General features: G+C 42.0%; 4 protein-coding genes across 8 annotated transcripts in view; 1 reads left to right on the top strand and 3 right to left on the bottom strand.

The window, feature by feature from the left end:
- The window catches only part of pak4 (p21 protein (Cdc42/Rac)-activated kinase 4), a 28,785-nt gene extending 27,123 nt beyond the window's left edge, over positions 1 to 1,662 (bottom strand). For 2 of the 5 annotated variants that reach the window (XM_027280216.1, XM_019265573.2), the window contains exon 1: positions 1,437 to 1,662. The gene's annotated coding sequence lies outside the window, so the exon portion shown is untranslated. The remainder of the gene's footprint in view (positions 1 to 1,436) is intronic. The other 3 variants (XM_019265572.2, XM_027280217.1, XM_027280218.1) reach the window with 2 other exon arrangements.
- Positions 1,663 to 13,680: 12,018 nt separating this feature from the next.
- Positions 13,681 to 32,000, bottom strand: ccdc9 (coiled-coil domain containing 9). Its single transcript, XM_019265577.2, has 16 exons — positions 31,703 to 32,000; positions 30,657 to 30,709; positions 30,445 to 30,549; positions 29,928 to 30,077; positions 27,638 to 27,938; positions 27,498 to 27,538; positions 27,203 to 27,286; positions 26,755 to 26,919; positions 26,458 to 26,639; positions 25,126 to 25,187; positions 21,820 to 21,940; positions 21,571 to 21,700; positions 20,886 to 21,396; positions 20,364 to 20,582; positions 19,405 to 19,557; positions 13,681 to 16,707 (listed from the first exon to the last, which is right to left on the bottom strand). The coding sequence occupies exons 2-16, from the start codon at positions 30,657 to 30,659 to the stop codon at positions 16,703 to 16,705; spliced, it is 2,232 nt and encodes a 743-aa protein (XP_019121122.2). The 5' UTR covers positions 30,660 to 30,709; positions 31,703 to 32,000; the 3' UTR covers positions 13,681 to 16,702.
- A 12,290-nt stretch (positions 32,001 to 44,290) lies between these two features.
- bbc3 (BCL2 binding component 3) lies at positions 44,291 to 54,785 on the top strand. The gene is made up of 4 exons (XM_010746171.3): positions 44,291 to 44,661; positions 45,855 to 46,245; positions 49,700 to 49,905; positions 52,079 to 54,785. The coding sequence occupies exons 2-4, from the start codon at positions 45,867 to 45,869 to the stop codon at positions 52,172 to 52,174; spliced, it is 681 nt and encodes a 226-aa protein (XP_010744473.3). The 5' UTR covers positions 44,291 to 44,661; positions 45,855 to 45,866; the 3' UTR covers positions 52,175 to 54,785.
- A 3,783-nt stretch (positions 54,786 to 58,568) lies between these two features.
- Positions 58,569 to 71,807, bottom strand: sae1 (SUMO1 activating enzyme subunit 1). Its single transcript, XM_010746170.3, has 9 exons — positions 71,586 to 71,807; positions 70,625 to 70,736; positions 70,056 to 70,229; positions 66,731 to 66,876; positions 66,167 to 66,266; positions 65,530 to 65,635; positions 61,590 to 61,734; positions 60,114 to 60,183; positions 58,569 to 58,863 (listed from the first exon to the last, which is right to left on the bottom strand). Exons 1-9 carry the CDS (start codon positions 71,684 to 71,686, stop codon positions 58,771 to 58,773), a joined length of 1,047 nt encoding a protein of 348 aa, XP_010744472.1. The 5' UTR covers positions 71,687 to 71,807; the 3' UTR covers positions 58,569 to 58,770.
- Between the last annotated feature and the right edge of the window lie 282 nt (positions 71,808 to 72,089).

The raw sequence follows: 72,089 nt of genomic DNA, 5'->3' as shown, positions 1-72,089 counted from the left end.
CTCTGGACAAATAGGATTTTATTTTGGAAGCGTGGGCGCTTTAACAGTCTCCAGTCTGCAGCCTCCATCGCACAGCTACCTTCACTGCTTCTCTTACTTTGTTAGAGCAGGAAGAAAAATATTTCTATTGATTCTCTAGTTTCACACAGCGCCTTGTGAAATACGCAGTCAAACATGACCTATACGATAACAGACAATCTGAACGCTCCCACGCTGATTTCACTGCTGTCAAACTGGTTTAAGAGATTAAAATTAGGAACATGTCGGATGTTACAGATTGTAAAGCCTCATTTGACAGTTGTACTACTACTCCTAAAAAGATGCCCAATGAATTAAACAACAGCTGTACATATAACACAAGTAATTAACTTATCCCATCTGTAACCTGCTGACACAGACATACACTGATCTACCAGTACAACTCATTTGATCTGTAGCTCCTGGTGATTTTCCAACCTGATACCTCACAGTCCTCTTTGCTGAATAACTCGCAGAGCATGATGCAAAGTTGGGGGTTGATTCTGATCAGCATGTTCACTGCTGGAGTCTGATGAACGTGAGAGAGCAGAGTGACCCCTCCGTGAAGCTCCGGCATCCCAGGAATGTGTGTGCCCAGCTCTAATCACACAACCTTGCTGACTAACGGCACGCAAAATCTTGTTTCCACTCACACACACTGTACACATATGAACGCCTCAGGCATAACACACACACACACACACACACACACACACACACACACACACACACACACACACACATACCTGCCAGATGAGAGACGAGGAGGAGATGGGAAATATTAAAGACCAGAGGATGAGGAGAAATGAGTCATGCAATAAAAAAGTGGGGTCAAAGAGGGGAGAGAGAAACTTAATCAAATCTCAGACAGACAATATCCTCAGACTGAGACACAGCCCAGCCCTGACACCGAGGTGAAAATGAAAGTTTACCGTGAGTCACAGGAACCAGCTGGATTTACCCTAAATAACACAGCACGAAGAAAACAGGAAAGGCAAAGATGTGTCTCCTGATACCTGGCAGACAGACAGACAGACACACAGACAGACAGACAGACACACAGACACACAGACAGACAGACAGACAGACAGACAAACAGACACACAGACAGACACACAGACAGACAGACACACAGACAGACACACAGACAGACAGACAGGCTGTGTCTCCTGGATTTGCATTAAGCCGTCCGGCGAGCTCGGACAGACGTGAAGTTAGCTCCAGACTTTCACAAGTGAGTCCTCAGCTCGGAGCTCGGTCATAACTTCAAAACCACACACACACACACACACACACACACACACACACACACACACACACACACACACACACACACACACACAGCTAACGTTAGCCGCCGTTAGCAGCAGCTAGCTCGCACCGAGCTTCAGGTACCGGGACTAAATGTTTTCACTCACCCACAAAGTCCCGGGGAAACTTTTCCTTGCTGCCGCCGCGGTGTGAGCGCAGAGCTCCCCGTGTTCAGAGCGCAGAGCTCCCCGTGTTCCGAGCGCAGAGCTCCCCGTGTTCCGAGCAGCAGGCTGCGGACTAACTTCGGACAAACTGGAACATCAGGCGAAGTCTCACTTTCCCGACGCCATGTTGAATGGGGGAATACTACATCCGGGAAACTGCGGCGCGGCGCTATGGCAACCGAGGCAGCGCGCGCCGCCGGGGCGCGAGGGAGGGTACAGGTAGTGTGACGTCATTTATGATCATCATAGAGGTGCACGCTAAACGTCCTCTGTGACGCAGGTACAGGTGACACTGAGGTTTAACATGGCATCACAATATCTCTCAATACAATGATTTATTTTATTCATTTCACTGACTCATCTGCAGTTTGCCATCATGTCTTCTACGCCATGTGTGTGTGTGTACTTTAATTTCTGTTATAATCTGTTAAAAGTTTATATAGATGCATGTGTTTTATACAGTAGCAGGACTGTTAGTTGTAACTAAATTGGATTTAGTTCTGGCATCTTTTAACTTGCTGTTGGACTGTTACACATTTGTTGGAAGTAAACAGCTGGTGGTTTTAGATTAGTTTCAGCATTGCATGAATGGAAATATAACCATTGTTATATCATATCAAGTAAAATGTAAATAATCTTTGTCAGTCCTGATACAAAACAGTTTTTCACACAGCCTTAGTGATGAAGAAAGCTTTTCTTTGTGACTAAACTTTCAAACATCAGATGTGTAACCCTTACGGCACGGCTCGACAAAGGCTCAGTATTTTGTACATTGCTGCAGTCTCAGAGAGCGATCCTCAGGCTTTAACAGCTGGGACGCAGCGTAATGAGGTTAAATGGGATCAGAGGTCAGTATCCGCCTGGGGAGCTTTTCCATCTAATCAATTTGTTATTAGGTCCCATGATTGGCCATGCACCCACACACACACACTTACAAAGCTAAACCGCAGTACAGTGCTACCAAACTGAAACATTTTAAACTGCTGTGTCCAGTGTACAATTTCCTGTTATGCACTACACAATGAGTGACTGATGAGTGACTGTAGCTGTATATTTTCCTCATGTTTAATTCAAATACACTGAAGCTAAAGACACATTTTGTCACATGGACAATTAATCATTTCCCGTCCTCAGGCAGGAAGAACACGCTGGCATCAGCAGGGGACAAAAACTCGACTGCATGCATTCCTCCAGGCCATGGCACAAAGCCAGGTTGAGCTGGCAAGTTACTTTCACTAAGTAAAAGAGCACCATCACAGCTGAAGAGCGGCCTGAACTTGTTATTGATTCATGAGGAGAGATGGAGGGTCTGCCCTGAAGCCCTTTGGGAACTGATATTTGGATGCAGTTTGGGCATTCACACAGCAGCTGGCAGATCATTGTGGCATCACCCCTCGGGTACATGCTGTCCAGGGACAACACAGCACTGTGGAGTGATTCCTATTGCAGGAGATGAAGAAGAGTAGAGAGGAGGATGAGGATGAGCAGTGACTTGACAGTCTGTGAGATGAAGATGTATCCAGGAGAAGCCCTCTGAGACCAGGGACAAGAGGAACGACTCAGCATCCTATGGAGTTTGTAAAGCCAGGGGGTGGACAGCAGTCTCTCTGAGAATTAGACTACTCAGGCTGCTTACTGTGTGACAGACAGGATGAATTGCTTTGAGCCGAGCATGTGATCTGCAACCCCTACACCTCTGAAACTGAAGGAAAAGCAGGGAAGCTGGGAAGCTGGGGAGAGGCAAAGTGGAAAAGTGGGAGTGAGGAGGCCTGGAGGAATCATACTACCTCTATCTATCCAGCCTCCGCTCTTGTTCTCTTTCATTCCCTTGGAAAAAAAAGTCACCACAAACCCTCTGCTGCTCTGCTAGGATCAGGCTGAGGAGGAGAAGGGGACGAGAGCTGTAACAGCATGCTCTCCATCCAGGACAAAAAATGTTCTGCAGGAAGCGATGACACCAAGCAGCAGTCAGACTCTCGACTTAGCTGCCGAGTCAGAACAGTCTGGAGACGGTGGCTTTCTCTTTGGCTGAAGAGGAAATACACCTCCAACACTTTTACAAACCAACCCCCGACAAGCTCCAAAGAATCAACCAAGAAACCTCTCAGTGGTTTCTGGAGGTGGTTGTCTCTCAGACACCTGCTGCTCCAGGCTGGATCAGGACATCCACACCTCGCAGCCGGTGCTGTTGAATCTCTGCAGCCTTGCTCCATGTCCAGCCCGTTGGTGCTCAGGAACAAATGTTTCCTGGATGACGGAGAGCTTGTTATGATGCCACATAAGAACAGAGTAGTTGGGAGACCTTTGTTAGAGACCAGACTAACCCCTTGTGAACTTTCTGCTTCTGATATAAGTCAGAGCAATAGGGCGCATGGCTCCTGTGATATGTTCAGGGTTTTTCGTCGTCACACCGCTCCTGAATTGAAAATCTACTTTGGAGAAGAATCAGACTCTGACCTGGAGGAGCTGGTTAATGAAGATGATGAGGAACACGCTGACACAGACTGAGCATGAGAGTAATGAGGACTGTTTCAGGGCAGGTTTATAACGTTTGTAGAAAGTGTAAATGAAACCATTTTAAAGAGAAACAGAATCTATTAATCTCTAAAAAACATAATAATTTTTTAGGCGAGTATTGCTAAATGTTAGATATGTTGTTAGTGGATAAAAACAACCCAGTCTCCCTCCTCCTGCTCTGTTTTGTAAGTCAACAGGACAGCTGTAATTTTATTGACAGTTACGGTTAACTAAATCAATACAGTGATGTGCAGTGTGAAATAGTGCTGTCACATAGGTCACGACACAAAAAGAATTACTCTTGTTGTTTTTACAAATCAAGTTGCACACCACTGCAGATAGTGGTCGAGTGTAACAAGTACAATTTAATTAAGTACAGTACAAAGTTGAGTACTTGTACTTGAATGTTTCATGCCACTTTATACTTTATACAGCTCCACTGCATTCATTTGACAGCTTTAGTTATTTGGATTGTTAGTCACACCTGCTCCCACAGAGCTCGTCCAGCCTGTTGATGTACATGATGTTTAAATGTAGCTGTGTCTTCAGGTCAGTCTCTGACATGACGAAGATCCAAGTGGGATCAAAACATTGTCGTTATTAAACATTATGGAGTGAGTTTGCAGACCTTTTTTAATTGATACATATAATAATATATAGCTTGACACGGACAGCAAAAATAATTTATGAGTTAATACTCCTACATGAACCTCTTCATTGTCAATATGTGGATCATGTGACCTCATATGTTAATTGACTCTCATTCTGACTTTAATCTGTGCAACCCTGACCTCTAGTGTTCAAACACACACACTGCTCTGTAATGCTGTACTGCTATACTGAATGTCCCAGAGGCGTTGTGTGTTTGGTTATTTACATGACTCATGAAATTATTCAGATACATTAATCCAATTAAAACATTCTGATATGTTTAAATCATGAACAATGGCAATTATGTACAAATAATATAAACATATAAACCATATAGACATAATCCAAAATATAATTTACATTAATGCGCCTGTTGATGTCAAACATGTTCATGAATAAATTGTCTGTATTCCATGTGAAGTTAAGTATTAGTTATTGTAAGTTATTTTTCCTCTTCTCATGCTTTAACATCTTTTAAAATTCAAATGTCTAAAAGGTATTTGATTAACATATAACCCTCTAATAAAATCTAAATCTGGAACTTGACCTTGTGCAGTGATTTTCTTCTTTGAGACAAACTTTATTATTTATAATCTTTATATTTATATAAGTCTTAAAGTCCTCAGTTTTGACTTTTGACAGATTTCTTCAGCCCATTTTTATATGCATTTACCCGTGACGTGGTATTTGAACTTTTCCACTTCGACATTTGCTTCTTAGAGATTGCTACAACCAACGACTGTAAAAATGATGGTGAAATGTTTCTATGTGATTGGCTGTAAATGAGTATGATTGTGATCATACGTTTCTAAACATCGGAAGACAGTTTTTTTTTAAATGACACATATGCACATTTAATTATGATAATAACGTTCTGGCAAGAAGATTGGTGTTTATCAAAATTAAAATGAATGAGCCATTTAACTGATCTCTTTTCTTTAAATGATCCAAAGATTTGATGATTTTTTTTAAATGTCTGTGTATGTGAGATGTCTGGCTTTATTTCCACAGTGGAAGCAATTTTGGCATTTCTCAAGTATCAGCAACTTTTTCTCGTCACCCTGCAAACAGAGATCAATATACTGTGAATGTGCTGAAGCTGCTGATTCCATGTGTACATTCTCCAGCTTTACTTCCAGTTCTTATTTATCCAGGGGGATGTTTTGCTGAGGATGCTTGCTCCTTTCCAGCTTTCCTTCCCTGTCGTGTTTACTTTGGTGCATCCGATATGTTTATGTTTACCCTTTTACTCTGGGAATCATGTTTGTCCTTTGACATTCCTGCTGTTATGGTTCTATTCCCAAAGCTGTTATTGTAAATATAAATTTGGTTTGAATGAGACCTGCCTGTTGAAGACTGAAGGTTCTGGCTAAATTTGTATTATTGTCCTCTTTATATACTTTTTAAAAAAATAACATTTTTATTGGCTATCAAGAAAAGTCATATTAAAAGGATTTCCTACTTCATTTCTTACTCTTGCTTTACACAGACGAGTAGAAGAACAAGACAAAAAACAAAAAGTAAAGACGCTAACATGCAGAGGTCACAGGTTTGAGTCCTGATGGGCCACCTGTGCTTAGAATATGAAACACTTTGGACCAAACTTCTCAGACAGGAAACTCTTTCTTAAATGATTCTGTTTCACAGCTCAGCAGTTTGGAGAGCAGCATCACTGGTTTCCATCCTCCTCTGAAGTAATGGAAGTCCTGACTGCAGAGCAGAACTTCATCATCAATCCTACCAGTGTTCACTGGCCAGCTAATTACTTTAACAGGAGGTCATGCGTATCAGACAAAGACGGTGAAGAAGAGGAAGAGTATTCACTGTAAAATATAGCCTGGTCTGTTTCATCACACCCAGAGAGTCTGAAATATAAACCTATGAAATTAGACATTTATCACTGTCATTTGCACAGTAATCACTATAAAATACAATTTTGGGGGAAGCTAACCAAATAAAAATGGTATTACAGTATTCTTATGCACCATTGTCAGGCCAGGTTTTAATGAAAAACAAAACTTCATAACTTTCCAATAAAAAAACAAATCATTTGACACCAGGAGGAAATAATAACAGTTTCACAGCATACAGTGCCAGTCAAAAGTCTGGACACACTTTACATTCAATGGTTTCTTTATTTTCATTACTTTATGACATGAAGCTCAGTCAATCCTGAAAATATTTCTGTTCAAACTGCTGTGCTGAGAGGGTGAATCGATGGTATCTGCATGTGTGGTTCCCACCCTGAAGCATGGAGGAGGACATGTGATGTGTGGGGTGCTTAGCTGGTGACACTGTTGGAGATTTATTCAAAATTCACCAACATGGCTATCACAGCATTCTGCAGCGACATGTCATCTCATCTGGTGTGTGGGACCATCATTTATTTTTGTTGTGGGCTGCTCTGGTCCAAAATGCCAGGGCCGATTTTTTTGTCCCAGTCCACCCATGCAAGGAGGCTACTTTAAAGAACCTAAATTTGCTTTGTCTATTGCATATATGTGTTAATTCATAGTGTTGGTGTCTTCAGTGTTAATCTACTTGCATGTAGAAAGTAACAAAAACACAGAAAAACCCCAGAATGAGGAGGTGTGTCTTTGGTACTGTAGCCCAAACCATATAACTACACAAGTTGTTGGTATTAAGAATTATTAAAACATGCACACAAAACAATAAGGCTTCAGGTTGATTCATCTGTCAGTCAGTGCTATGTTATAGCACAGCTTTCAGGCAGATTGGTGCAGTCCAAAGTGTTTTAAACCAACACCAACACCAGCCACAGCACAACGTAAGCAAACAGAGTGAATGTGCAGCTGCACATGACACTGCTGATAAAATGCGTGTCACTCTTGTAACCTTTTGCTGATGAAATGTGTGAAAATCTGTCCTTTTGCAGCTTTTTGCCTGAAGGTGATGAGTTTTTGGCTTTGAACCAACCTGCCTGAGGGGAAGCAGCCGTGCCATCCATCACTCGAATTAGTGAATAAATCCAGTTTGAATATTTTGAAACAAATAAACAATAAAATGATCACTGGTGGGATTGTTTCCCGTTTTAAGAAGCATCAGAGACATTACTTCAGATTTCTCTGTTCTTTCCCTCTGGCCTGCTCATTTTGAGACAGAAACTGAGAAAATGAAGAAACCGTGAATGACTGAAAAAGAGGTGGACACAGCTCCGGTTGTTTCAGACCGCAGCAGAGTGTCTGTTGTTTGTTGTTGCTGCAGTCCGGACAGGACGGCGAGCTCTGCTGAGTCATATGATGCTCGACTTCAGGTCAGCGCTCCTGCAGCCTGCGAGGAAGAACCACTGCTGACAACTTCAGCCGCTAATTGAATTATTGATTGAAGGATGCACAGAGACTATCTCTCACAAACACAGACAATGTTTATGGTATTACAAATTATACAAAGATTCCCTGGAGCACACTGAGGAGGTGTGTGAGTCCCCTTAATTATTAATATAACAATGATGTCACAGCTTTCACATGTTCATTTATGTTTCAATTATTACATTTTTTGTAAAGCACTTTCGTCAACACCAGTTATCTTTGAATGTGCTTTATAAATCTGACTTCACTTTGTCCATCTTCCAATCTCAGATTTTTACTTAAATTTGTTTTGTGATATTTCATTTTTTATTGTACCTTCTCAGTGTAAACTGTTTTATGTTTTTATTTTGTGGAACATTTTAGATTCGTTTTAACCTCCAAGCTCAGGATGGTTGGAGGTTGTTTCTGTCCTGTTTGTTTGTTTGTCAGCAGAAAATGAAAAACTATTCTCAGCTTCAACAAAACGTGACATGTGACCGAGCAACAGGAATCCCAGTGAAACTCTCTTTGTGTTACTGTCCCTCCATCACAGCTCAGCAGGTGTTTTGGTGCAATAATAAATCTATTTAGCATTTAAATGCACAAATGCTTTTCACACTTTCTCAGCTGCAGGCTGCCTGGTACAGTTTCTGTCTTGATCTGCAGCCCACGGAACCGCCACACTGCAGCGGCTCAGGGTTAAGTGGGTTTTGTTCACTCAACAGAGAGGAAAGGGAAAGTTCAACTGTTTTCACCGTCTTATCCTGCTGCTCCGGGATTAAAACTTCAGGATGCTGTTCTGTTGAGCTTGGACACAATAATAAAAACACCATAAAACATTATACAGCCTATGTCACAACCTCATGTTGTATGTGCATAATACTATATTTTAGTTGGACTGTATATTTATATTTTAATTGTGTTACTATATTTTAGTTGGACTGTATATTTATATTTTAATTGTGTTTTATTCTGCAGTGATGCACATGTATAAACCATTTTACTGTAGAAACCATCAGAGCTAAAATACACTATCTTAACAAGAAATACTGAAATAATGAATACTGAACAATGGAGACACTGGATGGAGTAAATATGACAATAGAATCAATAAACTAAGCTGAAAAATTCTGAGAGATTTCATTCCAGCATGTTGTGCATCTAAAAAGTAACAATCAATGTTGGTAACTGCAGTTCTCCTTCTTCCTGTGAATTTTACTCATCAGAGAAGATTTCACAAGCATAATAATTAGATAAACATGGGGAAAGGTCAGTGGATTTCGAGGGTTGAGGAGAAGGCCAGGCAGCTGTCTCACTGAAGAGAGTGAATGCACACGAGTGTTATATTATATAATATGTAATATATTACTTCCTGGTGTAATTTAAGAAGTCTAACAGCTCGGATCTGTACAGAAAATGTCATGAGGGTGATTTTATAAAATCAGAAATGTTTCAGGTGTGAAATTTTAAAAAACAGTCAGCTGATGTCAGCTTGGCCTTTCCAGTGAAATGTCCTTCTGTTATTTCAGCGCAGAGTGACACCACACTGCGTTTCTTCGCGTGTTGACAGCAGCCAGAAAGACGACACCCACACTGGAATAAATGCATAGTTTATCATATCATAACAATAACTTCTTCAAGGCTACATTGTAAATAAAACAGTCTAGTAGGTTTCGGGAGTGTAGCCTAAATTATGAACAGGACGTGAGGTGAACAAACCGTGTCATCAAGAAGAGGTACATTAAATATTTATGCTCATTCTGGGAGGCGATGCAAGACAAAAGTTGCTCTAAAAAGGTAAAATTGCTGCAACTACTGAGAGTATAGTGAGTGATCACCTTGCATTTCATACAGCTACGAGCTACCGGAGATCACAATTTAGGCTACTTCTGCTACAGTACAGTATCGCTTTAAGTTCCTCTAGATACCTGAATACAAACAGCATCCTGCTGTAGAGAGAAAGAAAGAGAGAAAAGTCCATCATTCCACTAAAGGCATATCATAAAAAGAAGTCTCCATTAGTGCAGAGCAGGGGATCTCAGAGTGACGTCCTCCAGGGGTCTCAGTGGGTCTTGAGGTGAAATTAGCGGTCCTTGAAGGGGTTTTCAAAAGGGGGTGCAGTAGGATCTTTGGGGTTGCAGTGGGTTTCTTCAGAGAACACTGACTGGTTTATTTGGGGGTTCAAGAGTTGGTTGCATTTGTTAAAGATCTTCATGTGGGCATTCTTAGAGGTTTTATAAAGTACATGAGAGAGTTCAAGGGCTTTCTGGGGATCTCAGGGTATTCAAGGTGTTCTAAGTGTCCGTGAGGGGGGTCTTCAGTGTGGTCCTTGTGTTGGGTTTCAAATGTTCTTGAGGAGGTGTAAATAATAAGTTACAATCATTAGAAAGTGCACTAAAGCATGGATGGATTACTGAGAGAGCCTACTGGGCACAGGACCAGGCCAGTCTGAAGTGAACGAAGTATCAATACTCTGATTACTTTCACCACATGTTTAAAATGACGATTCAATAATATTAAAAATACAAAAGGAACAAAAACAAAAAACTGCACAGATGAAACAACAATTATCGTTGACTATCATTTTTCTTACTACTGTAGTACTGAGGTTTCTGGTATGACAACCTTAATGTGGACTCCAACACATCAAGTCTGTTTACAGGCATTCAAGTATAATGTGAGAGAGTTTTATGATTCCTTTAAGTGATGTCACTTGAGTCAGCATCGGTTAGGGCTGAAGATTTTAACTTCTGGTGTGGAGTTTACCTGAACACACCTGAATCTCTGAGCAGACTGTTGGTGTAATGCAGACTTCATGGTTTGACAGGGAAAAATAATGTGGAGAATAAAACAGATGATTCATCTGGTTCTGCTGCATCGAGTCGGATCGTTTCTCATCGTGAGCCAGACGACGTTATCGAAGGACAATGGACGTTTGTAGTTACAGAGCTCAGTTAGAGTACAAATGTCCCGATCCTGATCAGATTCTTTTAATACTGAGTATCTGCCAATCAAATCAATATTTGATTTAGCTGATTTATTTACTTCATATTACAACTACACTACAAACTGAGGCTCAGGGCTGCATCTGATTATTTATTATCAATCAATCAATCAATCAATCAATCAATCAATCTAGCAAATATTATTTGTTTTTCGTCAGGAAATCATAAAAAATGTGAATCTGAAGCTCCCAGAGCCAGAGGACACGTCACCTGATCATTACAGCTGAGGCTGCAGTAACATTTCATTAGAACAGAGTAACAATAGGAAAGTGACTGCAATCAGTTTGACAGGAGGAAATCTTTAAAAAGCAGAACCTGCATCTCAGGATCTTTGATGGTTTCCTGTATTCTTCTGTGTCTTGTAGTGCTGCTGTACAGCTTCTGTGCAGATGAGTGTCAGTGTGGATTTGTGCAGCAGAAAGCTTCAAACTAAATCTAAAGTTCAGCTGCAGTATTTAAACCAACAGCAGCACCTAAAGAGCTCTGGTTCATCTGCAAAGTGTCTTTTTCTGGAGGCCTTTTACATTTCTGTGCCCAGCGGTCCATTGTGTCAGAACCCATCCATGAGTTAAAGGATGAATGACTTTAACACTGAAGCGACATAAAGCAAAACCAGAACCGGACTGCTCTGCTTGTAAGGGGAGGCTAAAAACGTCCTTTAAGATTCTGTGACAGGAAAATGCTTAAAAACACACGGACCCCCTCAGGACTGGGTGTTTGGGTAAAGCTGGCAAAAAAACCCAACAACAATCACCTGCACCCACCCCACCTGCACCCTGCATGCGGAACACTGATGCATCCCGGCAGCACTTGCCCCCTCTGTCCTCAGTCCGCATCCCAAACTCCGGCTGCGGTCATGTGTCTCTGTGTGCGGTGCTCTCCCATCCATCCCTGCTGCAGCCTCATGTCAGGTGTGTGCAGTCACCTACATAATGTGTGTAGATGTGTGCGTGCGTACGTGCGTGCTATATAGTCATCCAAACCTCGGCGCGCACTCGGTGCGGTTGGGTGCCGCGGTGCTGTTGGTGCTGAACTGCGGGTCGGGTTCCCAGAAAAACACATAGTAAATGACCAGGATGAACGCAGCCACGGACACGCAGAGGAAATACACAATCGCCATCGCCACTTTCACCCAAATCTTAGTTGACATGTTGGTGTGCTTGGCCCGCAGCTCCCCGGGATAGCTCGGCCTCCGCTTCATGTCCCCGTTCAGCTTGTCCGCGGTCACGCTGACTTGCCTGCTGGCTGCTTTCATCTTGGTATTAGAGCAAAAACCTCAGCCAACGATTTTCCCTCTGCTGAGTGTTGTGTGTGCATCTGAGTCCGGACAGCAGATCCAGCTGTCCCCCTCCTCCGGTCCACGGCTCCTTTCTCCTCCGGTGCGGGCTCAGGATGCAGTCTAAACCGCAGAGCAGCAGCTCGGGTCCCGCAGCCTCCTCCGGTGCCGTGTCCGCAAGACTGGAGAGCCCTGACCCCGCGGAGTCCTCAGTGCGCACCGGGCAAACTGAACTCAAGGAGGCTGTCCCTGGCATCAGCTGGATGGGACCGCTGTCAAGCTGGACAGGGTTACACAGGCAGCTTCCGGTTTCAAAATAAAACAAACTATAACTGCAGTACAGAGAAATAAGGTTTTTCAACAGGCTTCATAAGAACAAACATCAGTGATGTGAGGGCTGGACAGAAATGAGCAAGATAACTGTTGTAAAAGATGGAAACATTTTATTGTGAACGGAAATGAACAATTTAATGGTTTGTCTTATATAATAATAAACATATGTATAATAAAATCCAGTAAGCTGATTTGAGTCGAGCTGGTGTTTTGCAGTGTTTATCCAACAGTAGACTGTTTTATATTTCTATTTTAATAAACATGGTGTTTACAGAAACTAAGACTGTAAATAAACCTTCAGGAAGCAGCTGAGACAGTCATGATGCTGCAGACAGAGACTCGCTGTTTTAGATGTCTGTGACACAGAAATTAAACATTCTTTCAGACTGCCCACCAATCAGACCCCCTTCCCTTTAGCCCAGAGTAACAGAAGAATTCACAGTTGGTTACACTCTGAGGACTTTTATTTTGAAGGAAACCGGGGCCGCCGCTCTCTCTGTGTCTGGCTTGATGCAGCTTCGCTTGAGGAGGGGCAGAAAGTACGCAGCACCCACCGATTGGGTCATAGTTTGAGGGGAAACGTCCCGCAGCAGAAGACGGGAGAGATGCAGTGTTCACCCACTGTCGATCAGCATCACATTTTCTGCTCCAGCCTGAGAAATCTGCTCAGCTGCTGAGCAGATTTGCAAAAAACCAAAAAACAGAGACATCAAAACCATAAGAAAGCTTTTCCTACACAGATGAGTCAGACTGCAGCCTTATAAACGCAGGCAGAGCATTGAGGGGGCTCTAACCTTCATTATGTGCTGTTCATGGGGATGAACAGGAGCCGCTCTTCTGTCTGTCCTGCAGCATCCGTCAAGGTCAAATCATGCCCAAGATTCAAACACAACACCACAGCATGTATGTGCACGGGGCAGGATGATTTCATACCGCCACACTGCCTGCTGAGCAGGACATAAATCTATGTGTCTGTGGTGGATGGATGCAGCAACATTATCAGCACAAAACATTCAGAGCATCAGTGGAGAGAAAAGCCTCAGCCTGACACTGAACATGATTTTTATCACACCTGCTGAAGAAAAGAAGATTTGTCATAACGCATCAGAGGAATATATTTATTGGCTAAATGAGAACACCAAAAACTGGCGTGTGCTTTACATTTCATGTGGGTGCAGCTGTACAGACATCAGGGCTTCTCTCTGACGGGGACATTTATTTCATCGATGGCTTTGACAACATTAAAAAGCTACAATTTCGGATTCATGCTGATAAGTTTATGAAAACAGCTACACAGCACTCCAAAAAAGGCAAACCTTGTTAGTTCTCAGTTTCACGTATCAAACAGGTAGACGTAGAAATAGAGGAAACATCTACTGCCTTAAATACAGTCAGTCAGTCATCCAAGCTCAGAAAAACAAACGTCCATTTGCAAAAGAAGAAAATAAAAACAATATTTTTCTTAGCCCACAGGCTACATTTTACACAAACACCCGACTGTGGAATGTTCCATTTAAAAACTGTACATATTGCAGTTCCTTTCAACCCAAATGCATCATTTTTATTCCTCCGTCACGGCACACAAAAACGTTAAAGCGTCGCATTAATCCGCGAGCCACCACAGCCGACATGATTCAAAGAGCTGATCACAGAAATCAAAGCACAAAGTCAAAAAAAGAATCAAACTAAAGCCCTTGGTCTGCTGAGGTATGAGTGAAGGGTTTCATTCCAAAAGAGGCTACAGCCCTAACGTGATTACACAAGTATAATTCATGTTTCTACACTTTCATGTGAATCTGTATCACCAGATTCTGAGGCAATTATTTCCTCAAAACACACCTGTTAACAAAAATATACATATTTAATGTAAAAACACTAATTTCATGTTAAGTTGTTTGTTTTTCTTTCATACCTTAAAGCCATTTTGGAATGAGACCCTTGATTTTAAAAATAAACTCTCATTTAGGAGGCAGTGTGTCATCTGAGGGGAGACGGGAACTCGTGTCAGACGGATGTGACAGACTCTCTGTATGACTGATGATTCACATCCTCACAATCACAAAATGGCAGCACAGTCTGTCACTGAAAAAAAAAATTAAACCCTTTCTGATTATAAAAGGCAGAATTAAACATGATTAAACAGCAAACAGGCTGATCTAAGTACATCATTGGTATTTGATGGATTTCAGATGTTCTTAAACAAAACACCTGATCCTGGAAGTTCATTCAGGTGAGAGCGTGTGTTTGTCTGATTTACATCTGACACACATGATCACTGAAGTCAGTTATTGTAGCACGCACTCTGATGAAAAACAGAATAAACGACACTTCAGGAGGCGTCAGTCATTCTGGACAAAGAGAACTGACGGTTTCCCAGCAGAACAGCGCCAGTGTTTGACGTCCGGGAAACGAGACTCAACAATCAGCTGCCTTTGTCCGGTATGACTGATCGCACTTTTAAAACATCGATCTACCTGCACTGAAGCTCGTGTAAACATTCTTATCATTTTAGTTTCCTCTCTCGTGACAGAAAATAAAATTGCTCCTGTGGGTCTGATATGAAAAGAAACAGATTTTAACGTAAATCTAGAAAACCACACATTAAAAGCCACACAATAAAACAAAAGAGCAGGACAGGCCGGGGGGTGGAGTCCCATCTCTACATGATGGAGACAGAGCCGAGGCCACTGTGATGGTAAAGTCATGAAGATGGCGCCACAATCGCTCACAAGAGGCTTTAAAGTTGCAAGAAAGTCCAGTTTAGAAAAGACTGCATTCAATAAAAGTCCAGAGTGAAATAGTTTGTAGATGAATCCAGTATCGCTCTGCAGGTGATTTACATTTATTTCCAAAAGTGGCTCAACAGTCTCGTCCTCGTCTCCGTTAACAACACTGGAGCTTGTAAACCAGCTAACTGTACAACAGGCCAAACAGTTCATGTCAGAGGGAAACACATCAGAGTCTGTCTGTGTAACAGGCTGTTCAGCTCTTTCTGGCTCCAGAGGAGACCTCTGTGCTGCTGCTCGTCTGCTCGATGCTTCAGGACACTCACCCCAATCTCAGACCAAACTGTTGGCAGTCAAATTGCATTATGGGTAATGTAAGAGCAATATTTTGACGAGGAAGATGTTCTGCTGCATCGATTTAAAAAGAAAACTTCAGACCTTAGAGAAGTCCAAGAAATCAAGAACTCTTAACAGACCGAGCAGCAGCTATTAACCCTGGGTGCTAGTTGGCATGTGAGCGTGTTGGTTAGGTCAACAACGAGCTGCCAAACGAGTCTGATCGTTCTTCAGAGAAGTCATTATGTTACAGCCTAAACCCACAGATGAGACACGTCCGTTCTGTCCCTGAGACAGCTGAGCAGACACATAGGCGGACATTATTTTATGAACTGATCTCAGGCCAGTTAGGGCTTGGTGTTGTGATTTCTTTCCATGTAAAGCCAGACCACACAGCGTGCTTCTCTAAATGGAGACGGGGAGAGCTGAGCAGGCATCTGTTTGGCTTAAGGGCACCATCAATGGGCAAAAGATGCAGGACAGTGGATCAGCCCATAAGCAGTCAGTGCTGTGCACCGTGTTATTGTTATCGCCTAAAATACTGAGGAGTCAGCTGATTCTGCTGCCAGGCTCGATGGGGTCAACTAATAAAGTCTCGGGGGGAAAATAAACTTGTCACTGACTTCCGTGAGGTTCAGTGTGAATGTTTCCTCAGCACGTGGTTTAAATGATCTTCTGTGAAATGATTTATACTCGACACACATTTCTACTGCGATCAGGCTCAGTTCATTTTCCAGATGTAGAAAACCTTGAAAACCCACTTTGAAGCTTTTCCAAATTCAAAACCAGTGACTGACTTAAATTTTCATACCTTACTACTTAACAGAGTGAGACAAAACACGGCAGTGGCCCAGAGGCGATCCACAAGACTCAGAGATAGAGCTGAAAAGAGGCCGGTCCAAGGCAGCGACGCACAGTCTCTGCTCCTCATGATGGTTTAAGTGTTTTTTAATTTGGGTGTGTGATGGTCACTGCAGTGATGAGTAGTGTGATGATCGTCCTCCTTCCATCATCTTTCCATCCTCCTCAGAAATGAGTCTGTTTGTTCCCAGCAGCTTCATCCTGTTGATGCAAACACAAGGAGGAAGTGGTGAGGTGTGAAAGGGGGGGCAAGATCGTGTGTGTGTGTGTGTGTGTGTGTGTGTGTGTGTGTGTGTGTTTATGCTTAATGCTTTTACACAAAGCACATCCCAGTACCATAAGAGTGTACATTTCCAGAGCGAGCAGCCCCGGGGGAGAATCCTTATTGTGACTCTAGCATCATTATTGCCATCACTGCACATTCAGCTTCTCTGCTGCTCAGTGGGAGAAGTCATCACATGCAAAGCGCCTGATAATCAATACCGATTATCAGGCCGCTGTACTGGATGTATACCACAATTCCCGACCTTTAAGTTAAAGCCAGAATTTTAAACCTCAAAATACATGCTCTTTTTGAAACATGGTTCTGATGAGGGAAAAATAAAAATCCCTTTTATTACGTGTTATGTGCCAGACTAGACTAGTATCCTGAGGTCTGTCCTGGTTGCCTGGCAGCTGGTCTAACACCAGGAAATAGTCCAGCACATATAAAACCTCCTGTAAAACACTGACCTTATGTGCCTACACAACAACGACAACCGAGGTAAAACTTGTTACCAGGCGAGCTGTAGAGCTGCTGGTTCTGGTAACAGAGACCCGTACATTTTGTTGGAGGACTTTAAAGGAGGATTTCAGTTTTAGTGTTTGCTCATACTTCACATCATTCATCTCCATCCACAGTTCACTGTGGAGTCTCACAAGCATCACATGCTTTAATTCAATCAGACTTCAAACGGTCTCCGTCCTGTCTGCCCGATCATCTGCCCAGTACGCTGCTGCTGCTCATTTCCTCTCAAAAGCCTTTTAAAAATTTAATTGTGCCTCTAATTTCCCTGGTTTCCTGATCTCCACCCTGACACCAACACACACAATCAACAGATGTGTGTGTATGCACACGAACACACAATGCCCACATGAGCTCATCTGATTTCTGCCATTTATCACAAATGAGTCACCAGGAAGAAGTGTAAATGCAATCAGCGCGTCTTTGACACCAAAGAACAAAAGACAGCAGCGACCCGTCCTTCCAGACAAAATGGAGGAATTCAACGTTTACACGTTCTACTCACACTGTGGACCCGCTGATTGCACAGCGGGTCCACATGACATGGTCTCAGTACATGACAAGGAACCACATCAGCTGCTGAGCCACAGAACATGTGGCTGTTTTGAAACAATTCAAAAGATGTTTAAACCTTTCTAGCATTCTTTCAACAGCAAACTAAATCATACTGAAGTGGTCCCTCCCTCCTTTAGTTCTTCGATATGCTGCATGATCATGTCTCGTTTGTTTTTACGCTCTTTAATGAAGATAAATGGATGAAACTGGGTTTTCACACGATGTCAAGTTTAGAAACAAGTTGATCTGAACTGATTTCAGAAAAAAACAAACAAACTTAGCCATTAGCCGAGTGAAAGCAGCGGAGCCACAGGCTGAGTGGTTGTTCTAATGAACGGGCTTCCTCCAGTCTGTGGTTGATTCACTTATAAACCAAAGACACAAAGGATGGACCGATAGCTGACACTCACTAACCAGCATGAATGGTTCTTATTCCCACTGGTGGCTCCGTTACGGATCAGTCATGGCATCATGAGGCGCTTTAGTTCACCAGGTGGAGATATGTGGTTTAATTTTCAGGAAGTGCTTGAATCTACTGCATCAGTCTCAATAACAATAACAGCTTTTTATGGGTTGGCATAAATAAAAAACAACTTTACATCCATTAAATATTTGATCAGTAATGTTCAAACAGGACAGCAGTCAGGGTCTTAGAATGACTGCAGGTGTCTCTACACATCACCAGTCTTAATATTATTTACTTAGTGTTTGTATTTTTACCACTAAAACATGTTTTCTGTAAACGTTTCAACATTTAAAGCCTTTCTGCGTGTTTTGGGGTTTTCTGTGACGTCACCCAAAATATGAACATCTCTCTCATATAATATGAGAGGCCGTGGATTTCTGCAGGGACAGCACGCCCACACAAAGGCCTCGAAAAAAGCTGGACACCAAGCATTTTGGAGTTTCTGGAATGAGTTAAGCATTACATTTACATTTTATTCTAAGAGTAGGACCAAAATGCATCACTCTTTGGACTAATCTCTACTAAGCTCGAAGCCGCCTGATGAATACAAGCCAGTTAGTACTGAAATAAGCCATCAGCATTTTATGCATTTATTGTCCACAGGCGTGTAGTGAAGCTGCTTTAGAATGTTTTCGTGGCATCCTGAACTCCCAACTCTGTCAACTACAGCACGCTCATCAGGAAAACTGAAGGAGCAACAATGAGAGGCGTCACACCAAAGTTTAGTAAAGCAGGTAGCAGTGCAGCAGGGCAAGCATTTTCATCGCAGCTACAAAGGGATGAAGACAAAAAGGGAAAAAGGATTTACAAGATGAAGAAAGACGGTGAAGTTAGTACGTTCAGTCCATCACAGGAGGAGCAGGAGGACAGGCAGGCAGAGGGGTCCTGATTGGTTAGAGAAATACTGTGTTTGTGTTATGTGGCAACAAAACGCTCCCACACATATGAAAGAAAGAAAGAAAAAAAGTCTGAGTGAGCAGGAGAACCACAATGAAGAAAAAAAAGATGAGGTCATCGAACAAACACAAAAATAAAAAGTGACAGTGAAGCATTCAGTACACCACTGTCTCAGAGTCACTGATATGGACCGCACCTGAGGACGTCTGCTCTGAGGACTCGGCTGTCTCTGCTGTCGGAGCATCGTCGGTCCCAGCGGGCGCCGTGTCATCGTCTTCCCCTCCTGCTGGTTCAGAGGAGCTCTGGTCAGCCTCCAGGATGGCTGCAGGGGAGGAGGAGTCCTGTTTGTCTGTGGTCAAAGAGAAAATGTCGACATTACAGTATCTCATATATTCAGCTCTGACTCTGGTGATGGCCTGACCACAATGTACTGACATGAAACAACATAAAGTTCGGTACACACATTCATGTCCCCCTCAGGATGAATTATATGAACTCTGGTGATCCCCTGTATTTTTATCTGCTACCGTTATTCAGGTCAACTTCACTTCAGGAAAGACACAGGAACATCTTGGGTACACACACAGCCCTGTTTCTTAAAGCAGCCATGTTACTCCATCAGTGTTATGGAAAAATAGATCAGGAATACATATCAAAGGAAAACTGCACAATGCACTGAAGGTTTGGCAGCTGCTTTGATGCTCCACACGTATACAGACAGATGCTTCGTGTAGCCTCAACACGGTTATCAAACAAGCATCGCACTGACGAGATTTATGGTCTAGACACGGGGTGAGGCTCCTTACACAGCAGACTGTGGTTTAGGCTAATCACCTGCAGTAATTGATTTTTTGGGCAGCGGAGATGAGCGGTTAGTTGATATGCAAACAGTTGCTTATTTACACATTCAGCAGTTATGGAGCAACATGACAATTCATTTGTTATGTTTGTGTTCGATTGATGAATTTCAGTCCAGTGTTCACTCCTGAGGGAAACATCTTTTTAGCTGCTAGATGCTCGTCTCTCTTCTTGTTGTTATGCAGCTGCTGTATTCTGGTTTTCTCTAAACGAGCGGTGAGAGTGAACACTGAGCTGAAAGTCATTCTAAACATTTTGTGGAGTCCAGTCTTGTTTGATTTTTGAGGTTTCTGTTACCTTGTGTCGGCGCAGGTGTACTCTGGTCAGCGGCATCAGTGACCTCAGAGGGGGCGGAGTCAGACACCTCAGAGGGGGCGGAGTCAGACCCCTCAGGAGGGGCGGGGTCAGACACCTCAGGAGGGGCGGGGTCAGATGGCGGTTCAGGTTCAGGTTCAGGTTCTGGTTCTGACACTATCACAGTCTGTTGGGCTTCAGGAGCAGAGGAAATGTCTGTGACTGAGCATGGAAGACAGATGTGGGTGGTGGTAGTAGAAGAGGATAAAGGAAGAGGAGGAAGAAAGGAGTGAAGAGGCAGGAAAAGAAAAAAGATGAGTTAAGATACAAGGTCAAACAGAAAACACAAGACAGGAGACAGAAATCAAGAGGAGAACGAGAGAACTACGGCATCTCTCTTCTGCAAACAAATTTCTATCCCGACAAACTGAAGAGAAACATCAGAGTGAAAGAGGATGGATGACACGGATCCCTTCACAGTATAGTAAACATTTTGAAACAGTGACACCTGAGTAAGTATCCTACCTGTATCCTCTACTCTCTGTGGCTCAGCTGGTTCACTGGAGCTGGCAGCTTGGCTCTCTGCCTCCACCTCTTGCTCCTGTTTCTGGGGTGGGCTGGACTCCACGCTGGGAGGTTTCAGTGGGCTCTCGCCTCCCATGCTGCTTCGGGGTGACTGCATCTCCATCTCCTCTCCCCAGTCTGATACAGGCTGGTGGCTGTACAGTGGGGAGAAGGGGCTGAGGGGCTTGCCTCCTTCCGGTGACTCCTGAACTGCTGCCGGTGGAGGAATGTGGACCTTTGGCCTGGGAGTCCGCTGCTCTTTGGGGCTTCCTGCCGATGTTGGTCGAGAACGAGCTGCAGGAGATGTAGAGCTGCTTTTGTTTTTGGCAGGTTTCTCTTTCCCTTTATCTTTCTTTTCATCGCCCCTGGAGTCTTGTTCTGAGTCGCTCCCTTCCTCCATATCCTCATCATCCTCATCACTGGCATCCTCCCATTCCTCCTCATCATCCTCTCCTTCATTATTCTCCTCCACCTGAGAAAAGATGGAGAGAGGGGATTACTGAGGAGGTAAGTGAAAAAGAGTTTGTGATCTAAAATCTGCAATAACTACATTTTTGGCTTCTTTCAGGCAGTGAGGTTGCCACCACCATCTCTACATTACTAGTAAGGTCGCTTGCATTAATATTCCTGATGAAGCCCCTTTTACCTTCTGTGATGTAGGAGGTTTGGCCTTTTCTTCCTCCTTCTCTTTCTTTTTAGGCTTCTCCTCTCTCTTCGTCTTGTCCTCCTTTTCTTTGTCCTCTTCTTTCTCTCCTTCCCAGCGGTTGTCATGCATGCTGTCAAAGAAAAGATGCGTTAAGGTGAGGTTTAATGTCATTAAGTTCTCCAGTAGACTCAGATAAAGATGAACAGACAATCTTTTGAAGCATGGTAGCAGACTGTAATCCTCAGTTACCTGTAGCTCGGTTTCTGTCCTCGGCCCCTCCCTCTGCCCCGGTCTCCTCTGGGCCCCTGGGTCCTGCCCTGGGACAGGAAGTCGCCAAATGTCGGAGCTTTAGGAGGACGCTTGCTGTCATCTGGAGGAAATATTGATGGTGAAAGTGAGCCATGTTATTTTGTACAACTTGATCTAAAAGGTGACTCAGAGAGGGGAGGGGTGGAGGAGATGGACGAGTCGTGACAGTCAAATGAGCAAGATCAGTTACATCGCAGCAAGTGATGCTGTCAAATCAAGACTTACAGTTATAAAACTACCTCAGTTTAAGTCAAACAAACCATGTTCTGCACTGATCCCAGAACAGAGTTCTCTAATAAAGTTAAGACATTTAAATGAGCATTTAATAAAAACAGTCCATCTATTCCTTCGTCTGTTTCTCCCCTTTCTGCAGCTGCAGTCTGGCAATGGACGTCTTACATAACATCAGACTCAAGACCTGTTTGACAGTGTTCATTTGAACTCTGGGACAAGGTCAAACGTCTATTTATTAGTGGGTGATGGATGAGTCAGAGTGAGAAGGAAGGAGAAGTGATTTTACAGATTTTAATGAGAGCTGCAGAGTGGCTCATATTATACTGTGTGTAACAGAGAAAACATCTTTTAATAGATTATTTTGATTTATAAAAACGCTCAAACAAAAACATGCTGCCTTCAAGTGACAACGTGTGGTTTAAGATGTCGAAGCTGACTTGTTCCTTTTCAGACAAGGTGAATCAGTGTGTGACAGAGTGAAAGACTCTCCCTGAATTCATCAAGGAGGAAAACAAGAATAAAATGAGATGCTGGTTTGGAAGAGATGTGACAGAGAAAAAGAAATGATCGAGAGTGGAAGGTCAAGAAAATTAAAGACAGTCAAAGTGAGAGACAGAACAGATGAGCAGACCATGGAGGGATCAAGATGATATCGAGGTGTGAAGGAAGACGAAAACCGTCAAAGTTAAGAAAAGATGTGAGGAGGGGATGGAAGGAAGAAGAGCAGAGGATGGAGAGAGGGAAGGAGAGAGAGAGAAGGTCAGAGACTGAAAGCTGCAACAGGGGAGAGGATGTAGAGAGAGAGAGAGGAGGAAGATAAGAGCATGAAGGGGGAGGAGAGGATGTGATAAAAAGGTCAGAGAGAGAAAGATACAAGTACAAAAGAAATGAAGGGATCAGTAAGGAGAAAAGAAATAACAGAGGATGATGACAAAGAGATTGAACGGAGCAGCTCGGGGCTGTGAAGAGGACACTCAAGTCATTCCAGAAATTAGAAATCACACACACGCACACGCACACGCACACACACCCACACACACACAGGCTTTAATGTGGGGCATGTGTAATAGCATAATCTGTAATATACTCTCCAGTTAGAGACACAAAGAATAAAAGAACTGAACTGTAGTTAGAAATAATTCTTCTTTTGTTTGAACCTTCTCACAGTCCAGACCAGAAGATCTGACTGATGACTGCGACCTCATCACATCACCCACACTCAGAGAAGGCGTCACAAACACCAAGAACTATTTGCATGCACTGTTTGACATCCTGAGGCTGCTGTGTGCGCAGTCAGAAGCTTTCCAAGTGTTGCCAGCCTCAGGGAAAGATTAGCAAATCCTTACAGATGCTCACCCAGTTCCAAAGCAAAACCCCGAGAAGGACTGGACTGGTTTAGGTCAAGATTCACTGTGCACTGTCTGTACGGCTGATTTTAAAGAACACATTTAGACACACATTGCATAGGGTAATGTGAAGAGCAAGCAAATTTGTGATGTAAAGACACACTGGAGTCATGGTGTCCTGAGCATCATCACAGTCCCTTCCTGTGTCATTCACAGAGCCACATTCAAGTGAGAGAGCAACTGAAAAATGTCTCATCTACGTCAGTGAATTAAAGATTTATTTCAACAAATCAGCACTGGTGACTGTCAGAGAGACTGTGGAAAGACTCAGACAGACGTTTTTTTAAAATTACAATTATTAAAGGTAAATTAAGGAAACTACTAGTTTTATCAATGGGATCTGGTTGGCACAGGTCTGTGAGTGAGGGGTGAGTTTGGTTTTGGGAGCAGCTGTTGTACTTCACACAGACACAAACTGAACAAAAAAAAATAAAACACACACAGTTTAATCTCAGTCCCATGCTGTGGTCTAACCTGAGGCCCTGCCCCGAGGCTCTGTACGAGAGTTACGCCCCCGGGCTGCAGAGAAGACACATTAACACATTACTGTATGTATACACACACACACACACACACACACACACACACACACACACACAAGAAGTCCTCAAGATAAATCAAATACATCGTAGCCATACAAACATCATTAATCATGTTACGAAATCAACAGTTATTAACACTAGTGAGGAAAATGCATGAGAGGTAGATATGCGGATACTGAGACGAGCAATGTGTTGTGAGGTAAAAGCTGCTGATCAACCATCCACTTCAGATCAAGTGGAAGTCAGAATTCCACTCTACAGACATTTGTTCTTTTTATATTCATTATCTTTTAGATTTTAATTAATCAAACTGACACCTGGTGTTATAAAATCTGAAAATATTGAGCCGTGCTCTTAAACATGCACCAACCAGGAAGAACAAACAGCGGCATTAGACTCAAGCATGAGGCTCGGTTTGCTGCTCTGCCATGTCCTGGGATTAGTACAGTCCCACAGTGAATTATTTTCTCATCCAGATGAGAACCAAGATGATTACCAACATGTCTTGATGCATTAAATTGAGTCAGGTTGTCAGGGTCAGATGTCAGTTTAGAAGGCAGAGTGACTGAAATTAAACTTGATCTTTTGTGAATGAGTTTTCAAAACAAACCTCATGTAATGCATACTAATATTCTCTTCTATTTTAATTATATAACAGCCGTTGTTGCTGTGCATCCTTCTGAAATATTCTGAATTTAGAGGTTTAATGATGAGCTCTGTTTATCGACCTGCACTTCACTGAAAGAGTCTGTTAGCACCAATAAAAGAAAACTGGAGTCCTTCTGAAAGCTCTCTCGTCCTCAGCGTGACCGTGGCTTAAGAGGTTGATTTAGACTCCGGGGAAATACTACGAGCATTTACATAACGAGCTTAATCAACTCTAATTTACATAACGAGCTTAATTCGCTGAAGGAGGGAGATGGTGTTGTGTCCTATGATGTGTGTTTGGTGTTTAGGATGTGTGTGCGTGATGACATGTTGATGTGACACGAGGTTCTGCTGCTGGCACAGTCCTGTCAGCTGTTGTGTAACCACAGCAACAGTGTGTGTGTGTGTGTACTTGCCTCTCCTGCTGCCCTGCTCGGGTGTGATGCCCTCTGCTGCTACATATGGATCCTCCTTGAACCTGTGAAAAAGCCTCAGGGTTAGACAGACACACACACACACACTGATCAAGGATCAGTCCTTCTTGTCACACCACTCTGAGTGCCTGTCAGCCTGAATAAAGATGACGACAAACAGCTCAGATCCTCACACGTCCTCTGTTTTGAGTATGAGGACCTCAGCGGAAACTTAAATGTTTGAGCTCACTGGTTTATTGCTGAGCAGCAGTTTAGTTTACTGGCATTATTCCTGCATGTCTTGAATCCATTTTGAAAGACTTGAAACTGACATGGTGCATGAACAAAGTGTAAAAACGTCAGAGGATGAACAAGTCAAAAATTAAATGTGATAAATGTGTTTACTGCTCTATTTATATCGATAAGACTTTTTAATATCATTACAATCAAAGTAGAGCAGCAATAACGAGTAATCACTCATTATTTTAAACATTTGCTGGTTAATAGGGATGTAACGATACACTCAACTCACGACTCGAGTCACGATTTTTTGTTCACGATACGATTTTTTCACGTTTTTTTTTAAATGAAAATGAGCTACAGACAAATTATGACCAAATGAATTTTTTTTATTTGTAGGAAAAAAAATCTCTCCACCACCTCGGAGGAAATGCGCCCGGCGGGGGCCAGCCAGCGCCGGGGAGAGATCCCACAAAGGGATCCTCCCGCACCGTGCGGCCGTCCCTGACCCGAGGTTAATCCCCCGTGCAGACTGCGCGGAAGTTGCGATGATTGGTTAAAATTGCAACACCCCCGAATTCATGGGGATTCACTGAAGTTGCGTTGAAGTTGCAAATTGCAACATCGTGAATTCCTGGAGGGTCTGTGTTATGGTATCATTTACGGTACAGTCAGGCCTGACGCCGATTAGCACTACTGCGCATGTGTGTAGGTGTGTGTGTGTGTGTGTGTGTGTGCGTGTGCGTGTGACACAGAAAGGCAGACGCAGCAGTGGAAGCTGCAACCACAACGTAACCTGTTTCTAATTTAAAAAAAGACGAAAAACAACATATCCTACTTCTCTCGCATTCGCCAAGAATCGCGATTCATTTTTTTCTGTCAACCGATGTGAGTCGTCATGCATTTGTACCGATTTTAATCATGTCACGATGTATCGTTACATCCCTACTGGTTAAAGCTTCTTAAATTGGATAATTTTCTTTGTTTTCTTTCTTTCAGTGAATTTAGAAAAAGATGAATGGGTAATGACAATCGTTAGTTAGATCAGAGAAATGTAGTCATAGACATCTCGTCAAATTATTCCCTTGTACTCACATGTTGTCTGTCTTCTGCGCGTCCCATTCTCGTCTCCACTGGCCTGTGGCATTGCGATGGCGTGCTAGTCTCTCCTCGTCAATCTGCTCACGCTCCTTCTTCCAGCGCAGGTACTCTGCTCTCTCCCGACCGGTCATAGACATGGTCATATCTACAGAGCCTTTTGGACCAGGCCTTCGACTCTACAGCGACAAGAGGGGTCACAAAGCAAATGAAAAAGGCTGTAGCAGGAAGAACATAACTCAGGAATGGTTTGGCTGTCGATAGCCATGTTAGCACACAGGTGATATTACTCACAGTCCATTCTTTTTCCAGTTCTGCTCCCGTCTTCACATTGTCAAAGTCCAGCCCTCCCCAGTTTCTTACATGTCTCCTGCTGCCCTCTTTGCGGTCGATGTCTGGTGCTGGTCCTGAACGTCTCGGGTCATCCAAGAAGTTACGGATCGGTTTGTCTCCATCCGGCTACAAAGAAGAAATGTAACACTGTTAGAGCACATCGTTCTTTGATTTAAGCCCAATTAAACTTTTATTCTAAAGGAAGACGGCATAGATGGACAGAAATCATCAGATACAAACTAACACAAAACTTGGAAATATAAGCTGCTCTGTTTTAATTTGATGAAGAAATTAAGACACCTGATCAACAAACATGAGTCTGATAGATTGATGGGAGACTTTGTAGGTTTAGGTGACAAATCCAAAGCAGTACAAACGCTATAAAGAATACAAACAGTGACTCTCGTACCCGCTGTCCTCTCTCATACTCGGCTATTCTCTCCATCTCTTCATTCATCTTCTCAATGTTCTGCCGCCTCTTCTCCTCCCATTCCTGTACAAAAAAACAACATATGGCTGCATCATTAGTGGAAAATTACAATTAATTATTTTTACAAATACAGGATGACTGAAAACAGTCATGCATTAAAACAGACAGGATTTTAAAACGTTGTCATATTTGCTCCCAGAAATTTGCCTCTGTGAAGAAAACACATAACAATTCAAAGTTTTGTAGCTCAGTACAGAAATAGTTCTGCACTCACCTTGGACTTCCTGTCTATGCCACCTGGTGTCCCCCCTCCCCCTTCTCCTCCTCCTCCTCCTCTTCCACCTTCTCCTCCTCCTCCTCTTCCACCTTCTCCTCCTCCTCTTCCACCTTCTCCCCCTCCTCCTCCTCTTCCACCTTCCCCTCCTCCCCCTTCTCCTCCTCCTCCTCTTCCTCTTCCTTCTCCTCCTCTTCCTCTCCTTCCTCCTCTTCGTCCCTGTCCTCCTGACTCCCCAGGTTCTCCATCTCTGGGTGTCCTGGGCTCCCATTCTCTCCTTTCCTGGCGGGCTCCTCTCTGACCTCCCCGACCCAATCGTCCTGATCCCATCCTCCTGGGGGGGCTGTGGCTGTCGCTTGGTCCTCCATGGCCGTCACCCTCCTCTGATGTCTTCCGTCCACGAGGCACACCGGGCTTCCAGTCGTTCACAACTCTCTTCTCCTGCAGGAAACAAACAGCAATCACAGTAAGGATCTCCAGAAAGGCAAGGCATGTGGAGAGGGTGTCAACACAATGATCAGGAACTTCAGCAGTCATTATAAACGTCCTGATTTAGGATGAACATATAAACTAATAAAAGTATTCTAGGTTTATGGGTTGTGAACATCCGGCAGCTAACGTGAAAAAAGAAATTCCTGTCCTGAGTTTAACCTCAGTACTTTTAATTTAAACAGGCTCATCTCCTCAACCTGAAGAATTGATGCCATACAAAAAGTACAAAAGACTAATCAGTGCTATGGATTATGCAAAACTACAACATGAACTCATGATGCTGGGAGGTGATGAGAGGGGGAGACGGGAGAGGCAGCGCCTGTTCAGTTTCTCAAGGAGCTCTTGTAGTCTGTTGTTGAGCTTTAGAAGAGATTTAACAGACTAATTAACCAAATTTGACCAACAATTTCTGACCCTGAACCACATCCATTCAGACAGGTACACATGGAGCAGATGACACCCGGGTGCCCTTCAGGTCCTTCTTTGTCTTGAAACCTTTGCAGGTTGAACATCAGGGGTCTGCAGTCATCAGTGGCCATTTTAGAGGCAATCTTCACCTCAGCAGGAGCTGACTGCACCGTTCCACCTCTTGGACCTGATTAATACCGACTTCACTCTGTCCTGCTGTCGCCACAGGAGGCTCATTAGAAACATGCTATGGATATTCTTCTGCCATCAGTTATTTAAAGCGTCTATTATCTATATGTAATATTAACAACGGTTTCAGCAGAAACCCTGAATGTACTCGCAATGCTGAACCTCCAGAAAATTATCACCTGAACCTGCAGCACCCCTGGGCTTTAACTTCAGCCTAAAGTTCAGCTTATGACATTAACACTAGATTAACGGGCCCACAGACAAGTGAGACAGCTCCATAAGTCTGCATTTTGAGTGAAGTACCCCTTAGTATCATTATTATTTAAACTGAACTATGTCATCACCATCCTAGAAGACAAAAGTTCAGACACTGCTGAATGCTGCATAGAAGATTTAGAAGTGGATGTACCAAATGAAGGACTAAAAAAAAAGGGTAGATATACTCTGTATACCTGCGCTGCACAACTGTCACTGCAACTTCTAAATGTGTTATTTTGCAAAAAACGTTTTATATGAAGCCAACCTCAAAACACTCTGCAGCTGCACTTTTAAGAAAACTGATTAGACTGTAGCTAACGACATGATCCAGGATGTGTTCAGATGGTGCTGGTACACTGGGACGTAGACCTCATAGTACACACATGTACTGGATAAACAGATTACAGAGCTCATTTTCCAGGATGGTTGTGTACTTGAACTTGCAGACAGAAACTGATCCTGTAACAGGTACAATCATCGCAGCTCTGTTTTAAGACAGCTGCCAGAAATGTCTGCCAAATCAAATCAGTGCAGAGCAGAAGACGAGCTACATGGCTGGATAACCAGTACAGAAACACAAACAGAAAACAGATGAAAACTCTCAGCTCATATAATCCTGTGTAATCCAGCGTAGATTGCTGGTTATATTAGGTCATTATAAGTAATGTGGGGAATCATTCAGCAGGCCGGATTTACAGCTAAACTGAATTTACAGGGTTTTTCCCATCAACGTGATGAAGTAGGTTGATGTGCTTCTCATATTCTTTTATATAACGCACGATGTTTGTAGGATTTTATGTCTATCACTAAAGAAATATCTTAAACCCACATGCAGCTGCCAGCCTCACACAAGAGTGGGCACAGGAGACGTGCAGAGGACCGATGCAGGGCATGATGGGTAGAATGCGTCAGGGTTTATGAGCTGCGTCCTCTGTCTGCAGGATCATCATAAAACAGATAAAGCTTCAGCAAATGATGTCACAGTTCTCCTGTAACGGATATTCACAGCACCATTTTTTTGTTTTATGGGATCAGCTCGGTGTGATTGTGTCATCAGAACGTTTTCAGGACCTCGTGTCTCACCCCGGTCTGTTTAGAAAGGTCGACTGTGACGGTCAGGTTTTCTTTCTCCGTCTTCCTTCTGTCCGTCTCCGGCTCATGGGGGCGGGGCTTCCTGGGCGTTGTCACGGCAATGCCCTCCTGCTCTGCCTTCTTCTTGTCTTCCTCTATTTCCTGTCGAGATTCAGTCACAGTGAGACAAATCCAAAATCTTTCATATGCAAAATGGAATGGGGGCATGTTAAAACTACATTTCGTAAAATGGTGGACTTACTACTTTGCTCAGTTGAAACCACAGACATGATATAATGTCAGGCAGATGACGTTCTTAGAGCTAATGAGTGACAGCTTTCTGATAAGTGTCAATCAGGTTTGCTGTGGTGCTAAAAACTGATCATAGTGACTGACTGACATCTAAAGACATAACATGCGTTTCTTCATGAAGTCTCATTGTTATCTTTTCATAAACCTGCTGTAGTATTCCTAAGGTGATGGGTCGATCCAAAGAGACATTTTGTGTGTGTGCAGAAATACTCCGTACCTGGTACCTCTTGACCAGAGCTTCATTCTTCTTCCGCAGAGCTTCAATTCGTCTGTCCAGCTCTGCATCTTTCTCCTCCTTGGTCTTGAGATCCACGGCTGAAGACTGGAACAGACAGGAGGAGCGTCAGGACATCAAACGTTTACATAACACTGAAGCAAATGAAATACTACGAATGAAGCACCTAACAGACTTTTCTCCATCTTACTCACCATAGCTGACTCTGACTTGTCTTCATACACAGGTGCCTGACGGCGTACTCCTCCTGTGGGGATGAAGAGTTCAGATTTGGTCCATTACTTAATACGAACAGATTACAATTACAAAGCATCCGTCCACTCTAAAATCTGTTTATCTTATTGCTGCTTTATTTTGATGTTTAAGCTTCACTGTGCACAGAACGCCACAGTCCAGGCATGACTTTGTGACATCACGTCTGATGTGGAAACCTGAAGCCTCCAGCACATGTACACTTTCAGCTTTAAGATAAACTATATTTGCATATTGATTGATTCAAAGCTTTCAGCGAGAAAGAAGAAACAGAATTTTCAACACAGTAAATGATTATTTTGCAGAAATTCACAAATAACTACTCCAATCAGAGCATTTTATGGTAAGGCACAAAATATGCATGAACTTTAAATCTGATGACTAAATACTAAATATACTAAGAAATGTTGGTTTAAGCATGAGAAATGTGTCACATGCCATCTATTTTCTCCTGCTGAACAGAAATTATGACAATAATCCGTAATTAACCAACAATATGTTGCAGTCCACGTGGACTGGTCAGAGTTACAGGTAATCACAGGTGAGGTTGCAGACAGACAGGTGATGTATGAAGAACACATGAATAAATCCTTCATGCGTGTTCAAAGCTTCTGTAAGCGTATTACAACTACAGCAGGGTTTAAGTTCAGCCGAGCCACAGCAGCAACAACAGACAACAGCAGACTGCGTTAAATATATCCCATCACTGAGAGGTTACTGATCAGTGATCAGTTATTGATCAGTGAGCAGTAACTGATCAGTGATCAGTTGTTGATCAGTGAGCAGTAACTGATCAGTGATCAGTTGTTGATCAGTGAGCAGTTATTGATCAGTAACTGATCAGTGTGTTGTAATGTAAGCACGCTGAGCCATGTCTGCTAAAGGCGCCGGACCCCCACGATGGAAACACGCCACCGACACGCCGACAGACAGCCAAACAACCACGGAAACGTCCACGCGCGTTCAGTTGCCACCTGGTTTATATTACCTGTCCTGGAGGGGAAAGTAACGAGAGTAAACAGCAGTGTTTGGACTCGCAGCTCTTTGCCAAGTCCTGCACCTCAATGTGTCCTCATTACACAGCTTCCTGTTAGCCGCGGCTAACTTCCTGCCAGATTCAGACCCCGCTCGGTGGTTTTAAAGACACAGCGCTGCTTTTAAACTACAAGAGTAGATCTACGACGTTTTACTAATACAGCTAGAAATGTTTGTGAGATCACTATTTAACTTTGTTTTAGTTAACAACAACGTGGATGATCCAAACTGGTCGTTATTAAGGACGGTTTTACAGGAAATATAGTTCCTTAGTTGTCCGCGAGAGGGCAGCAGCGGCCAGCGTACGAAGCTGACCTGGTAACCCAGCGGTGATGAGGCCAAATCCTGCCGCCAAACTCTTAAAGGTACACACACACAAATTCTGCAAATACTCACACTGAGATGTTCAAATACACAGACAGTCTTCCTCTGTTATAAGTACAATATGCAATATATATAATATTTATACACTCCTTTGATATTTGTTAGCAGTGGTGGAATGTAACTTAATATGTTTACTCAAGTACTGTACCTAAGTACAATTTTTAGGTTTTTATACTCGACTTTTTAGATGTTTTTTTAAATTATTATTACATTTTGCATTTTTACTCCCCTATATTTATTTGATACTTAAGTTACTTTGCAGATTTAGAATATATTTAGACAACTAAGAGTTTAACACATGTACATATCAGCAGAATTTATAACACCCCAATAGTTTTAGGGTTTAATGTGTAATTTACACATGTGTGCAGTGCATCTTGAAACCTCCAGTGCTCATATACTAAGCTGGACACAATAGTTTGGGGACATATGTATGTGTCCACCAGTATTATCATTGTATATTAATGAGTGTTATTAACTAGGTTGACCTTTTTAGTATAAAAAGTAAAAATATTTACCAGAGGTCCTTTAAGTTCATTATCATCTGCAGTCATCTGGCTTTATCCATACACACTGTAACATCCATCCAATACACAATTGGATTATAATAAGAACAAAAAAATGAGATCAACTATGACTAAGCATATTTCAATAAACCTCTCTCAGCTTTCACTAAGGATGACTCACCTGTTTTGAACAGGTGAGTCTAGTCTGGACAGGTGAGACGTGCCTGATTGTGCTTTTCGGCGGCAACAGACACAACTGAGACACATAACTGTGATCAGCCGGCCTCTCCAGGGCAACACGGGACGCTCAGGCTATTTACAGGATTATGAGTATCGATGATGTAATGTGGGGGGTAAAATATTGATTAAACCTGAGTAAACATAATAAAATGCAGCATTGCTGCCTCTACAGCATTAAAATACTATGTACTTTCTCTTTTCACTTTCTCTATCACTCTCAGATACACACACTGTAAAAGACATTACCTCTCAAGCATGCAAACGTGCTTTCAGTCACAGTCACTCACACACAGACACTCACATACACACACACACACACACACACACACACACACACACACACACACACACACACACACACACACACAGTGACAGACTATCCTGTGGCCCAGTTTCAGTGGACACAGTCAAAACAAACAGTGTACTCTGTTGTTAGGCAGCACACATGACCATGCAGGATTTGTTAATCACTTGATAAGATCGTGCAACCTGAGCCGGGTGTCTGTGCCATCATATCATGGCAGACATACAGAAGGGACGTGCTGCCAAGATAAAGGTGGAGAGAGGTGGAGACCAGGTGAAAGGACACAATTGACAGCAGCATCAGTTACACGTCACAGAAAAATAGAGCAGGGGCTGCTTCAAACCGTGGCTCAACCGCTGCCACTGTGTGTGTGTGTGTGTGTGTGTGTGTGTGTGTGTGTGTGTGTAGTTGCCGGTGTGTGGGCCAGTTACCACTGACGGTTCGATCCCCACTCTTGCTGCTCAAAAGAAGACTGCCAAGTCGAGGTGCCCTTGAGCAAGGCATCACACCCCCCCAACGTCCGCCCATCCATCCATGCCCACCGTTCCAGTGAATCTGGCATCTGTCAGTTTTAATGTGTGATGTGTATTCTTGTGCCAGCCTGTACAGAGAAGTAATTTCAAGTTCAACGTGATTAAGAAAGTTTCTAAAAAAAAATAAAAAAAACTGCTGCTGGCATTTGTTTTTATTTTTTTATTTTATAAAACAGTCTTCAGAGTTGTATCTGACTTGCTGGTAGTAGCATTTCTATTATGTGATTTCTGTATTCATTTGCACTGATTTAATTAATCTCTCAACATCTCAACCACCACTGCCAATCACACCTATAGACCCCAAATCCCAAACGTGTATATAAAGCCTGCGAGTCTACCTTTCTCAGTGCATCATAGGATTCCTCTAATCATTGTCAGATTTATACATCGTATAACTTAACGTGACCTAACCGAAAATTTTGTGCAACGAGCACCAGGATGTGGCAAAATAACCACAGAAGCCTCTTTGGTGATTGTGTGCACATCAGACGTGTGATTTTAATTCATATAGCTACTGTAAATAGTCTTGGAGACACAAAATATATAAACCCTAATGTATTTAAAGGTCATCACCAGGTCATGTTTATGTTGCAATATGGAGATAAACTCAGCAAAATATTTCTTTTCAAGATGATTAGAAGTTAATTTTGTATCTTAAACAGTCAAATCTAATCTGGATGAAACTGAAAATAGTTTAGAAATATGATTCCTAAGTGCCATGACAGGCGGAGCCCTGTGTTTAAAGCAGTGAATATGATTAGACATGTCTCAACCTTTTTCTATGATAATATATTATTCTTTAACCCCGTGTGCTGCAGAAGCACACTGAGGTACGTGACTACACATGACTGCATTGTGTGACCTCACATGACATTGCAAACCTATTGCATGATATAGCATAATTCTATGTAATGTCATGTGAGGTCTAATCTTCCCAGGCTGCATCACATTACGCTGTTATGTCATATCATGAGGATGAGAGAGGTGAGAGAACATGACATGGCATTTATGGTATTTTTATATATTGTAGGATGATTCACAGAAGCCCCACATATGGAGAATATAACTGCACAATTATTATTTAGTATCACCACTTATTACATTTTATAAGCACACTCACTTTCTTGAGAGGACACAAAGCAGCGTCTCAGTTCAGCTTGTTAAAAAACTCATTACTAAAGCATTCATGTTGTTGGGCTCATGATTTATTAAACATGATTCATTATGTCACCCTGTGATGTGGGTCAGCAGCAATCCACTTACACTGGATTAATCATAGCTTAATTATCTTAGAGCTCCACACGCTGGTTTGAAATGGCGGCCCAGTGCAGCGTGGTGGATTTCCTTTACTTAGGGAACTCAGCGATGAGCTCATTGTTGTGAAAGCCAAGAACCAGCCTCCCTGGGGATAACATGAGAACCCTAGAGGCTCTGATCACGAAGAGAGGAAAGTGCCGAAGTTTTCTCTTGTTAATATTGTCACGACCTGGCTCTGAAGCCGCAGACTGAAGGCGAAAATAAAAGTAATTCATTGTTTAACAAATCAAATAATGGCAAAACCTAATCAGAACTAATCATAAGATGAGGTGTTTTTGCCAGTAACATCAGTAGCAAGTGCGTATCTGCAGTGTAACATATAGCGAGATGGACATAGAAGAGAGAGAGAGTGTCTAGACCCGAAAGGTGTGGTCCATATAGTGGAAATCACCTGGGCCACGCACTTTCAACTGAGCTACTAAACACCACCAAAGTTAAACAAACCAGGGCACCGAAACAATATTAACAATGGCAACAATGACTGGAGTGTCTCTGGGCAGTATCCACTGTATGTGAGGCAAGTCAGTGATTTTCCTCCAAGAAATCTGGAAAATACCAGACGTTATTCCATCACTTGTATTGGACAGAGTTTATTCTGCCTTTGTATATTTTTAAAAAATACTGCTGTGTCATACATAATTGCTCAATGAACACAGAAAGGTTATTGTCCTGACCTTTGCACATTAGAGATATTCCCCAAAAAGAGAATTCAAAGAGGATTCATGTCCTTCCATGTTGATTGTTCTTTCAACACAAGGAGTAACATCTGAGCCCTTAATTTAAAGGTATTAAGGGCTGTAATGTGGATAACTTAGAGCTGGTCATTTTTAACTAGTCCATGTTTGAGACTGGAGCTAAGTCCACATAGTACACTCAGTAAACCTGCTTCTTGGAACATGACCATGATGTTAAAATATGCACACTAAGCTCCAGTTATCTGGTTGTATCTCTGTTGTATCGCCCACACTTGGTCTTTCCAAGTTCATTGCAAGTGTCAGATGTGGCCTTCACAGCCTCACAGTCACTTTATGTTTCTGTTCAATAAAATGTACCCACACATGACACTCGAAAACTTTCTAATGCAGATCAGGTAAATATTGATCAGGGTGAAACATGAGGACGATTCTAGGATTTGTAGAACAGCAGTGTGATAATGTGCTAAAATGCTGATGACAAGCTAGAATAATGTTTCTATTGGCTGACTGAACAGTCTACCTCATAGGGCTCGTCATTATATACTTGTAGATTGTCTTCTGTAGACATACATTAAACCGATCTGTGGTGCATTCATGCTCACTGGTCGTTTGAATATCATACTTAACCTCCAAAATTATTACTCTTACTCACTACTAAATATTGTTCATAACCTTGCCATCTTTCCCAGCGTTGCAGGAGAAATGAAGCCATGTGTGAACAGACATGATGTGCTGCAGATGCACATTCCTCCAAACTGTGTTGATTCGACTTATCATAACAGGGATTTGGTGGGCTGTCAGAGACTGAGCAGGGCATAGTACACACACACACACACACACACACACACACACACACACACACACACACACACACACACACACACACACACCGGGTCCATCTGTCCAACTCTGTTTGAGGTGAAACGGATGAGGTAATGGTGTTTGCTCTTCAGAAGCCTGACACCTTCTCTCCCTCCTAATAAACACGTCCATCAGACTGCTCAGATTTCTTCCTCTGTACACAACAATGGGTTTGTTTTCTCAATTTCTATTATCATCTTCTCTCTATTCTATTCTGTCTACGCTCCTGTCTCTCGGGTGGTGTTATTCCACGAGTCAGCACAAGTGTTAGATTATTCTGAATCTCCAGGACAGGGAAATGTGGGTTCTTACCTCTATCTATTAAATTACAAGGCATAAAACCACACATTAGCCACACATTTTGGCTAAGTACTGTCATTAGTGTCATTGTGTAGTCTTTTGCTCCTCTTTGGCCGTGTACAGGCAGGGTTCAAGATCATTACAGAGTGGATCAAGAGACGAGAAGCCTTTATTGATCCACACAATGAAAACTTTTGTTGAAGAGATTTAACCATTTTTTCATCTGTTTAGGCGTTTCATTGCTCACAGTGATCTGGTACATGCACATTGTTCTCAAATAACTGAACTAAACATTACCATGAAAAACACAATATTATTTTATTTTAGCAAACATATCTATCTTACACTCTTGAAATACATAAATGTCTTAATTATCATAATAATGTCTGTTTATAAAAAAGAGGTTAGCAGACATATCAATGCAAATGACTGGCGAGAAAAGCTAATAAATCCATAAAGATATTGTCTTTTCAAATGTATTTAAATATTTAAGATAAAGGGGAGAGTGGTCAGCTGTCAGCTGCAGTTTTGAATGTGAATACCAATAGCAGCAGCTTCTTTTCATTTTATCTGGTTGCTAACACCCGACACAAAGCATCTTTATCATCCCATCAGCACCCTGCTAACATTACAACGTACATCTGATAAGGTAACATTGAGCTTTGGGCTACTCCAGGCCACTCAGATTGCTTTACCTTTACATGTTAACAGGTAGCTTTGTGTCTGCTGCCAGATCAGGCTTTTCCACAGCTCAGAGGCACCTGATGACAGAGAGAGGTTTGCCCTCCACTGTCTCTCTCCTGTGGTGCCTCTTTAGTGGAAAATTATCACAACAACAGCGGGAGCTAATTTGTGAAATGCAGGTGAGAAAAGAGAGGGAGGGGGATGATAAACAAATGAAGACACCAAAGACATGGGAGATTATGGCGTATTGAGATAAGATATAGGTTTTGAATAACAGGAAAATTATACAGTATAAAAGACATAATGAAACCAATCTGTTTATGTATAGGTGGTGTGTCTGCGAAAAAATAAGAGCAAGGGATACAGGGATGACTAAAAGAGAGATAAAACTAAATAAGTCAGTCAATACCTTTGGTGGCTTTTCACCTAGCATCATCATCAGGTTAAAGGCTTTATTTTTTTCAAAGCAATGCTGCCTCATAGAGCCACTCGCATGGCTTCAGACCTCATAGTTAAGATTATTTTTTTGGCCTTTTCAAGCTTTATTTGACAGAGACAGCTGAAGAGTGACAGGAAATGTGGGGAGAGAGAGATGGGGAATTAAATGTGGGAAAGAGCCACAGGTCAGATTCGAACCCTGGGCCGCCATGGCAAGGACCGAGCCTCTGTACATGGGGCAGATGCTCTACTGACTGAGCTAAACAACACCCCAGACCTCATAGTCTTCTTTCTTAAAGGTGTGTGCAGGATGTAGATGGACCTAGCAGTGAGGCTGTGGATTGCATCCAACTGAATACTGCTCGCCTTCAAGCATGTAGGGGAAACTAAGGTGGCTGTGAAACTCATTAAAAACATGAAAGGTCCTATCACAAGTGTTCGATTTGTCTATCAAGGCTACTGTAGAAATGGGGAGGAAGGTGAAAGAGAACAGCTCATTTCAAGGTAACAAAACATAATGACTGATCAGGTGATTATTCACTAATGAAAACATACTTATGAATATTATATTGCATTTCTGCCAATACATCCTCGGCCTCTGTAGTTACACTTACACACTCGGAAGAGGAGCGATACCCGGCCGTGGATAGAGAATGGGGTTGGTATGTAGAGGAGGTGAGGGTGAAACGAATGATGTCATTGTAGCAACCCAAACACTGGCTCAGTTTTCAGTTGTGGGGACACATGCTGAGGCCTTCTGTTTTGGTTACAGCAGGACAAATATCAGCCACACACACATACACACACACACACACACACTTGATGGGGATTTCTCTTCCCCCGTCAGAGGACGTCTTCTTCCTTTAAAGGGATAGTTCGGGTTTTTTGAAGTGGGGTTGTATTACATATTTACCTACTGTAGACAGCAGTACAGCATGAAGTAGAGCAAAGTATTGCTGTGGACAGAGTCGGCAGAAAAATGTGTTCTAGCCACATAAAAAGGCCAACCTAGAAAAAAATCAGTATCTGCTTCTGTGAGCATATTCTCACTGCTTTACCTTCATGTCACACTGTGCTTCACCAAAGCTACAGATCTGATGTCAAGGTAAAGCAGTTATTGTGCAAGCTTTGTTTACGTGGACAGCGTTTTTAAATTTGGTGGGAATTAATGTGTAGTAGACCAACACATCATGAAATTAAAAGATCATACAGACCCACTGCAACACACCCCGTGTCCCAAGAAGCTGTGAGCTTTTCTGTCATATTATGTGCAGTCATGTATGGTTGTAGATATTTTTGATATTCTTTATGATATTCTTTATGCTCTTATAATATTCTCAAATTCCTCTGGGGGCAATAAAGGTTTCATTCAGTCAACCCTCTGATTTTCACTGGTAGTGGGTGGAAACATTTCATCCCCAAAATGTCAACTTTTAAGGAACTAAAAAAACAAAGTGGCCTCAGTTTGAAGTCAAACAACCACGCATGTTTCAGTTTCTTTAATTAGCTTTGAGAAGGCTTCAGAGACCATCCAACCATGCATTTAAATTTGGAATAAGAAAATTTAAAAGAAAGTCACATGAGTCAGGTTTTCACGTGAGAGTGATGTAGGTGTAGGTGCATGCATTTACATGCATTTACAACAACCTCGGTTATCGTGTGCAGGCATATCTACCAGTGATATGGAAACTTCTGTAACTCTCCAATCCAGTGTGCCCCCTCCCTATTTGGATTACGTCACTTATAATAGAAGTGATTTATCCATCACAGATCTATGAAGCAGACAAATAAAACAACAACAAAAGACTTTATGGTTAAGAACAGACACCAAACAGCGTCATGCTCCACAACAACATAAAAAACAATCAAAAGTCACATATCACAAAATGCAAATGACACGACCATATCATATCACAATGATTAACAGAGCTGTACTGGAAGGTGTAGCATCGCGCTGACACCTTGTCCTCACCACTGACTGACTGCAGATAATGAGAAGTACCAAACAATAACAGAAATTAAAACGTTCTCCACAAATTAAAGACAACTTGTATCTGTATGTCCACCTGTATTTTACATGAAATGCTGGCCTTAGATCAGTTCAGTCACGCAGATTCAGATTCAGTACATTTTGCACTAACTACTTCTTGGTGTATCTTCCTGCTTGTTCTGAAATCAGAAATGGTTTCCTTAGTTTTCTTGTTATTTAGCAGATTAAACTGGGAGCCTGGGAGTCCAGTTGCCCCAGAATGAACTCTTCCCAAAGAAAGATGACCTGGACGACTGAGAACCATCACAGACTTAATCACCAACTCAGGTCAAACCAGATGAAAAGCTAATAAAATTAAGCCCTCTCAAATTCTGAAACTAGAAAAATCTGTGAAGTATGACACTGTCATTTAGCAATGACATCATGAAACAAGTCACAGTTTGTATATCAAGTCCTTACAGCATTTGAATTGCACTTCTTATATTCACATGGACAGAACATGTGTGTGATAAGAGGGTTCATAGATCACACTAAACTCTTAATCATCAGCTAAAAGAGAGGAGGGGATGTTTGACTTTTTAGCATGATGGAAACAGCTTTAGGTCAGAGGTCAAGGGTCAGCCTCATTTTCAAAGCTCGAGAGAACACAGCTGTTCACTGTTGCTGGTCTACGTGTAAACCAGCATTAAAGCAGGGCGAGTTCAATGACCGTCCAAGGTGTTTTGGTGTTTTGTGCACTTGACTGAAGGGCAGAGAGAGGGTGACAACAGCGACCTGGTTCTCCTGCAGAAATGAGACACAAGCCAGCAGATCTCATTTACATGCTTATCACATCTGCAGAGGTATAGATGACTTTGCAGAGAGGGGGGTGCCTGTGTGTGTGAGAGAGAGAGAAAGAGAGAGAGAGAGAGAGAGAGTGTGTGTGTGTGCCTGTGTGTGTGACAGAGAGAGTGTGTGAGAGAGAGAGAGAGAGAGAGAGAGAGAGATGCAGGCGAATGCAGAAACAGGGTCAGAGAGCTATGTGTACACCTTATCAGGTGCCGTCATGTCTCTCTTGTTGCACTCTGGCTGCACTCATGTTACAGTGTGTGTAAACCCCCAATACACACACACACACACACACACACACACACACACACACACACGTAGTGAAGGACAGAAAACAATGTTGATGATGCAGCTTGGAATCAAAAACCCAGGCAGGCAGGTGAAATCATCACAGGTAGCATCAGTCATGGACTGGCCTCAGCAGGTGTTTTGGTGATGTGTGACTAAAGCAATAAAGCATTAAAGCAATAAAATACATTGATATGGTGAGGTTTCATTAAAAAACAAAAGCTGTATAAATTAATAGAGCAGCTGTATCAGTATTAAATAATACTATTATTGTTATTATCATATCAGTTTGTTTTCTGAATGGAGACTTGAATTTGTGCGTTGACGCTGTGATCTATTTTGATTGTGTCTTTTGACATAGGAAGGATGTGGCGTGATTTACTAATCTTACACTTTATGTGAATCAGTAAAGTGAAACAAGAGAGCAAAATGATAAACAATGTTACAAAGAGCCACAGAAGAAACTGTTCATGAGACAGGTGATACATTAGAAAGTACCAAGACCAAATTCAACATTAACCGTCTTTTTATTCTAAAAGTAATGTGTGGTATTTACAATCAAACTGCAACAGTTTCACAAAAGCACCCTAACAGGATTTGGTCTTGCATTAGCAATCATTATCTAGTCTCTACAAGCTAACTATTGACCACATGTCATGCAAAGTCTGTCTGTCTCAAAGATGGCAGAGGATGTTCGCCCGGGCATGTACCTGAGAGGAGACCCGCCCCCTCCTCCCCAAACAAAGGGGTGTGCACCAATCTGCTGCTGGAGGAGGTGGAAGGGGGGTCCAGGGACAAGCTGCCATTTCCAGCCGATTAAACAGCCTCCGACCCTGCAGCTTGGCTGAGCCGCCCCTGTCTCATGCCCTGCAGCTGAGGGGTGTGCGCAGAATACAATGATCTGAGGGTCAGAGGTGAAGATGGCGGGGGTGTCTGAAGTCATTTGGGATGCTAATGTCATGCAGGGCTTTCACACTACAGGGTATAAAGGCTTGAACAATTAGGCTGCTGTTGTGACGAGCAACTTTACTGCAAAAAAAATCACTGTTATTACCTGCAGCCTACAGCCTGAACATCAAGAGGTGAAGCGTAAAAAAATATTAGTAAAAGGAGGTGAACACAAGTACAGACAGATTTAGTGTGTAAAACTTAAACATGTGCCAGTCCAAATGTGTTTAATGGCTCACTGCATATTTGGATTAAACCATTTGTCATGAATGGATTCCAGTCCTTAGAAAACATTCACTAATCCTCGATTATAGTTTGCAATGTTTGGTTTTATGAAATCTATCTTAAATGGAATCAAAATGATCTATTGAGGCTCCACCTGTCCTTATTTAAAAGGACAGGTGGAGCTATGCGTCTCCATCGACTGTCACAGGAAGTCCCTGCTCCGCCTACTCCAGTCTCCCAGTTTCCCGCCTTGTGTTGTCACACCCATAATCACCTTTACCTGTGTATTTAAACCCTTTGTTTCCCCTTCCCCAGTGCCAGATTGTCAGTGTACCATGTGTCCTACTTTGCAGCGTTTTTCTAGTGTCCTTTTCGGTTTTGACCTTTGCCTGTTTTTGGACCCTGCTTTTGCCTTATCCCTATGGATTGTTTGCATGCCTTACCTGACTGATCTCCCGTGTACCGAACCTCTGATTGTGATTAAAGACTGGTTACCTCCTGTATCTGCCTCCCGAGTCCTGCCGTTGAGTCCTGTGTCAGTGCTTTGTAACATTTTTTTTTCTACTGCTACTGAATAATGCAAAACAATCTGATGAATAACAAACACATGCCACCACAACATCTGTGCAGCTACAGTAAATGTATTCACCAGAGTGGATTAAAATTCAGTGTATTTATTTACTTCTTAAATGCATAATCAAATCCTCAGTAATGCCCATGTAGTCTGACCTGTTTAAATAATGCAAGTCAGCACTCTTCATTGTCCATTTGCACTCCATGTAACATGCACAACATGTAGACTCTAATCACAGTCAATCGAGAGTGTTTGCACAAGACACGTCACTTCAGTTCAGTCATTCTGTGAGAATATAATGCAACGACTAACCCTCAAGATAAATGTACACGAGAACACAGTGTGCCACTCATCCAAAGGGAATCTACAGCAACATATAGGGTAACTTTACACCCACACAGGGTTGTTTACACCGTGATGTCACACGATAGCTGTTGATGTGGATGACTGGTGAACCATCAGAAGTTTATCTTTCTTTGCATGAATCACATGCAAAACTAAATCACAAGCATCAGAAGTGATTATAGGTACTAAAGACTTTGACACTTTGACTGTACTTGTGATGAAGGTGTTGAAATAAACCAAGCTGAAGCTCTGTCAACTCCACACAGGAGCACATTGTGTTAGTTTACAGCTGCTGCAGATGTGTCAAGCTGAGAAGGAAATTAGGGGGAAAGCCAGCTAGGGTGTGAGGGACAAGAGGAGTGTGTTTGTGTGTGTGGGTGGGAGGATGTTTTGTTGATTCTTGTGGGGGAGTTATCACATGACGAGGAAGTGTCTTCTGTTCCCTGATGAGAGATAAAGAGTTAAAGAGTGAGAGGAGTGAAAATACAGGATGTGAGGAGCATTAACTGTTTAATGGATCATCCCATGGACAGGCTGGTAATAAAGTTTGCTGGACTGAGCTCACAGAGACAGACATGGAAACAGATATCCAAATGTTGTTTTTATAATGCTGCAGGCGTTTCGGGACAGAGAGACAGACAGACAGACAGACAGACAGACAGAGAGAGAGAGAGAGAGAGAGAGAGAGAGAGAGAGAGAGAGAAGGGGAAACTGCAGCATCCTGTCGAGGTGCATGTCCACACTTGTCTGAGGAGGAGGAGAGGAGGCGTGGCTGGCGAAGGAAGTCATATAAACCAGTTAACAACGATTCAACCATCAAAATAAAAGCATAATAAGTAGAGTTAAAAAAAGACGCACATTCCAGAGGGGTCCGGATCAGAAAGACGTTCAAATGGAGGATAAATTGTTACTAAAATATACCTAAATTGCAGAATGGTAAAATTATAAATGAGTTTAAGGTGAATCTGGTGACAGATCAATTGATATTCATAAAATAGGACATGTGTAGTTTATTTTGAAAATCCACACCGGACGTGAAGTGTGCTTTTCGCGCTTGACCGTGACAGTCTTAAGGCGGAGGAGAAGCAGAGAGCCCGAAAAGCCCGGACAGACAACAAGCAGACAGACAACAAGCAGACAGACAACAAGCAGACAGACAACAAGCAGACAGCAAGCCGCTCCGTTATTAGTCACATCTCGTCGGCTGTGCGTCCATATCTTTGTTTTCATGGGTTAACAGACAGAAAAACACGAATATTAACTGAGACAATCCAGGCTGGAGATGGAGTGACGCGTTTTCCTCCGTGTGGACTTTTTAACTTCGTCTTGTGATCCTTCGCCGGTCGCATCAGCTGCTTGTTTGGCACATTTGATCCCCTCTGATGTCCACCTGTTACCGTCGGTTTGTGACCTGCAGACAGCCTCACCACGGATCGCCAGACAGACCAACAAGTGAGTGTTTTAATGTGGACACGCTGTCTTTGATAGCTGCAGAAGTTTAGTTTGAATTTGACAGTCCCGCGTTGCATCATCTGCCCAGCTGTCAGAGAAAGGCACGCTGCATCCCGTGTCCAACAGACAAACAGAGCTCGGACACACTGCGTTAAACACAGCTCGGACTGTTGTGTCTCTGTGTCTCTGTGTCTCTGTGTCGGTCTCTGTGTCGGTCTCTGTGTTGACTTAGCTTCGATCATTTTGTGTTTTTTTTTTTCTTTGCGACATGTCTCGACTTGTTAGTTACCGAAAAGTTACCGACGGAACCGCGAAACATCAGAGATGAAGCGCAGACTTGTGTTTAAAACTGTGATTTAGACTAACATGAACATCTTGACGTTAAAGATGGAGGTGTGTTTCAACGTTATTGTCAAAACTCGTCGTTAACACCGCAGTTTGACAGATGTATCATTATTTATGGATTCATCTTCAGGGGTTTCCACCCTTAAAGACAAACGATTCTCGCTCGTCGGACATTTTATGTCTTTACTGGTTATTTATTTTTTGTTCGGACGTCATTTGGAAACGTAAATATCGAGCTTGTCTTCGGAAAGAAGCGGGATCTGACGTTTCTGCGGCTGGTTTTCATGATTCACGCTTCAACGTCGATGATTTATCCGGTTTTCTGCTCGGTTAACGGCTGAACGTTGACGTTTCTGCCGTTAAAACTCGCGTGGAGCCGCTGCGCGCGCTCCTCTCGCGCTCTCTGTGTGTGAGTACGCGTGCGCGCTTCCTCGTGCTCGGGCGGCACGGATTTGTTTACAAACACAAGTCTCGTGCTCACGAAGGGAAGCCGCCGCTGTCGCCCCCCAGCGGCCGGAAGGAGAATTTAGGCTGGTGGGTCAAACCGGTGAAGAACAGAGGGAGGAGAAAAACAACGATGCTATAATTAGAACAGCTGATTTATGTGTTTATATCGTGAAATACAAAAACATTGTTTATCAGGCCAATCTGAGGTTAATTTACTGTCAAGTAGACATGCAGTTTACAATTCTGTCAGTAGTTGTATTGAATTTTATATAGCTTATAGCTCTTAATTATTTTAGCTTTTAGCACTTTGGTGTTAATTTCTTAGATGAATATGTATTTAAAACCACCTATGACTTACATATGGGTGTGTATTGACATTTGTACACGCTTGTGTTATTCAGGCTACTACTGAGATGGCCCGTGCAGAGACCATCGAGAATGTTGGGGAAACTGGAGGTGGAGCAAATGGACCTCTCTCTCGCCACAACACCTGCCGCATGGAGCTGCCTCGCCCTTTCCCCAACTGGCCTGGTCTTCTCACCACAACCACCATCACCACCGGCTCTGGAGCTGGCACCGGTGCCATGCACCTCCATCATAATCACCACCATCTGCACCCTTTCCAGGCTATCTATATGTCGTACCCGCTGCCTTACCCCCAGTCAGAGAGCCATGATGAGGCCCAGACTCACCAGCAGTTACCTGCGTTATCGCCATCATCAACACCTCCTCCTTCACCGCTTTGTAATCAGAGGGAAGAGAGGGATGGAAGCTTCTCAGGAGAGCAGTCAGGTAAGACCATCGACAAAAACAACATTTTGTTTTGACGGACAGGGAAAGGGGAAAAATGTAACACTAAGATCTGTATCAGAGCACATCAGTAATCATCCAACCTGCCAGAACGATCAACAACAGTGCCAGCATTGATTCATTGATTTATAGCCAATGCTGGCAGGTCCACCTCTGCAGGCACACGCTGTAGATTGACTAGATGAGCAGCAGTGGATGCAGGTTCTGATAAAAATGGAAAAACATCAGATGTGACTCAGCCACACAGCTCCGTTTACCATGCAGACCTCCACGCTTAGATAAACATTGAAGTTTGCAGTTAGCACATCATGGTCATGTGTGCCCAGGGCTGTATTTCCATGACAGTAGACTGTTTGGGCAGTGTTGATGGGGGGCAGGTGGAGGAGGAAGAGTACAGAATGAGGAGATGTGTTACAGCTGTTGCAGGGATAAACATGTGACTCCCCGGCCTTGTTACCAGCAGGCCGCTGTGCTGCTGTATAGCAGGAAGCTACACAGAACTCAGACAGTAAAACTGCTCAAACCGGTTTTGTTCACCAGACGATGAATGATATCTGTCGGTCTGCACTCACGAGGTGTGAAGAGGAGGGGAGACAAATCCTTCTTTTCTTTAGTGAAAATCTCTCTAACATTTATAAACCTTGCAGATTGTTTGGATGTGCATTGTCAAATAGAGATATGAAATACTTTGGTACTTAGTTTTTTTTCTTCTCTGTGTCATAAAAATATACATTTGTTGTTGATTTATCTCTCAATAAGTTGGTTTCTGCTACTGTTTGTGTGATTCTCTTTGGCTGTAGCAGTAAATTATTTTGCAGTTTGTTTAATTTGGACTCTTCTGTTTAGTCACAACAGGAGAGCTTTGAGTTCAGTGAAGAGGGAGACACCTTGTATTATCATGGGATGAATCATGTCGAGTCAGTCCAAACACTGAGTATCCTGGAGGGACAGAAAGGGAAATTCAGGTGGCTCAGCGTGTTTCAGGAAAGGCAGGTTCACACTTGGCACTGATCCACCGTGTTATGACAGATTTCTGGCAATGTAAATAGATAAGTACCCCCCCTCTTCTCCCTCCCCTATCCTCCTCCTCTCTCAGCTGTAGGTCAGCTGTGCATCTCGGGCATGTTCAGACTTGTCCTGCACTCAGTCTGCTACAGAGAAACAATGTGAAGCAAGTGAGCGGCTCAGCCAGGCAGCATAAAGTCAAGTCTGCCAGTCAGTTATCCTCAGTTTGTTAATCAGGCTCATCAGTCAGACAGTCATTCAGTCAGTTTGTTATCCAGTCGGTAAGTAAGTTATCAGTTAGCTACTCAGTAAACTAGTTAATCAATTAGTTCAATATTTGGGATAATCCACAAGTTTCCTAATTAACGTATTAATAAAGCAGAGAAACATGAGAGAGAGACACTTTAATTAGTCAGTTAATTTATTAGTCATTTATTAATCAGTTATATAGTTATTATGCACTCAGCAAGTAAATGTGGATAATCTGCAAATTGTCTGTAATCTGCATTTTGTAGGTACATTTTCAGTTAATTTGTTTTAATGCTATTATTTCTGTCGATCATTGAACAGATGAGTTTTAGGGCATTACATCACAATCATAGAAAAAGAAACAGGAACAGTTCATAATGTTTCATAATAAAAGATTCAGACAGAAAACAAAATGCAGTATTAAAGGAACAAAATAAATGATGTGAGGGAGTTCCCACCGTTATATCTGTTTGTTCTTTGGTTTGGTCTGTTTAGATTTTTAATACCCCCTGCAACACTAACCAGACCATCCTCAGTCCTTCCTGTCCAGCACATTTAACTCTCTGTCATCTTGTCAGGCTGTCAGTGTATCAAACAGACGGTTCATTCCCAGTCCAGTACCACCCCCTTCCCTTCCATCAACCCTATCACAGTTCAGCTCCACGCTCTGTCAGCCAATCACACAGAGATGTCTCCACGAGTGCTGCCTTAGAGTTACCTTGGCAACAAGCCAGGGTTTTCTATTTGTTTGTTTTTTTCTACCGCTCTCTCTTTTCCGTCTCTGTCTTTCTCTCTCCGTCTCTCTCTCTCTGTCTAGTCACCTGCATCTTTAAAGGATCAGTTGTAATCTTCCTAGCAAAGCAGATGCTGTGGTTGCCAGGGGTGCCCGTTTCCGTGGCAACTAGAGTTGTGGTTGCCACAGGCGCTCAGCTCAGTGCTGGAGACAGAGGTCAGTCCACAGAAAAGGTGTGGACAAATTAAAAAACACAAGCTGGGGACCCAAAGGTTAGAACAGAGTGTCTGTCTGAAGCAAAGGTTAGAACACAGTATTCAAAACTGCACAATACCAAAGACATTAAAATTCAGTGCAAAACAAATTACAATAAATAAATCACATTTTAAGCAAATGAATGAGAGAAATAACAAAATTGCCTGGCCAGTTCAATTTGAAAAGTACTTTTCAATTTGTTTTGTATATAGTAGGCTTTAACAGATCTAAATGAACTAAGAAAAACAACTAAATTATAATAATTAATGCAAATAATAAGTAAACACAAATAAACAATAAACAAACAAATGTTTCCATCACATTTACTCCACGTCAGCTTTCAGAAAATCACAATATCCCGAGGAGTTTCAGGCCTGTTTGTCACGCTAAAGTGACCCGACAGACGTTTCAGGTATCTGTCTGTTTGAAAAAACAAATACACACACACAAGTCTGTAAACACAGCAAACACACACACACACACACACACACACACACACACACACACCAGTACCAGACTTATTAAGCAGATTAAAAGATTATTCTCCCAAATTCCATGAAGAGGAATAAGTCACCCCATCAGCCTCTCAAGAAATGTGTGTGTGTATGTTTGTGTGTTTGTAGGCCAGAGAACTAAACAACCTGACGGGGAACTAGTAACATGGCCAGTAACTAGTTTTAGTAAATCTTTAATGCCTTTTTGTCAAATGGTATGGGATTCATCGTTATCTGTCTCTATAGTAACCAGGTCACCTGTAAAATCACATTGCCGTTGAACTTGATCCATACAGCCTGAAAGGTTTGACTGAGGGTTGCTGGGCAGTCTGTGTATGACACTGTGTATGTTTGGGTGTGTTCTGGTATGTTTGTTCATTAAATAGGTCTCTGTTGCTTGGCTGGCGTCTGACCTGTGTATCCTGCCCATGTGTTACTCTGTGTGCACAGATCCCCCGTTGTGAACCGTCTCTCAGTGTGAGGAGGCTCATAACGTACGCAGCTTGTTGAAAATCAATTAAACATAACCAGAGGCTCTGCATATTCAGTGAAGCTCCGTTATCTCTTCATACATGAACATTTGTTCTCCAGAGAAAGTCAGCCTGTCAGGCAAGAGGAAGAACAATGGTAAAATATAATGAAGACATTTTTCTTTGTTAATATCTAATTTTCTGAATATATTTTATCTTTCCTGCTGCAGGCTCAGACAGAGAAGAGCACCAGGAGGCCTGCAGCCGACAGGGCCCTCTGCCTGATCTGCTGCCCCAGAACGAACACCCATCCTGGGTTTCGACACATCACAGAGCCCCCAGAGAAGAGGCAGTACAGGAGATGGAGGTCAGGAGAGTGGCCAATCAGCTGAGAGCCATTGGAGATGAATTCAATGCCACAGTTCTCCGGAGAGCGGTAAGAGGAGGAACGGGGCTTCAATGTGTTATCCTCATGTTTTGGTCATGTGTGTCCGTCTGCAGCTGATCATACAGACTGTGACTGTATGCTCGTGGATCTCTTGTGGTTGGATTTTTTGTTGGAGTAAAAATTAACATTTTACATCGCTGGTGTTTGTCCAGATTTGCATGCCACAGTTACACATGCTGCTCTCTCTGTTCCCCACCCACATTAAAAGTTAACATGGTCATTGACTTGAAATAGAGAGAGAGGAGAAGAAGACGCCTTCATGTGTCAGCAGAAGAAGGAAAAGTGAATCAGTCATCAGAGCAGCCTGTGTTTTGCTTTGTTGCACTGAATGTGTTTCCTCTGCTGTTGCCAAATTTGTTTGTGTGTGCAAAAACAAGACAGATTTGCAACAGCAACATTTTCACCTCGGTTACAACACCAGCTGTCTGTGCTTCCTCACTTACAAACAAGCACGCGTGTAAATTAGATTTGAAATGATCATCAGTGGAACAGTAAACACAGTAAACAAACTGTGTGAACATTCAGCCTCATCATGGTGAGTTTACTGGGTTAGTGTTGTCCCTCCACGAGTCGAGCTGATGATGTGTGTGTGTGTGTGTGTGTGTGTGTGTGTGTGTGTGGACAGTGTTTACTGTGTCCTTGAATATAGCACAGTCACATTGATTCTTATCAGTACAGTGTGTTCTTGCATGGACAAGCATGTGAGCTTGTATGCATGTGTAATCACGTGTGTGTGTGTGTGTGTGTGTGTGTGTGTGTGTGTGTGTGTGTGTGTGTGTGTGTGTGTGTGTGTGTGTGTGTGTGTGAAGACTGATCAATACATGCATGTGTGTGTGAAAGAGTGAATCGATGTCGTCTGTGTGCTGTGAACCAGTTTTTCTCTTCCTTCCATCAGCCCTTCCTCTTCTCTGTTCTTACTCTTTTTTCACTTTCTTTTCTTCTCTTTGTCTCTTTTTAATGTTTTCTCTTTGTTTTTTTTATTGTTGGTCTTCACACACATTTCTACACTCTTCATTATTCTCCATATGCATGCAATAACTTACACATACAATAGTTTTCAGATATCATGGTTGGCAGAATATCGTTTTTTTTTATATCCAACACAGATTAAATGACTTTTCCTCCCCTGCTGTCTGTCTGTCTGTTTCACTTCATTAGTATTTCTTTATCTCGCCCTCTCTCTCTCTCTCTCTCTCTCTCTCTCTCTCTCTCTCTCTCTCTGTCCCCTCCTTCTGTTCTTGAGATCGCGTGAGGAGCTGGCAGCCCCCCCTCCCTCCCGCTTTATGCACATAAACAAAGATGACGTCACCTTCTCTTGCCTCTGACTCATGGATTGCACACACACACTTTATGAGGGTGTAACATCCCCTCTGCAGACATGTGCAGCAGGTTTCTGGGGTTGCTGCCCTCATTGAACTGTCTCCTGCTCTGTCTGTGTGTGTGTGTCTGTGTGTGTGTGCATGACAATAACAGACAGATACTTTACTCTCGAGGGGAAATTGAGGAAATCGTGTGTGTGTGTGTGTGTTGTTTACAACACAGCTGTTCCAGAAGCACAGTCAGTCACACACTTTTTGTAAATGGGCAGTTTACAACAAAAGGAATGAGGGAAGGAGGGATGGAGATTGTAAAGGAAGGAGGGAGGGAAGGAGGGAGGGTTAACCACAGGCACGGGAGGTTCGGGCAGTTCAGAGTCGCATCCTGAACACAGAGCACTTGTTTGTGAGTGTTCCTCATAATAATCTCTTTTTCTTTCTCTTCACTACGTCCTTCTCCTGTTCACTTCAACATTGACATTATGTTAATATTTTTTATGCTTTTGCAGTCCAGTCTTTAAATCTTTATGAGATACTGAATAATCAGCCTGGAGTATGTTCAGGAATGCTGCAGCAGCTCAGTCAAACTCCGGTCCACTTCACTGCGTTTGTAAAATGGGTTTTTAACAGTCTCTCTGCTGCTACATGTCAGCGGGGACAATAGAGAACAGCGTTGACATGAATTTTTGATGAAGTCTATTATGTTGTAAGCGCTGTTTGTAGGACACTTTTTCAATAAATGCGCATTTTTTAGCATCTTGGTTTGCCTGAAAAGGTCAGACGTTGAATAATCGTGTGTGTCTGTGTTTTATTTCGACTAATGTCTCTTCCTCTCTCTCTCGCAGCACGTCGCCCCCCACTGGCAGGACTGGAGAGACGCCTGCCGAGGACTCCTCAATTTCATCACCCAGACTCTCAGCACTCTTTACAGGCTTACATAGACTCACCTGCAAACATCAGTTGCCATGGCAACTTTTTTACATTCAGGACATTCAGGCGATCGGACTGTGGCGAGTGAGTGGAACAACATGCTGTTGTCCATTTGAACCCGAAGGATTAACGTGGCCTGAAATCAAATGTTTGCTTGAACAAATATTTTTGGAGGATGCGACCAGCAGCTGGAGGTGTCTGTGCCACCTGTGGGCTGGATCAGGGTGCTACCTGTGGAAACTGGGCCCTGCCTGTCTGTCTGCCCGACGGTCTGTCCATCAGTCAGTCTGCTGGTACAGACTGCAGCTGACGGACTGACGGTCATCTTCCTACTTGTATATTTTGTAAAATCCACTTTCTGTCTTTGTCAACATCTCGGGGGCTCTTTATGTAGCAAGCGTGACTCAAGTGAGTCAGTGTGTGTATGTGTGTGTGTGCATGGCAGACCTGGGTCAAAGGATGTCATCACAAAAACATTTTCATGTTTTGTTTTGGAAAATATGGATATTTAGAAACTGGCGTTTCAATACCAAGAGTCAGTCTTAATATATCTAATCAAATTTTCTGGTAATTGTATCTCTACACTCTTCTGACACCCTCTGAGTTGGAGAGTAAGAACAGACATGATTTGACCCTCGTCTGATGTGTGCATATTACTGTTGTGTCTTTATTTTGCATCTTATACCCCCATTCTTTAAAAACTGTGAAACTGTACGCTGTGTTTGCATCGCAGGGAAAAGTCGGGTGTTATTCCACTATGGAGCGAAGCACAGAGTCAGCCTCTCTCCCAATCTGCTTCATTTCATGTTACGATGTGCCTTTCTGCTCAGCGCTCAGTTGAGGCCTAATCTTTAACATCAGGACAATCTACTACACACACACTTTCAGAGAAACACACACTGTTGTTTGTAGCCACTAAACTCAAGTGGCATTCGCATTACATTCAAATGATCCAGCGTCAGCATGGCTCAAGGTCAATTAAGGACAGAAATAACTTAATCCACGCCAAGCATACACACACACATTTTGCCACTGTACATTCCTCCACACCGTTCATGCAGCCAGTGTTGGGAGCTGGCAGGGTGTAACCCGCCTGTGTCGACAGTGTTTATAGTTACTTGATCATTTGTAAATATTCTTTTGGAAGATGAATCTAACTAATACGAAATTTTTGATGGACTTAAAAAGTACTTATGGAAGCGAGCGTTCACTGTGTTTGGGAGATCGTTTTGTATTCTGAGCGGAGTCTGAATTTAAATCCAGTGGATTTGAGTTAAAGGAAAATATATGATTTGGATCTTTTGATTATAAAGTATTTGTTGATGTCTATAAAATGATCCCTTTGGCTGTGCGATTCTTTTCATTGTAGTTTGGGAGAAAATGTTGCTCATGTTAAGAGCATAATTTATTTTGAAATGTAGCCCTTCTGTAGCTTGTTTTTTTGGTTTTCATTTTTTATGTATTATTTATTTTTTCTTACTTTCCTGATTAAAACTATGAATTACGTTGTACCTATGTTGTAACTGTTAAAACAAAGATTGAATATGTTGGTATACACACTAAAAGTGGATACATCACTTACAAGTATCAAACAAATTATTGGTTTGTGTTGACAATGGCTCGACCATTTGAAACGGTACAATATTTTAAAATAATGGTTTTATTCTCATCAACAGCTTGACTGATATTATTCTCTGACACAGCTTTAAAAACAGAATGACGTGGCCGTTGTTGAGAATGGGAAATGAGATGTGTGTGTGTGTTACAGAACGGCACAAATCTCTCCAGAAACTGCAAGTGGTGTTTTGACTTTCAGTGTGTACATGAGATGAACTGGAAAAGTACCAAATTTCTCCCTTTATAGACTTCAAAGCATAAAGAAGACAGAACCAGGCCTCACAGACTGAGCAACACTCAAAGTGTTTGTGTAACGGCTCAAACTGGCTGACCTGAAAACCAGCTCGGTCTTACAGTGTAACTCCAGAACTGTGTGGGTTTGTGTGACTCTGGACAGTGCTAGTGCTACATGTGGTGCTACGCATGCTAAAAATCTACATTTCTGTACTGTAACGTACTTAAAGCGGATTAAAGCGCCCCCTTAGTCGAGTATTTCAGCTTTTATTTCAGGAACCATGTGACTGAATCGTGTTGACCTGGTTTTATTTTGCCACACATCACCACTCTAACTTGGCCTGAGCTACTGTTGTATGTTTTTAGCGTAAGGCCTTTTTTTGAAAGCCTTGATGTATAAAGTCATAATGACCCCGGAGCCTGCAGATGTTCAGCTAACAGCGCGGAGCAAAGAACAAACTGTGCTGGCAGACGCTCGTGTATTTGTGTTTTTAGCTAGCAGTGCTTTAGCTGACAGGTGAACAGGAAGCTCACCTGTTCACCTGTCAGCGCTCATGTCATCATACAGCGTGCAGGTGATCGCCAACCCGGCGCTCTGAGCGTGTGCAGTTGCTCACTTCCTGTTTGTTTTTCTTGTGTGGGTGCACTTCCTGGTTGAGAGTGTCATCACGCAGTGTGTATTTGCTGTTTTTCAACTTTTTTCTATGTAAACTTTCTACATGGATTTTGTACTTTTTTCTTTTTTATACAATAAAGATAAGGAGAACTATATTCATGTGTCTGGTGCTTCATGTCAGCAGCAGGTCTAGTTTAAATAGTGTGTGCAGTATGAATGTTAAACATTACATAAACAACAGCTATTACAATATCTCACTCTTTTTGTCGGCTATCATGTAATCTTGTTCCTAACAACACTCCTGATGTGTGTGTTTAATATTAATATTTATTTATATATCAGTATATTAATTTTTTTTTTCCACGCTTGTTACAGAAAAACACTGTTCTCAGAGCTGTCTCAATACAAAAACTATAGAAATAGACAATCTTAGACTACAGAACATTACAAAAACTATAGAAATAGACAATCTTAGACTACAGAACATTTTGTTCAGTTTATGTAGGTCATCAGTATTAAACTGATTTCATACCCAGTTAGAAACTGAAATATCAGGTAGTACAAGGAAAGACAACAAGGGGATGAGAGCTTCACAAGGAAAACTGTTCAATATTCTTTGAGAAACTCAAAAGGTCTCAGAATAAAACAGGCACGAAAATACATCTGCACGATGCAGATCAAGGACAAGCCCTTGTTCCCTTGTGGAGATTGAGCTTGAGAAAGAGAGTGAGTACTCTCAGAGACAGAAAGGGATTCTCTAATTCACACTGGAGGTTTCATTTTGGGATGATGCTACTCTGACAGGACAGGCGAGGACAGCGGCGCTTCACTGGAATGTGGTGCAGCAGATGTTTACAGATGTTGGTGGCTCTGGGGGCGGAGCAGCAGCCCCAGACAGACACCACCGTGGTCTGCCTCACATCTGGAGAGCGCCACGGATTAACAGACACGAGGTCAAGACCTTTATGCCCACACACACACACATACACACACACACACACACACACACACATGTACAATAATGGTGACATGACATGACAAACCAGTACAAGACCTCCATCATACCAGAACATGTTTTGATGCTTGCAAAGAGGCCTTGAATAACCCATGTGTCATCATTGTTTTACATGTACATACATAACAGACCAAACCACATTATATTTTTAAATCTGACACGTAATCTGTCATTCTTCTTTCTGTCTGAGTTACATTCATCAGTTATTTTTTTTATTATGATTATTTTTATTATGATGCATTAATTGTGTTGTGCATTTACTGTTGTTAGCAGGTCAAGGCTGCGGGTAGTAACTAAAGCTGTCAAATAAATGCAGTGGAGTAGAAGCATAGAATTGATTAAATGTATGTATATACTCAAGTAAAGTCCAGTTAAGAAAATAAAAGAGTAATCCGACTTTTGATGTCAGAATCAAGATTTCTGCTTCTTCTACAAAGAATCAGGTTATTGTGAGCTGCTATCTCTCTTCATAACTGTAATGAATTATCATGGCACTTTCATCTTTAGAGCTGAAATGACACTGCTGGAAATAAGTCACACAGGATTTCACATCGTACTGTGGAAAATTATAATAAGCATCTTTCAGTACTTTTGGGCACTTTATAGACAAAACGATTAATGAAATAATTGAGAAAAGAATCTGCAGATCAGTTGATAATGTTAATAACTAAGTTGCAGCTTGACTAATCTTTACAAAAATTCACCAGTTATTATGGCAAGCCCACAAACACAGACACAGACACTCGTCTGTTACTGAGTCTGCAGGCAGCACTGGGACTAGATATCCTCACTTAAACTCCTCTGCAGAAAGAGCCAATCCTGCAGCCTTCAAAGCAAAATCAGGAATCTGATTGGTTGCAACAACAGACACTTGGTCTTTGCTGCTAAGTGGAGGCGAAACAGAGAGTGACCACACAGCAGGGACACTGGGCTGGGGTTTAATTCTGTGTGTGTGTGTGTGTGTGTGTGTGTGTGTAGGAGAGAAAGAATAAAAGAATAAGAGGGAACACGAGGACAAGAAAGAGAAAAATGAGCAAAGAAAAAGAGAGAAAGAAATGAAGTATAGCAGAGTCAGCATGTTGAGTGCATAAAGAGTGCAACGTGTGTGTGTGTGTGTGAGCAGATAAGAGTTTAGGTTTAATTAAAGGGGAATGAGCTTAAAGGGACATTCCATAATTAATCTCCTTTCTTAATCCCAGGAAAAGTGCAGCGGCACCCTGTGCTGCCTGATTGCTCCTCCGGTTTCATTTCAAGGTTTCACTTTGTTTCAGTGCTCTGCAGTAAATACAGCAAACACAAAAGTATACTTAGTATAGTTACTCATATGTAGCAATGCGTACCATTTTCCACCCAGGCGTTCGCTCCTTCTTTTTTTATTCTCTTTATTCTCAGTCACTCTCTGTGTTGAACTTCCAGTGAACCCGGTGTGTGAATAGACCCAATCCAATCGTAACTCAAAAAATGGTCACACTGCAGCAGCAGCCAAATGATTCAAGTACAAGACAGGCAACACAACATCAGTGCTATATATGTATTATTCTGTTTGATTCATGTTAATCTTTTTTGTTTTTATGTGGAGCAACATCTCCTGCTGTTCCCTGAATTCTGTTTCTGGTCTGCCTCCATCTCTGTATCCTTATCCTTATTATATATATGAGATATATAGATATATCCGTAACATCTGTAAAATACAAAAGAAGTAACATAAGCTGTGTTCTGTGTTCTCTTTGGTCAAAGAATACTAACATATAAACACTTCCAGAGCTACAGTCTGCTGCCTGAATGCCAAAGCTTCAAGGGTAGAAATGATTATGGCATTGCTCACAACATACAAGTGAACCTGAAGAAGATTATTTCACCCTCTGTTACCTCACATATACATTTATGTTTGAGTTATGTGCAAATCAAAACAGTCCTTCAGAAATAAAGCTTCTTCCATCATGCTGGTCTTATTGACAGATGTCAGAGGACATGTAGTTTATATCTGATGTTTGTTATATGATCCTGAATTATTTTAAAACTGCAAACTGTCTGTGTATTCTGATGGAAATTTAAATGTTTGGTAAACAGCAGAATGACTTTACAGTATCTGCTGTTGTTGCAGACACACAGCCGTCAGCACTTGCAGAGGTTAGACTGCATCAAAATAAGTGTCATTTTTTCCATCTACAGGAAGACACATCTCTGCAGTTCAGGTTTCACAGGTCTGACAGGTTAAACGGGTTGAGGTCAAAGATGAGACCTCACTGCTGGTTTCCCCCTGTAATGCTCCATTGTTATTGTTGTTATTGCCTTTTCAGGAAGAAGAAGATAGGAAATGTTTTCGGTTTGTCCCGAGGCTCATTTGAATGGCTGCCCCCGCCCTTTCTTATTATTCTGCATGCTCAGGCGTCACTCACCATACAACCATGTTTGGTTTCATGAGTCACATGTCAGGCGATAAGGTTATTACCAAATACAGTCATACACCCTGCTGAACATCATATGACTATCTGCCATTTCCCCTTCAAACTCAGATAGTGACACACTGTACTGATTTGTTGAATTACAGCTGAGATTGTCATTTCTTATAACAACATAACCCAAATATTTCCAGTAATGCACCTAAATCTCACCTTCAGAAGATTTTAACTTTCAACACTGCATTATTTTGTATTTTAAGGCCACAATATTTCAGGTAGCACATTGAAACCTGTCCACGGGTCTTAAATATAATATTTGATTATGATGATAGGACTTGGGTTTGTCTGTGTTTTATGTTCAGAGAAAACAGTATGCTGATGCAACATTATAGCTAAAGTCGTGGAAATTTCCCCTGCTGCACGTGGATGCAGCATAATAACTATAAATGGCAGATATCAGATATACAAACATAAAACACTGTGACTGTTGTGTTTAATAAATCCAGAGACCTGAGGCAGAATGATTTTATTAAACAACGTTTTATTAGGAAATGTAAAAAAATCGACTGTTTACTTGAGGTCAGAGGACAAAAATTGAACAACAGATTAATTTTATGACTAGTGGAGGTGGTACTGATATAAATAACGACAGAACAAACTAATGAAGAGACAGAAGTTTGTTGGACTTGAATTTGTGTAAAACCGAGCAGGCGTGTGGCGTGTTTACTTTGATCCAAAGTAGTCGACCACGCCGTTGCCTTTACGACCATCGAAGAAGAAGAAGTTTCGGTGTGGAGCATCTCTCTGGGAGAGAGCCTGAAAGGAAAGACACAGAGAAGTTAATATACCAACCAGTATGATCAGAAAGAACTATTTTAATCCCAGTTTTCCATTTTACTTGAGCACACAAGCCTGTCTGTCACACTTAAAGTTCTCAGTGGTTCGGTCCACAAGTTGTGTTCACTCTTCTATGTCTGAGTGAAATCGGTCGGATTCACTTAACGAGACATCAGTCGGCAAGTTGCAGCAGGTTTCGTCATTGTCACAGAAACGGCAGGTTGGCCTTGTGCCAATATAACGCAGTCTGATTCTGCACTCAGCCCCCTCCCTGCATGCACGCTTACCCTAATCTGAACTCCTGTTTACCTCAGCCTGAGGTCACCGTGCGTCAGCCCAAAGAAAATCCACTCAGTGCTGTCAGTGAAATCTTATTGAGGTCATGCACCAAGAAAACATTCTCGATATTTGTGTGTGAGAATAATTCAGATTCATCTCATGCACAAACAGCATCATTTTTTAATGCACAGTCTTCGACCTTCGTTAACATGCTGCCTCTGTGAATCCCGTCAGAATAAATTAATCAACTTTCACATCGTACTGGACATCAAATCTAAATTAAAGACTAAATTCAGGCACAGTTCATGTCCTGTTATTGACCAGACAAAGGTGTAAACAAAGTCTATTCACTGCATGTCAACACAAGAGTGTATAAAGCGTCATCAAAACCAAAGGTCGATACCGTGAAGAATCGAAAATATAAAAACAGATTTTAACATAATTCCATATAAAAACCTCAAATAACACAAAAAAATCCATCTCATCTCTCAAACTATCGTCTGTGGGAATACTGTCTTTGTGTTTGTTCATGTCACATGTTCATATGTTTTTCATTGAATTTCCTTCCAATGGTCCCATCGTGTTCTTTCATGTTGCGGCATCAGTGAGTTTATTACAGTATGTTGTTCATCTGGTGGACAGTATAAATCATTTCTCCTTTTGCGAGGCCGCTGCCAGAGCGTCACACTGAGGTTCACTGTGGTCACAGTGAAAATCACTTCCACACAGAGAAGAGTCACTGCTAGTTTTCTGAAGCCGACCCAGAAACAAGCTGAGCGGCCACCTGTCAGCTGACTGACTCCCTCACACAGCAGACTGGCCATCTTCATCATTTACTACAGCAGAGTGAATACAGTAAGATGCATCACAGACCTTCACACTGAATGTTTCTTGAAGCGATGATGCTCCTACATTATTGTAAACACGTACAGATCGTCTGAAATGCTTACCTTGACGACTTCCTGTCCCAGAACTCCTCCCAGGACAGCACACACTGGAGACATCTCAGAGAAGCAGTAGCTGAGACAAACAGCACAACATGAAGCACCGTGACTTAAGTGTGATGTTAAACAACTGAGACAGTGAGAAAGTTACTGGCTCCAGAGCCATTAATGCAAAGACATCTCCGTCTGCCAGCTGATTTATGTGTTGTGTTGTCTGAACTAAATGTCTTTTCACTGAGTGGAAACACGGGTGTTATTTACAGTTGGCAATCACCTCCTCCCACAGATGAAGACAGACTGTGTTAATGTGGAAGTTGTTCTAGTGTGAAACTGTTTAGGCCACAGACTTTGTTTAAGTTATTTTAAGTTACTAAGAACTTTTACTTTGTGTCGATTCTGACGCGCCTGTGGGATGAGATCGGCAGTGTTTCCACCGCACGTGTTGTAAACATCTTGATCTGGTTTGGAGGCAACATCAACATTCCCTCGTAATGTTCATTAACATAAAATGTTACATTATAAACCAGTTGTTAACCAGTGTCCACCGTGACCTGTACCTCTATGTGTTCTGGAATTTTCTATCCTTAGGTTACACGAGGTCACGTGTGGGCCTTGAGGTCCTCAGCAGTATTAGTTGTTTGGCTTTGGTTGAGAACAGTAGGTGCCAGTCTATCTCAACACTGTGGTGTCCAGGGTCACAGAGACCTGTTGCTGCCTTCATAGACATAATAGATAGCTTGTTGTTGACGGTCCAATCTGCGTAAACAGACATCTGTGTCTCCAGACTAGAACATGCTGACAATAACACCTCCATGGGTAAAGACATTCTCTGTGACTCATTCTGGGCGTGTAGTATTTGTGGTGTTATCTTGGGGTTTAAAGTCGATCCACCAGGATGAGTTGGGCAGAATGTGAGACCGACTCAGGCACTTCTGATGAACTTTGAGAGTGTCTCTAATTCTCCTTGGCCAAGCGTCAATAAATAATACAGCGTAAGACATCAGAGACTCCTGAATACTTTCTGCCTTCCTGACCTCACCATTGACCTTTGACTTCAGCGATTTCTTCCACAACACTATGGACTGTATGACGCTAAAGGTGCAAACCAACAACTGTAGGCATCAACATATTTATACCTGTCTAGGAGAAAGAGGGACAGGCTTCGAGGCCGACTGATCAAGGTTGACTTGTGTTCTGGTTCATGTTTCATCATCGAATCTTCTCGCTGATGGTTTGCTTATATAGAAGGACCAGGATCAAATTGGGAGTTTCATAATCAGTTAAAAACTCTATGTAGTCATTTTAAATTGAATTTCTATTACTATATTTCCAGAAATGGAAATTTGTGTTTCTGGGTGGGTGAGAAGGTTTTGCTGGATCCTGTTTTCATCTTTGAGCTTTAGTATCTTACTTTGAAAACATTTGAATTGCACATGATTCTCCACTTGTTAGTCACAAGACTGAGGTGTAGATGCTTTTTACCTCGTGAAGTCATCACTCAGGAGGTCACTGCTCACTGCCAAGGCCTCAAGGACGTCATCACGGATCTGTTTTAGGAGTTGACTGTCTTCAGCGAAGGATTGTGGATCGGGGTCACGACCTTTGTCTGTACGAAACTTCAACAGAACTGTGGAGACAGAAAAGAGCAAGGCAGGGAAAGCAGGAAGCGGGAGAAACAAACAGAATGGCAGTTGAGAAGCTGGAAACAAGTTTAAACCATTTTTCTAAAGCAATGTTTTCCATATAATCTATTGCATTATTGCCATTTATAATTACATCACGCTTTCAAGTTACTCCCACTGTGAATTATCATCTCATGGAAAGACAACATCTCGTGTAGACTGCTGCTCTCTTTGAAACAGGATAAAAATCAGTATGTGGTTGCACCATCAACCATTTCATCTGATTTGGCCTACGCTTCCCCACATCAAATTAAGAGCGTGCACATACAGACTCCGGCGTACACCAGCACATGATCAGTGAGGAAATATTAGAGTGAGTCTAAAAGTTGGCTGAAAGAATACACAAACTCTTTATTTGATCATGAGAAATATTTCAAACAGCAACTGTCTTCTCAAACTGCACCACACAGACGCAAACATCAACACGTCGCCCCCATATTTCCTGTTCGTCCATTAACTTAAACCACATGAGGAAGTCAAATCCTCCCACGGCCATTTCCACCAGCGTGGCACACCAAACACACACGTGTGTGTGTGTGTAGTGGCAATGAATCATTTTCACACCTCAGCTCTGCCCTTTATCAGTCAAACTTTGTTAGAAGAAAGTTAAAGACCGGCACAAATGGCATCACACTGCACCAGGCAGGAAATCAAAACAGAATTTCATAACAGAATATAATAATGTGCACATGGATGGAACAACGATAGTATCTCTAAACCTACACATGGAGTAGTGATACGTAATAGTCTGATTCAAGTGGAGGGGAAATATTCATGATGGTCCTTTGCATCAAAACCTGTGAAGGTCAAATATAGCACACAGTCCATTTTTTCCATATATTAATGCAACATCTGCACAGTGAGAGAGAGTTCACTGGAGATCTATGATATTTCAGAGATATGGAACTGTTTTATTAAAGCCATTATATGCTTTAAGTGGGACGCATTTCCTGTGTTTTACAGTATCTAGAAATGATAAATAAAATGTTTCTTCTTTGTACAAATATATATTTTTTAAGTATTAGAGTCTCTTCCCTTGCTGGCCAACACGTCTTTGCAGTCTGCTATTATAATAAAGAAGAAATCTAGATAAATATCGATACAGATCAGAGATACCAGTGATAGCGAGCAAACAGACACACACGCCCATCTGCGGTTCAGATCACCCGACTGTTCCTAGTGAGACAGGAAGCAGTTGTAACAGAGGAAGAGCCACTTCCTCATCGGTCGCCCAAAACAACAACCGCTAGCACCAATTATAGAAACAACGAAGGAATAATAACACTGCCTCCTGTCTCACATTCACTCAACAAAAACAACAAGGTGATGTTTCCACTCAGAAATTAGCCTGAAAAACAGACTGGAGGCAGGCGAGGCTGCAGTGGTACAGTAGGTGGGTTTCAGTGAGGGAGTTATTAGACTAAAGGCCACGCCGGCTGGGACAATCCTAAAATTAACCAGCCAAGATGTTCAGAAATACATTTGCAAATGATGAGAAACTAAAAAGAAAATTAACACTCTAGTAAACAAATTGACACGCCGTCACATGACCGCATCTGGCTGGTGTTGGTGGATGTCTGCCTCCTGCTGTATCCTTTTAAATAGATGCTGTCTGTCAGCCACTCACTGTTGTGTCACTCATGAAACCTTTCAGATGCTAACCGCCCAAAGCCAATTTCATCCTTCATGTCTGTTTTCAGAGGAGACTTTGTCACATTATGATCCTAAATTATGTTTTTTAAGAATTTAAACCAGAGTCTGCTTCTTTGTATTTATTAGTATTCTTGTAGAATTGTTGAATGAAAAAGATTTTAAAAATTATTTCAATCATTAGAGTCAAAAAATAAAACAAAACAAAACAAACTGTGGTCACTAAGTGCTGAAGTTTTGAAAAGTGTATTTGCTGAACGGTCTGTTGTATTTGTTTGCTTCATAATGTGCCACACATTTTCAGTGGGAGACAGGTCTGGACTGCAGACAGCTCAGTCTAGTAAGTGCTCTCCTTTACTATGAAGCCACACTGTTATAACACACACACTGTTATAACACACACACTGTTATAACACACACACTGTTATAACACACACACACTGTTGCTTGGCTCCGTCTCAGATGAGCTCAGGTCTGCAGTGTTTCTGCATGCTGTTTTCTGCCTCTCTCTTTGCAGGCAGAGCCTTAACTTGCATTTGTAGATTCAGCAATGAACTGTGTTCACTGACAGCATGTTCCAGAGGTCATCTAGTAATATTCTTCATACAGTTACATCAGTTTTTAATGCAGCGCTGCCTGAGGGGTTGAATGTCACGGCCATTCAGTGTTGGTTTTAGGCCTTGCACCTTACATGCAAAGATTTCTCTGGATTCTCTGAATCTTTTAGTGATTTTATGGAGTGTAGATGGTGAAATCCATAGATTTGTCGCAATTGTGCATTGAGAAATGTTCTTAAAATTACCTCAATTAACTCCCATCTTTGTAACTTATAACATGTAATTATGTACTGTCCTTTTTGTTACTTTTAAAGTAATTCCTGATTAGTGAGTCATATTATACATTTTCATATGATTTCCAAAGTGATATAAACAGAACTGTGCAACCTGCCTAAGGGTAATGAAAATGTATTTATCTTGATTTATTGCATTCATGCATAGAAAATATTTGTTAGATTTACAAGTGTGCAACCATTCTCTGGTTGTTTCCTGTTCTTAAATGCTCGTTGTCATGTGAAGTAGGTGTCGGGCTGTTCTCTATTCTACGCTCAGTGCACATGACTGGCCATGGACAGCCTGTGATGGAAACTAGCATGTAGTGTGTGGGGATGGTGCAGGGCCAGGTGACGGCAGGGACAATAACAACTCTTAAGAGAAGGTCATTAGACATCGTAAATAACATGAAAAACAGGAAGATGCGTTACAGAATTATTTAAAGGGTCAAAAAGTTCCTTTGGGTTGATGGTTCCTGATCATTTGTCAGGTCATATGTGATTATTCGGATGGAACTCAGCGGAACAATATTCTTTTTTTCCAGCTGATTGATTTTTTGTTTTTGTTGTTCGGTTTCTTTTCAAACTCCGCTAATCTCTCTTAGCAAAGGTTGACATCTAACACTTGGCCCTTCGTCCCAACATTTCACAAGTTTATGATTTTCCATGCCCATGCAACAATAGCTTAAAAACTAATTTAGAACCAGTGACTTTGCATGTTCATGGTATGTGTTTCAGTCTCGCTACAGGGTTCCTACGCATTTTCGGTTTCAAATTTCTAAACTTTTTTAGACGTTTCAGGATTTCAGGATTGTTATATTTGATCAGTTCTCTGTATGGAAATTCTGTTTGTGTCTCACCTCCCACACAGAAATGTCAGGAGACTCTCAAATAGTCCAACGCCCATCTGATGGTTGTACAAAAATAAATCTCATAGTATAACTCAAATGCATAGTTTAAAAACAAATATGAATTCCTAATAAAATCTTTATAAAGTATAAAAAGAGTAAGATTCTGTGGCACAAAAATGGCCAAATTTAAAGATAATGCTGCCTTCAGTAAAACAAGAAAAAAAAGAAATAAAATCAGGCCTAAAACTTCTATTTTTAAAATCTAATGACTATCTTTATTATCTATTATCTAGTTTAGAAAACATTTTTTTGTTTCTGTTATTTAAAAAAAAAGCCAGTTTTCACATCTAGTCCCTGCTGTCATGAAAACTTTTGTACTTTTAATTTATAAATGATGACACTTTAAGTACCGTGAAGCAGGAAATAATCCACTGGTGTCCGCTTCAGACCAGCTTTGGCCTTCTCGCTTGTCCAATCAACCTCCAGAGCCTCCTTCAGACTGCAGAAACTCACCGTCTGATGAGTGGAAAGTTAAAAAAACAAAACAAAGTAATGTCGACATGAGGTGAACTAGAGGTTTATTATTCATTATTTTCTCATCTTTAATAAATGTCTGGTGGCCTTTTGTTTAGGGGAAATGATTTGTAGGGATTTTAAGTATATTAATTTGTGATCATAAATACCAAAAAAGTTTACATTTGAACAAATATACATGTTAAAATATTAGTCAAGTAGTCAGTCTGATTAAAGAAAGTAATACATTAAGAAAGTGAAACAAAAGAAAGACTGTGTTTCATTTTGGAAATGAAAAAACACAATCAGACCTAACAGAAGATCAAAAGTGTTTTTTCCATTTTCTCAGTATGTTCCACTTCTCTCATCTTAACATTTTAGTACCTCCAGTATGAAAGGAAGTCATTTTTTCCCCCCAGCTATACTTGAAAAAAAAAAAAACATCTTTATATGTGGTGGTTCTTCAATTCATGTTGGCAGCAGAATAAAGTTTGAAAAATATTTGTCTGTGGAATATGTTCTGCATAAACGTACCTTTTTCACCATGGTGGTCTCATTGGGGTCGACTTTGGCTTTCTTTGCTTCTGGGCCGTCGTTAGAATTTCCAGTAGGTTTCACCAGTTTAGGTTTCTCCCTAAAAACAGAGTGACGTTAAAGATATCATACATGATCAGGAAATGCAGATGTAATGTATTATTTATTATTTGAGCTGCTGTTTTTCTTTAAAATCAGCTCACTGTGATATTTTACTTTAAGTGTTAATCTTGATGTACACCAACATATACTCGAAGCCTGGAACCAATATAACAACAGAAGAAAATGTAATGTCAGCTACAGGCACTGCTACTCTGTTTTGGCTCGTCCTGCAGAATGTCCATGTCATGACAGACCACACACTGTAATTTCATGATGGTCATGTTAAATCTCATTGTTTCAGACGGCCTTTAACTGATGGGCACAGTGGATATTTTACTCCCCACCTCCTCATGGAGTATTAATCCCATCTAATATACATATTTGTGGCGCCCTGTCAAACATCAGGATATCTTTGTTCCAATTCAAGATAAACACACACTTTGTATTGCTGCCCACACTTACTCGACATAGTTGTGCTCTTGTCCAAGGTTGCAGAACATGTAACCATAGTAACCATAGACATCCCCACAGAAGACCTTGATGTTGCGCTGAGAACAGAGCTGGTCGACCCGCACCATCAGGTCTCTGGAGCAGCCTGTCAGACACACCTGAGGGAGAAGAAACACAAATAGTGGCTGCCTGATCGATGACAACGTGCCTCAAACAGCAGCAGCTGACCCTTTAAACTGCAGGTACACCAACCTGTATCCATCTTTAGACAAATTAACTCACAGGAAAAATGTTTTTTCTATTATTCAATTACTTTCTTATTATTTACAGATAATTAACAGAGTCTTTGTGCTCGAATAAATAGCAACTTGAAGGATTAGAAACAAAACGCAGTGTGTTGTTCAGTTTCATTAAACTGTATCAGAAAAATGTAACTTTCAGGTTAACAGGCCATACCTGTTTCAACACACTTGAGAGATGCATCTAAATCTTTGCTGCAGCTTCTGCAGTTAGGTTAGGTTCCAAAAACATGTATCGTCAAGAAGGGGATTTAATTTAAGACGAGAACTGAACACTGGTGAAGCAAATCATGTTTGAGAGGTTTAATCCAAATGAGCCAAACAACTAAAGAAAAGGACATTGTGTAATATTAGTATTTCCTCCACCTTTAGAAACCTTTTGAAAAAAATGAAATGGAAAAAAAAAGAAAAAGTATGAACTGATCTCCCACTGTGTGTTGGTCTCCTCCTCATCACCCATGTCATTTTGTTTTTCATCGTTATTTGCTCATTTACATTTCATTAACAAAGCACTAAAACTGCTAAGAGATATCAAATGATAACGGTGTCTTGCATTTAATCCCTAAGACATGTTTTACTTCTGAAAATCGTCTGCAGTTTCCTTCAGAAAACAAGTTCTTCAGTAACTTTCACCCCTCCCAATTCTTGGAGCAACAAAGCAACTGTGAACGGTGGCTGGTCAGCTGCCAAACTCACAGAGACACACCTACTGTAACAGCCACAGCAGTGTGTGGTGATAGTTCACCTCCCTGAAGTAACCATTAAACACAGGGACACTGTGTACCATGGTAAAACCAGGGTGGGCTGATGTTTGAGTGTAAACAACTGACCAGTGGGCTGGGTCCACCTTATCCTGCTGACCCAGTCCAGCACACCCAAAACACCCTCAGCTCACTGATAAGACTGATGCTGCATCTCTGGCATCACTGAATTTTCAGAGTTCCACACAGAAACAAGCAGACACACGCAGACCAGGGTCAATGTCAGCGTTCCCAAAGTGAACATCTTAAGAAAAGATAACAGTAAAAGAAGAACTAGTTTGACAGCCGGGTGAATGTGCAACATCAGCCATTAATCTCCACCTATTTCCTTCCTAGCAATGATTTATGAGCATTATTTAACCCAGAGCAAAAAAAGGAAGTAATGAGGCAAAGCAGGAAATCTGGACGGCATGATGATCAAGATGACGTCGAGTATTTCAATGCACTAATCACAATTTAACTACACAACTGTGTTAATCTGATGACAGCTGAATGAATTGCTACAGATAAATGAAAATATTGTAAAGAGTGACCGAGTATCAGTGGTGAGTCAGCTGTACTTTAAAGTACCCAGATGGACCGTGTGTTTTTCTATTGTATTCAGTAATTAGGCCCTTCATAATGAAAGCTTTGACCACATGGCATCCATTCCACTTTAATCACCATCAATCTGCAGCTTCCCGCTGAGTCTCACACAGATACATCCGTGGAGGAAGATAAAAATAAAAATGAGGAGTGGGAGACAGAGACACCTCCCGTTTAATCTCCAGCTTTTTAAGATTGTCCCGCCTTCTCTTCTCCCACCCTCCCTCCGCTCTACTAACATCCATCTCATCCTGTCCTCACTTCACTTTGTCCTACTTCTATCTTCCTCCCGTACCATGCTCCCTCCTCCTGCCCTTCACTTAGCACCCCCAGAGGGAGGAAGACTGCCAACAATTCAGACACAACACGCAGGAAAAAATCTGTTGTTATCCCGATGATGTTCAAATACATTTTTGCCTTCAGCAGAGGAAAAACTGAAATCCAGACTGTGGAAATGAATACTAAATGTTAACCTATTGTCTGTTATAGTATATTGTGTCACATTGTTTTACCATGGCTGTGCAATTCTTCTTTCTGGATTCACACACAGTCAGATGTGTAAGAAAAATAATTTTGCTTATTTACAGTTTTGCCTGGATCAGGTGCTACAATCAGAAAATCCAAGAAGGTTTTGCAGCCAGAGATTAAATAATGAAGCAATAGAGCGTTTTCTCTCTAACATGGTGCCTCTGTTGTGTGTTTAAGTATAATTACATCAATATTAGGTCAACAGTGTAGGAACTGTAGCAGTCAGCAGGACAATTGATGCTGCTTTTCTCACACCGTTCACCCAGTATGGATGTAAACTTGTAAAAAAATAAAGGCTAAAGCTGACAGCTATGTAATCTTATAGTCATTGTTTGAGTTAAATTTAATTTCAGTGTCAGATCTAACGTGCTAAAATACACAACATAAATGTATCAATTAGAATTTATAGTTACACAAAATAACCATCATAAATGATCTAGTCACGTTCGTTTGCTATTCTGCTTCCAAGTCTCACTTTTCACTACAGTATCACATGACTGCTACACTTTAGAACAAACAACAGCTCTGCACTTTCAAACAAGTGAATGTACGAATGGTACAACTCTCCTCCCACTGCACGCTGCAGTGAACCCAACACGACCATATAAGGCAAGCACAGGTCTTAACATGGCATCTGTCCTCATATAATTAACAGGCTAATTACATCACAAACCAGCTGGAAGAGAGACACTTAAATGAAACACAACATATTCGTTACTACTGCCTGAAGAGTAAAGCTAAGCTGATGATGATGATGATGATGATGATGATGATGATGATGCTACTGAAGGCCCAACAGCAAAACAAGGAAGGCTTCTACTGTACTGGTCTACAAGAGACATCTAGTGGTCAGACCGAGTGATACAAGACTCATCAGCCTGAAGTATCAATGTTACTGTAACTGGACTGGACCTCTTAGTGACATCATGCGATCTCTGAACAGTTATCAATATAAATAATACAAACACGTTAACATACAACCGAGTGAGCCCAGGAATCCGATCAGGTAAATGACTCAGAAACATTTTTTGTTCAGAGTGGATCTGTCCTTTAATGCTGGACCTTTAGCTCAAATCAGCTTCCCTCTAAAATATCCCATTGAATTGTGTTTAGCCCTTTTTAATACAGATGTCTTGAAAAAAAAAAACTTCTATTTCCACTCACTGCGTCAAACTGCAGAAAGAAGTCATCCGGTTTGTCTTCGACTCTGTCCGAGTCAGCGTGGACCTCCACCATCGGGTTGAGGTTCTGAGCTCGCTCCAGAGAGGCCTGGGCTCGATTCTGACCCTGAGCCGTCACCGGAACGAGAAACTGAGCTCGACATGACTCCTCAGACACCTGGTGAACACACAGACAGACAATGTTCACCTGAAGATCATTTACACTATGTATGCAGTGGACATGTATCTCCACAGAAAGTTCTGTCCAGGCTTTAATGTTGTGTTATTACAATGAAATGAATAATAACTGGTCTGTTATCTCACTAGAGAAAGCAGTGAGCGACACTGAAGACCATTACTTTGTCACAGGCACCATCTAGTGGACATACATACGACTGCAAAGACAAAGGTTACCAAAAGCCATCTACTATTCCATAAATAAACGATGTTCAACTGAACTGATGGCTGAAACACAGATTTAAACTGAAGCCCGGGTCTGTGGGCAACAATGTGCATGGACGAGGACAGGTAAAAGAGCACCTGAGCATGTTCTTATGTTGTTAACATAAATACCTGTTCATGATCCAACAAGGTGAGTCCTTTAACGCCAGCCAGGATCAAGTTCTTGGCCACTTCTGCCCCCAGACCACCTAAACCTGCCAGGAGCACACGGGACCCCCGCAACCTGGAAACAAAACACACGAGCAGACAAAACACTCACTGGATGTCATGCTGATGAAGATCTGTTTGATTACTACTCCCTGTGCACTTTGGTGTGATCTTAACCTCAATCAACATTTATTTGAGCTGCAGCTCTGGTTAAATTAACTAGAGATAAAACACACTGAGCAGTATAAAGAACAGATGCATGAGCAGCCAAACTGATTTACAATGAGATCAGAGCTGATCTGAAGGTTTGCAGCATTAAAGAACTGTTTAACCCTATGATGTAAACCATGCGTGTCATGTGACCATTCACTTTATAAACATGTAATGTGGCGGTAAAAGCAGAGGTAACGTGTGGTCTATTGTAACGTGTGGTCTATTGTAACGTGCTTGTAACGACCGTTGGCCTCTTTCTCATTCAACTCCAGTTTTAGAAAAAAAAAATCAGAGATGTTGACAATGCAAAGATGTCGACTTATACACACTCTGCAGCAACAGCCCGGTGAATCAAACACGTTCACCGGGTGTATCAAACACGTTCACCCGGTGAATCGAACACTTTCACCCGGTGAATCGAACACGTTCACCGGGTGAATCGAACACTTTCACCCGGTGAATCGAACACCTTCACCCGGTGAATCGAACACTTTCACCCGGTGAATCGAACACCTTCACCCGGTGAATCGAACACTTTAACCCGGTGAATCGAACACGTTCACCCGGTGAATCGAACACGTTCACCCGGTGAATCGAACACGTTCACCCGGTGAATCGAACACGTTCACCGGGTGAATCAAACACGTTCACCGGGTGAACCGGAGAGCGACGCTGCACCGATTAGCCTGGCGAGCTAACAGAGCTAACTAACCTCTTCTGGGCATCGAGCCCCCACAGGCGGATCTGGCGGTCGTACTGTGCCGCCTCTTCCTCGCTGATGACCGGGTCCTCCTTCTCGATCATATCGATCATTTCGGTTGAGCCTACAGACGGTAAATACGGTGTAAAACGTTTTTTTGTTCCGCTAAAGATGCTCAGCTTTCAAATGCCGTGACGGTCCCGCTGAATGGGCGCTGAATGATGACGTCCCAAAACGAAACAATAGTTTTTTTTTTTTTTTTTTATGTGATCGCTGTTTTAGACTCTCTCTTTGTGATTTATTTATTTATTTATTTATTTATTTATTAAAGTACTTTCCCCCGAGTTCATATGTGATATTCATTTGTCGTTTCATGCTGTGTTGCCTGCAGAGCCTCAGTCTTATGATTAGAAGTCAGTCATGTGTCGGTGTCACAGGCTCGTACATCACGTTCAGACATGAAGCTGTCCGGTGTAACGGAAACATCAGCCGTTAACGGAAACATCAGCCGTTAAC

The sequence above is a fragment of the Larimichthys crocea genome, chromosome VII (genome assembly GCF_000972845.2).
Source record: "Larimichthys crocea isolate SSNF chromosome VII, L_crocea_2.0, whole genome shotgun sequence".
NCBI lineage: Eukaryota > Metazoa > Chordata > Actinopteri > Sciaenidae > Larimichthys > Larimichthys crocea.
Note: the sequence above shows the minus strand (reverse complement) of the source record. Positions and strands in the feature narration are given on the sequence as shown.

Excerpts from the sequence above, each read along its gene's own strand:
- ccdc9 (XM_019265577.2), bottom strand. Across the intron at positions 30,078-30,444 it reads CTCTGGTCAAGAGGTACCAG|GAAATAGAGGAAGACAAGAA; the intron begins GTACGGAGTATT and ends GAATCTCGACAG. Across the intron at positions 26,920-27,202 it reads AGTATGAGAGAGGACAGCGG|CCGGATGGAGACAAACCGAT; the intron begins GTACGAGAGTCA and ends TCTTCTTTGTAG.
- bbc3 (XM_010746171.3), top strand. The coding sequence starts at position 45,867 with ATGGCCCGTGCAGAGACCATCGAGAATGTTGGGGAAACTGGAGGTGGA. Across the intron at positions 46,246-49,699 it reads CTTCTCAGGAGAGCAGTCAG|GCTCAGACAGAGAAGAGCAC; the intron begins GTAAGACCATCG and ends TTCCTGCTGCAG. Across the intron at positions 49,906-52,078 it reads CCACAGTTCTCCGGAGAGCG|CACGTCGCCCCCCACTGGCA; the intron begins GTAAGAGGAGGA and ends TCTCTCTCGCAG.
- sae1 (XM_010746170.3), bottom strand. The coding sequence starts at position 71,686 with ATGATCGATATGATCGAGAAGGAGGACCCGGTCATCAGCGAGGAAGAG. Across the intron at positions 65,636-66,166 it reads AGACCACCATGGTGAAAAAG|ACGGTGAGTTTCTGCAGTCT; the intron begins GTACGTTTATGC and ends TCCACTCATCAG. Across the intron at positions 60,184-61,589 it reads CTGAGTGATGACTTCACGAG|CTACTGCTTCTCTGAGATGT; the intron begins GTAAAAAGCATC and ends TGTTTGTCTCAG.